The 72,089-nt window shown below is 38.1% G+C and overlaps 1 protein-coding gene and 1 non-coding gene across 2 annotated transcripts; both read left to right on the plus strand.

The window, feature by feature from the left end:
* The first annotated feature begins 7,088 nt into the window (after positions 1 to 7,088).
* LOC112727190 (myosin-6) lies at positions 7,089 to 23,761 on the plus strand. The gene is made up of 39 exons (XM_025776859.3): positions 7,089 to 7,609; positions 9,049 to 9,177; positions 9,500 to 9,643; positions 9,750 to 9,895; positions 10,166 to 10,325; positions 10,692 to 10,750; positions 10,883 to 11,042; positions 11,483 to 11,632; positions 11,728 to 11,864; positions 11,964 to 12,110; positions 12,219 to 12,320; positions 12,939 to 12,996; positions 13,130 to 13,231; positions 14,949 to 14,986; positions 15,139 to 15,265; positions 15,423 to 15,593; positions 15,685 to 15,816; positions 15,922 to 16,031; positions 16,115 to 16,175; positions 16,629 to 16,806; positions 16,888 to 17,093; positions 17,206 to 17,325; positions 17,724 to 17,822; positions 18,065 to 18,280; positions 18,413 to 18,552; positions 18,718 to 18,832; positions 18,919 to 18,963; positions 19,056 to 19,133; positions 19,215 to 19,385; positions 19,998 to 20,153; positions 20,250 to 20,438; positions 20,678 to 20,803; positions 20,913 to 20,983; positions 21,083 to 21,182; positions 21,310 to 21,366; positions 22,039 to 22,095; positions 22,437 to 22,517; positions 22,611 to 22,693; positions 23,150 to 23,761. The coding sequence occupies exons 1-39, from the start codon at positions 7,607 to 7,609 to the stop codon at positions 23,262 to 23,264; spliced, it is 4,539 nt and encodes a 1,512-aa protein (XP_025632644.1). The 5' UTR covers positions 7,089 to 7,606; the 3' UTR covers positions 23,265 to 23,761.
* Positions 23,762 to 43,646: 19,885 nt separating this feature from the next.
* LOC112731206 (small nucleolar RNA R71) lies at positions 43,647 to 43,754 on the plus strand. Its single transcript, XR_003166994.1, has one exon. It is a non-coding gene; the product is annotated as a small nucleolar RNA R71 (small nucleolar RNA).
* Positions 43,755 to 72,089: the final 28,335 nt, after the last annotated feature.

Genomic DNA, 72,089 nt, shown 5'->3' on the forward strand with positions numbered 1-72,089 from the left:
GTGGCCATTTCTCTAATCAATTGCCACCCTTACAAAAGCGTGGCTGTTGACTCTTTTCGCCACGCTTTTGAAGCGTGGCAAAAAAAAGTGGCCAAATCTCTAATCTATCGCCACCCTCACAAAAGCATGGCCATTGACCACTTTTGGCCACGCTTTTAAAGCGTGGCAAGAAAAAAGCGTGGCCATAGGTCTTTTTTCTTGTAGTGAGTTTTTTAGAGTGTTTGAGAATGTTCTAGATGGTTCTGGAATATTCTAGAATGTCCTAAAAGGTCCTAGAATACTCTAGAAAGTTTTAGAAGACTCTGGAAGATCATAGAGTATTCTAAAAGAGTGTGGATGTATATAGAACTATGAAGAGTAGTATGGAATAATCTAGAAGTATTTCAAAAGTTGTGGTATGATGGATATTTATAATGAAGGTTCTAGATGATTAATCTAGACTGTTGATTAGATTTAATCATAACCATCCATTGAGGAGGTAGATGACTATAAATAGGAGGTGAGAGTTAGAGTTTGGGTGTGTCATGTGTGAGTCATTTATAACAAACACTTGAGTACGTAATAAAGTATTCTTTCCACCAAAGCTTCATTTCTCTTGTGTTCTCTTGTGTTCTTAGCTTTCTTTCTAAGTATTGAGGGTTAGGCTGACTTGGTCTTAACTCAAGAGGTTGAGTAAGTCCGAGTGCCAGCACGGTAGAGTTGGAGTGTGTCCAAGGCCATGACAATTTGGCATTAGAGCAAGGTTTGAGAGGGAGCACAAGTGGTTTGTGGGTATGGCTTCTAGTATAACCATGGAGCATGTTGAGTCTCAAAGGTGAATGGATACTATTCCTTCTCAATGGGATGCTCGTTCTTCAAGTGAGTCTAGAGGTAATTAAGGACTCTAACTTAGCTTCTTAGAAGAGAGAGTTTCTATGTTGGAGAATGTTCTATTCTCTATGGATGAACGCTTCCAAAGGATAGAACATGACAAGGAGACCCTCGAGACTTACGTGTTAGGAGAACTAGATGCTTTCAAAGAAAGCATGCTCCAAATTGAAGAGAAGCTTGAGAATTCCTTGAAGCTATTTGAGGAAGTTTAAGTTTGGTTCGAGGAGGCAAAATATCGACCAACCATTGTAAGGAGATGACAAAGATTGATCTCCCAAAGTTAAAGGAGTTAAAGGGCGTGAGGGATGCTCGACAGGTGGAGAATTTCCTATGGCAAATGGAGAGGTACTTTGATCGAAGAAGCAATAAAGGTACGCACTGTAGCTCTCTACCTTTCTGATAATGCTACTTTGTGGTGGAGGAGGAAATGCGACGATATGAAGAAGGGTACTTGCAACATAGCCACATGGGAATATTTCAAAAGGGAGTTGAAAAGACAATTCTTCCCTGAGAATGTGGTTTATGAAGCAAGGAAGAAGTTGAGGGAGTTGAAGTACAAGAGTACCATTAGCGACTACGTAAAGGAGTTCACTATTCTCACGCTTCAAATCTCCAACTTAGCATCAGAGGATGCATTGTTCTTCTTCATTGATGGACTCCAACCTTGGGCAAAGCAAGAACTACAAAGAATGAATGTTAAGGATGTCGATGAGGCCATCATGGTGGCCGAATCACTCACTGAATATCATAGGAGAAACTTTAAATCCAAGTCTTCCTCCAAGCTTAGTTCTATTAAAGGTGGAGGAGACAAGGGGAGGAGTTTCTCAACCAAGACAAAACGAAAATACTCTTCAAAGAAAGAGTACGAGGAAAAGAAGAAGGCTTTCGTGCCCAAAGGAGGATGCTTCGTGTGTAAAGGACCACACCAAATGAAGGACTGTCCCAAGTTAGGGACTCTAGCATCTATCACCGAGGAATGAGAGGCTCAATCTCAAGCAACTGAGTGTGTTGGATCTATCCAACATATGAATACTGTGAAGGGCAAAGAGACAAACACTGCAGAAAAGAAAGGCTTGATGTATGTCAAAGCCTTTATCAATGAAAAACCCGTCATGGCTATGATCGACACTGGTGCTACACACAACTTCATTACGCCTGATGAAGCAAAGAGGCTTGGGTTAAAGATCACCGAAAAGAATAGTTGGTTCAAACCCGTGAATACCAAGGGTGAACCCTTTAAGGGAGTAGCAAAAGGGGTTGAGATGACTCTTGGTTCTTGGAAGGGCCTTGTGGATTTCTCAGTAGCACCCGTGGACAATTTTAAAATAGTCATTAGACTCGATTTGTAAAGGAAGGCAAATATAATACCTATGCCATACTACGACATAGTATGCGTCATGGAGAAAGGATCTCCGTGCATGGTCCCTACAGTCTCTAAAGTTGGAGAACCACCGATGCTCTCTGCTATGCAACTCAAGAAAAGGTTCAAGAAGGACATATTTGGCTCTATTACAAGAGGAGTCAACATTTAAAAGAGAAGACGTTCCTCCCAAAATCAAGAAAGTCCTTGAAGAAAATAAGGATGTGATGCCTCCTGAGTTGCCAAAACAACTACTACCTAGGAGGAAGGTGGACACAAGACTGAATTGGAGTCAGGAAAAAAGTTGCCTGCCTCAACACCTTATAGGATGGCACCGCCAGTACTTGAGGAGTTGAAGAAGCAACTCAAGGATTTGCTAGATGCTGGATTCATCCGTCCATCAAAGGCACCTTATGGCGCACCAGTCTTGTTCCAAAAGAAGCATGATGGTTTGTTGAGACTATGCATTAACTATCGAGCACTTAACAAGGTAACCATCAAGAACAAATATCCTATTCCTTTGATAGTCGATTTGTTTGATCAACTTGGTAGAGCCAAGTGGTTCTCAAAGCTGGATTTGAGGTCAGGATATCACCAAGTGAGGATTGCCGACGGTGATGAGCCTAAGACCATGTGTGTCACGAGATATGGATATATGAGTAGTTGGTGATGCCTTTTGGCTCGACCAATGCTCCTACGACCTTCTGTACCTTGATGAATGAGATCTTTCGACCTTACCTTGATCGGTTTGTAGTGGTCTACTTGGATGATATTGTTGTCTATAACAATACTTTGGAGGAACATGTAGAACACTTACGAACCGTGTTTAAGATCTTGCGAGAGAATAATCTATATGTAAAGAAGGAAAATTGTTCCTTTGTAAGGGACGAAGTCCACTTCTTGGGACACATTATTAAAGATGGAACTCTCTACATGGATCAAGAAAAGGTGAAGGCTATCAAAGAATGGGAGCCGCCAAACAAGGTATCTGAATTGAGGTCATTCCTTGGGTTGGCTAATTATTATCGGAGGTTTATCAAGAGATACTCCGCCAAGATTGCACCATTAACTGATCTTCTCAAGAAGAATCACTCTTGGGAATGGTCAAAGGAGTGTCAAAAGACCTTTGATGAGTTGAAGGCAACATCACAAAAGGACCAGTACTAGCACTGTCCGACTACTCAAAGGTGTTTGAAGTCCACACTGATGCTTCTGACTATGCTATTGGAGGGGTTCTGATGCAAGAAGGACATCCTATTGCCTTTGAGAGTCGCAAGTTGAATGATACAGAGAGACAATACACCGTCCAAGAGAAGGAGATGACTGTAGTGGTGTATTGTTTGAGAACTTGGCGTCACTACTTGCTTGGTTCACACTTCATCGTTAAGACAGACAATGTGGTTACAAGCTACTTCCAAACTCAGAAGAAATTAAGCCCCAAACAAGCCAGGTGGCAATATTTCTTTGCTGAGTTTGATTTTAATTTTAAATACAAGCCTGGTAAGACTAATGTGGTAGCAGATGCGCTGAGCCGCAAGGCTGAGTTGGTAGCCATTTCCATAGTCGAAGGAGATATTGTGCATACCATTAAAGAAGGGTTGCATCATGATCCATTAGGCAAGAAATTAGTGGAGTTGGCTAGAGAAATATTTTGGCTAGAAGACGACCTTCTCTACATTAAAGGGAGAAGACTATACGTCTCTAAGTGGAAAAAACTAAGGAGAAAGCTAGTGAGGGAATGCCACGACACCAAGTGGGCTGGTCACCAAGGTCAGCGAAGGACTTTGGCACTCATTGAATCTTCTTATTATTGGCTTCAAATGAGAAATGAAGTGGAGAGCTATGTGAAGACTTGTCTTGTGTGCCGACAAGATAAGATTGAAAACAAGATAATAAGTGGGTTGTTGGAACCTCTGCCTCCATCAAAGCGACCGTGGGAAAGTGTCTCTCTAGATTTCATCTTTGCCTTACCGAAGTCTGAGGGGTTTGGATCTATTCTCGTGGTAGTGGATCGATTTTCAAAGTATGATACCTTTATACCTGCCCTTACTGACTACACTGCAGAGGAAGCAGCACGAATATTCTTCATGAATGTGGTGAAGTACTGGGAATTGCTCAAGAGCATCATTACTGATCGAGATCCACGCTTCACAGGACGATTATGGACAAAGCTGTTCAAACTCCTTAGATTGGAGCTTCATTTTTCAACAAGCTTCCATCCTCAAACCAATGGGCATACTGAGAGAGTGAATGCCTTACTCGAGTGTTACTTGAAGCATTTTGTAAGCGCTAATCAAAAGGACTAGGCAAAACTCCTCGACATTGCTCAGTTCTCATACAATTTGCAAAGGAGCGAGTCCACAGGGAAGAGTCCATTCGAGATTGTGACTGGACAATAATCACTTACACCATACTCTCTTTCTTCCTCTTACTCAGGGAAGAGCCCTGGAACTTATCATATGATTAAGTCATGGGAAGAACAAGTAGATGTCACTCTTTCTTACCTCGACAAAGCTGCCAAGAGGATAAAGAAATGGGCAGATAAGAAGAGGAGGCATGCAAGCTATCAAGTATGAGACAAGGTAATGATTAAACTTCTTCCACAACAATTCAAAGCCTTTTGCAAGGTTCATAAGGGCTTAATCCGCAAATACGAAGGGCCATTTAAGATCATTGGACGTGTTGGGAAGGTTGCTTACAAAGTACAACTCCCTCCCTCTATGAAGATCTACCCGGTCTTCTATGTGAGTATGCTTAAACCATATCATGAAGACTAAGATGAACCGAGTAGAGGTGACTCAAGTCGTGCTCCGCCTGTGGTGATTAGATCCTTTGATAAAGAAATCGAAGAGATCTTATCTAATCCCATCGTGCGACAAAGAGGAGACCACCAAGTATCCAATACTTGATCAAGTGGAAAGGCTCCCAATAACTGAAGCTAGCTGGGAAGCTCGTGAAGATATGTGGCAATTCCAAGAACACCTAGAGCACTATCATGAATAGAATGCGACGAGGACGTCTACGCATTAGGTGGGGGAGAATGTCACGGTAAATTTTAGAAGGTTAAATTTAACAGTGTTTGTATAGTTTTCTAGTGTGTTTGAGAATGCTCTAGATGATTTCAGAATGTTCTAGAATGTCTTAGAAGGTCCTAGAATACCCTAGAAGGTTCTAGAAGACTCTGGAAGATCATAGAGTATTCTAGAAAAGTATGGATGTATATAGAACTATGAAGAGTAATATGGAATAATCTAGAAGTATTTGAAAAGTTGTGGTATGATGGATATTTGTAATGAAGATTCTAGATAATTAATCTAGACCGTTGATTACATTTAATCCTAACCATCCATTGAGGAGGTGGATGACTATAAATAGGAGGTGAGAGTTAGAGTTTGAGTGTGAGTCATGTGTGAGTCATTTGTAACAAACACTTGAGTAATAAAGTGTTCTTTCCACCAAAGTTTCCTTTCTCTTGTGTTCTTAGCTTTCTTGCTAAGTATTGAGGGTTAGATTGACTTGGTCTTAGTTCAAGAGGTTGAATAAGTTCGAGTGCCGACACGGTTGCGTTGGAGTGTGTCCAACACCGTGACATTTGACTCCTTAACAAAAATTAGGAATGACACATTTTTTTGTTGTAGCAATGCTTTTATAATTTTTAAGCTTAGTTTGATAAAATTTTTATTTTTCGAAAGTAATTTATGAAAGTTACTTTTTAAAGTTGTAGCATTTATGTTAAGTAAATTAAATTAAAAATAACTTTCAATAAGTACAAATAACGACAATTATTTTTGTTAAAATAATTTTTCAAATTTAAAAAGACTATAATAGATATAAATATAAGAATTAATTTAGTCAACAAAAAAGACATAAGAATTAATTTGGATATTTATTGATATATAAAATTATATTAATTTTTAATTTTAATAAGTACAAGTTATTTTAAAATTTTTTTCTTAGATACTTTTAAAAATCCTAAACTTTTAAAAACTATAAAATGAGATTTTTGGTAAACTTCAAAAACACTCTAAATTTTTTAATATAACATTATATATTAATTAATATTTAAATTTAATTATGACATTAATGTCTATTATAGTATTTTTAATATTTAAAAATTATTTTACTAAACACACTTGTAATTTTTTGTATTTATTAAAAATTATTTTTAATTTAATTTATCAAGTATAGATGCTATAATATTTAAAAGTTATATTTTAAAAATTAATTTTTATAAATTATTTTTAAAAAGTAAAAATTTTATTAAACTAAATTTTACACTCTTCATAATAAATACTAAAACGCATTCTTTTTTGTTTTATTAATTAAAAAATAATTTAAATACACAATTAATTAGTAACAAATTTATTTTTATATGTGTGTGAAGTGTATTTGGTGTATTTATAAAATTTTTCGTTTCAAATAGTTAGTTTGTTAAGTATTCTTATTAATATTTGAAGGCAAAATTATCAGATTTACTTGAAATTTTAATTAGAAGTGTCTTTATAAATATAAAAAATTAATTTTAACTGAAAGTAAAAATACAAGTTCTTTATTAAATAAATTTAAAACATAATAGGTATTCTTCTTAATTATTTAACAAGTGCGTTTGGCTAATTCCCAATTTTAAAAGAGAAGCACTAATAATAATAATAATAATAATAATAATAATAATAATGATAAATGAGAAAAGAAATATTTTCAGACAGCACCGAGAGCAAGAGGGTGCGTGACTGTCTCCGAGTTCGCCGCGTCAGAAAATCAAAGTCCCGTAATTCATGTCACGCTATAAGGTCATTATTGGAATTTCACCTTATAAAAAATTCTATAAATTTTTATTATTTATTTTACGTGTACAACAGTACATACTTACCTTAATTAATTGCAAATTGAACCTTACCAATTTCATTCATTACACAAAATAATTAATTTGGATTATTCTACCTTTAACTTAATTAATCAATCAATCAATAATAACAAAATAAACTTAGACCCGAAGACAAAGATGTTGAGAGAAGAAGAAAAGTAGCGAAGAAGAAGCAGCAGCTAAGGAATAAAGAAAGGAAAAAACCGAAACCATAAACGGAAAGAGCTTAGTAATAATAATCTCTTCATCAAAAATATTTTTCAGCGTTTTGGTGAAGAGGTTTAAGCTCTTTCTCTTTCTTCTCTCCCATTCATTTCATTCACTACACACACAAAATTTCAGCTGGTAGATAAATATATACTCTTTTTTTTTCTTTTTCGATTATTTTGGAAATTGCATCGAATCGTGGTGCAAAGGATCTTCTTGCTCTTCAGGAGTGTGGATGAGTAGCAGCCATTGGAGCTAGATCCGGAACAAACCGAAGCTTCTGATCCAATCAAATCGATTGCAAAATGGTATTAATTTTTCGATATTTTTTTTAAATTTTACTTATTAGATTTTTACTGGTCATAGTTGAATCAATTTGAAGTCTTGTAGATGAAGATTCTCACTTTCTTCGGAAATGTTTGCCTTTTTTTAATTTTTAATTTTAGATATTATGTCATTTTTTCTTCTTCATATTTTCAAACTTTTAGGAGCTGATCTAGTATTGCGGTAAAATCGGAATTTCGGATCTTTGTTTATGTCTGAGAATTCTGTTACACGTATGTGATTCGGTTTTTGATTTGGTTGTTTAGATTTTTTGGTCAATGTGTTGGTAGCGACATTGTAGGGGTCAGATTGCAATGTGTATACTAATTTTTCCCCTCACCTCTCTCTCTCTCTCTCTCTCTCTCCCTCTCTTGTTGGAGCTTGTTTTGGTTCAATTCAAATTCGCAGAGAACATGGTTTCGTTCTTATAGGGTTGCTAGTAATTTGTTGACTTCTTCGGAAAACTTATTCCCTCCTAATTTTTAATATGTGATTTTAGGGGAAGATTAGTTTAACTATGAATGAATACTGGCTCTTTAAGGTTTATAGAGATGATTTGTAGGCTTGGTGATTGGACTTGGCATGAATCTGTTGGGATATTTCTTGAAATAGGAAACTTAGGATATTGTCCACCCATTACGACTTGATAAATTTGCATTGTTACATCATTGATTGGGTTGGATGAATTTTCAATAATTCAAGCATGGAGAAAATTGTTCAGTTTTCTTTGGGATTTTTAATTCAGTTGTGAAGTTTAACTGAGGATTATGTGTGTCCTTTGTAGTCAATTAGGTTGTTGAACAAGACCGAATCTAACCAACAACCAAGCAATTACTTCGTCTTTGTCTTCTACACTAGTTTTATTCCTTGCTTGGATATCATGGATAAATTAAGGAAAATTTAATTTGGGTGATATTAGTTGTATACTTCAATGATTAATCATTTTATTCCAATGAGACTGATGGTTTGAAAAATTCGGTAGACTCTAGACTGCACATTTTGATAGAAAATGTGAAAGAATCAGATTAATGTAGATGGAAGAACAAGGATTCCGACTTCCTTTTCAAACACGTTCTATATGGTATTGAATCATTTTCTGATTACGGAGCTTTTACTGATGCTATTAACCCACAAAAGTTGTGGGAGTTGCTGCTTGTTACCTGAGCCAATCTTTTAAATTATTTAAACTAGAAGTTACAGTTTCTTTTCTACCCAAAAAAAAAATATATCTTTTATTGCTTTCTAATGTGACCATTTAACATACTTTTATACCACTTGAGTAAGATTTGAAGGTAGATCACTTGATTTGACCTGTTTTGATTTAGGTTACAGGTTTCATTGTAATTACTTGAATATGAATATAGTTATTAGACACGGTGAGATCTCTAGTGGTTTTATTTTGTTGTGCCACTCTGCATTGTAGGCTGCTACTGCCAATCCTGTAGTTGGGTCCCAAGTTTGGTTGGAGGATCCAGAGGCAGCTTGGATAGATGGTGAAGTTTTGGAGGTTAAGGGGCAAGACATCAAAGTCCTTTGCACTTCAGGGAAGACGGTGGGTTTGCATGATTTTTATTTTAATTTAATCCTGTTCATTGTTCTTCAGTAATTTATTTTCTTGTTCTTTGAATGTACCAGTTTTGCTTTGACTGCAATAAATTCTTAAACATGAATAACTGGTGGCAATATTTTAAGGGTTGCATAATGTGTATAATGTGAAGATAGTGCAGTTAAGTGCCTGCAGCATGACTGTACTTAACATGATGTACTATATATAAAATTTTGAAATTACCTCCAAAGTTGACTCTGAAGTTGGAACTGTATGATGTCTTAAAATTGTGAAATCCTTTCCTCACTCTGTTGTTTTAAATTTACAGGTTGTGGTTAAAGTGTCCAGCGTTTATCATAAAGATACTGAAGCTCCACCATGTGGAGTGGATGATATGACAAAGCTTGCTTATCTGCATGAACCTGGTGTCCTAGCTAATCTGAGATCTAGATATGATATCAATGAAATATATGTATGAGCTTTGGATGTCTACTCTCTAAAAAATGTCTCTCTTGTATCTTAGTGTATTTATACTTCTTTGACATGCGCTTAGCCTTACAATGATATTTTGCTTCCAGACGTATACTGGGAATATATTGATTGCTGTGAACCCGTTCATAAAGCTCCCTCATTTATACGATAGCCATATGATGGCACAATATAAAGGAGCAGGTTTTGGCGAGCTAAGTCCACATCCTTTTGCAGTTGCAGATGCAGCATATAGGTAGTTATTTATAGAGTTTAATTTTGATGCATTGACAGTGTAAAACCATTTTACACAGTTGTTCAATCACTTCCATTTGTTTAGATGACCATTCACGCATTGATTGTTGAAAGTAGTTATTTTTGCTGACATGGTGATATTTAATTGGATGCAAGTGTAAGACACCTTTACACTGTTAGTACATCAAAATTAAAGTCTTATTTATATTATTTGTGTAAAAGTTCGGTAAGTACTTTACAAGTTTGACCACATAAACTGTTGTGTATGTAGGCTTATGATTAATGAAGGAATCAGTCAGTCAATACTGGTTAGTGGTGAAAGTGGGGCTGGTAAAACAGAAAGCACAAAGTTACTCATGCGCTATCTTGCTTACATGGGAGGTAGAGCTGCTGTTGGTGAAGGTAGGACTGTAGAGCAGAAAGTCCTAGAGGTAACAGAATTTGACCTTTTTTAACGTTGGTGTTTGGTTTGTTTTCTATTTTTTATATTTAGTCGATATGCTTTAACTGATGGCTAAGAAAATGCCACCAAGTTTTAATTCTTCCTTGTTTCCTCACGGAGTTCTGTTTACAACTCAAAGAGAAGGATGTGGCATTTTTGTATTTATTAATGAAAACATTTTACTGTAAACAGAAACCAAATCAATCTCCCTCTTAAGGGTTGTTTTTCTTGGCAAGCTTATTCTCTACCATTTTATTTATCTTTTAGTTTACATACTTTTGGTATTGTTTTACTTAAAGCTAAGACAGATTTAACATAGACTTATGTTTTGGCCTTCTTTTCTCCTTATTTTCAGTCCAATCCTGTTCTAGAAGCCTTTGGCAATGCAAAGACTGTTAGGAACAATAATTCAAGGTGTGAAATGATAGAAAGACTCCCCCCCCTTCCCCCTTTTTTTCCCCATTATTTTATATTTTTTGGTCACGATAATGAAAATACTAAGCTATTTTCTAATTGTTACTATTTCATCACTTGTGACTTGTGCAGTCGTTTTGGGAAGTTTGTGGAGATCCAATTTGACCAGAGGGGAAGGATTTCTGGAGCTGCTATTAGAACATATCTGTTGGAAAGATCACGTGTTTGCCAATTGTCCGATCCAGAAAGAAATTATCACTGTTTCTATATGCTGTGTGCTGCACCTCCAGAGGTAATGGATTTATTTTGTTTGGGTTCAAGATCATATTGATGGCAAGAAGTGAAAGACTAGATGTATACATAGAGCTTTATTAATTTGCATGAATCATAAATTTGAGTAAGTTACTATGAAACTAACTAGTAAACATAGAACTAAATGGTAGTATGTTGCTGGATAGAAAAAAGAGGTGCTGATTTCTTTCCTTTCATTGTCTTCTTATATATTTTTGAAATGACCCTCTTTTTTAATAAAAAGAAGAAATATTGTTAACAAAAAGGGATGGATATATCTTTTCAATTACTGAGGCTGAGGCGTCTGCCTTCTTGTACCTTTTGACTTGATTATGGTAATGCATGCTGGTATTAGTTGTTAATGTCAACTCATTTTCATCATTTTTCTTGACCGCATTATTTTACTTAGTTTTTGTAACTAAAAAACAATTCTTTTGGCAGGATGTTAAGAAGTACAAATTAGGAAACCCAAGAACATTTCATTATCTAAACCAAACAAATTGCTTTGAGTTGGAAGGAGTTGATGAAGCAAAAGAATATCATGATACAAGGAGAGCAATGGATGTTGTTGGAATAAGTTCTGAGGAGCAGGTATTTTATTGGCAGTTTCTTTAAGTATATACCAATTATTATGTGATCTTCAATACTTTGTTTTTTGCTTTTCCTCTGTCCTCATCTCTCTTCAGGAAGCAATATTCCGAGTGGTAGCTGCAATTTTGCATCTTGGCAATATTGAATTTACAAAAGGTCAGGAAATTGACTCATCTACGCCCAAAGATGAAAAATCTCGGTTCCATCTACAAACTGCTGCTGAACTTTTCATGTGAGCAAACATTGCAAGCTTGCATTGCTTAATCATATTCTAAGGTTTGCACATCATATCTCTCAATTTAAATTCCTTGGGTCATGAAATTTTATTCAGGTGTGATGCAAAGGCACTTGAGAATTCTCTTTGCAAGCGAGTGATTGTTACGCGTGATGAAACAATTACTAAATGGTTGGATCCAGAATCTGCTGCACTTAGCCGAGATGCTTTGGCTAAGATTGTGTACACGAGATTGTTTGACTGGTAAGTTGCGAGCAAATTGGTTGAAGATAGATTAGTTTGAACCTTGGTTATTGGTTTTGGCAAGTTAGCTCAATTCGCTCTTTAGTAATTTTATGTCATCTTTGGCAGGCTGGTGGATAAAATTAATAATTCAATTGGTCAAGACCCTGAGTCGAAGTCCTTAATCGGTGTGCTGGATATTTATGGTTTTGAAAGTTTCAAGACTAACAGGTGCGTTACTGTGATATGTTTTGTTTGTTCTCTACAGATAGGCTAATCTATTTAAGTGAAGATCCAAGAAACATTATCTGATATAATGACTTCCAACAATGGGGAGCGGAACCCATCATTGTCCCAAGTTAAAAGCATGTCCAAAGGCTGAATATCATAAAGAGGGTGTGGAATGGCCAGCCCAAAGTTGTTGACGTGGATAGCAGGACAGCTTTTGTACTAAAACAAATAGATGCATTCCAAATAGTTTGTACTTTCGTCTACATGCTTGAAAAATATTGTGTGATGCTAGATATTAAAATGCTTTATACCAAGAAGATGTTGAGTGATGCCCAGTTTAACTAATTTGGTATTGGGCTAGATTATTTATTAAATAGATGATAGGATTACATGAAATATTGATATAAACTCTAGGAGCTAAAAAATCTCGATCTAAATGGCAGTTGACCCCATTTCAAACTCTATTTCATTATGAACCGTTTCTCTTCGTTTCAAAACTCCCGAACATATGACTTAATTTAATGCCTTTCTATCAAGCAGTAGTTATTGTCTACATCTAAATCGACATTGTGGCGGAGCTGTAAATTGTGATTAATGTTTGATTTTCCTATTTTGCAGTTTTGAGCAATTTTGTATTAATTTGACCAATGAAAAGCTTCAGCAACACTTTAATCAGGTTTGTTGTGAAAGACAGATTACCTTCTTTGTAGTGACTGGAATGTTTGCTTGTAAAATTGTAACAGAAACATAAGGATACTTGTTTATACTCATTTTAGATGTTTTCTAATGCTTTAATATTTATTCTGCAGCATGTTTTCAAAATGGAGCAAGAAGAATATAAAAAAGAGGAGATTGATTGGAGTTACATTGAGTTTGTTGACAATCAAGATGTCCTGGATCTCATCGAAAAGGTTTTCCTTCCAACTGCACAATCATTCTGTTCTTTGACTGTCTCCTTTATCTTACTCTAGTATAAGATGTTTGAGCATATTGTAATGTGTGGCTGTAGATACTAATTATCTTGCATCTGCTTGTACATGAGGTATGATATCACAAGAATTTGCAAGGGTGGTGATTCAAGTAGTTCTGTAGTTTCAATTCCCACCACCCCTCTTCTTCTAAAACTATGTCTTGACAGACTAGCATTTTTGCCTTTGCCTATCACTTTTTAAAAATTCTATTAGGGAATGTTGTTAAATAACAATTCTAAATATCAAATACATTCAAATTGGCAAGAACATCTTAATTTTTAGGTGTTTAAAATTTTAAATTAGCAATTTTTGAGCCCACCATTTAATGGTTAATTCTCTTACATCAAAGTCTAGGGTCCCCTATTCTACTCCCATCTCCTTTCCCTTGCTATCTCTAATTCTCTAGTAGAAAGAAGAGATTTAAGTTAGAACTTTGTAAATAAAGTTCTCTCTTTAGGATATCATTGTTCTTTTGAGATATCAGAGACAACTTACCATGTTTTTATAGAAGATATTGGATAAAAGACAACTCTAGTTTCATTTCATTGTAAAATAAAAAAATTAGTTGCATACGAGAAATTGTGCTTAACATGAAGTGTTTCTGTTGAGAACATGGTTAAAACAAGTGGTAAATACCCAAAAAGCATTCACAAATAATTGGTTCTTTATTTTTGTTTCGGGGATATGGTTATTTCTTGCATTATTCACTCCGTCTGTTTTGGAAATTTATTATTGTATATACTTGATTAAAAGACATGATACATTAATGAATTTACTGCAGACATGATACATGACAAGACACAATGACATTGTTTTGTCTATGTGGTAGATCCCATCTAGTTGGATAAGACTTTGTTGTTATTTTTTATAAGTGAAATGTTTTGTTTATCTCAGAGGTTTCTAAACAATAATCAATCAAGAAAATTGCAATGTAGATGTTTTTAGATATGATTTCATTTTAAATTTTTCTTGATAAAAAGCAGTATATTTGATTTGTTCATGAAATGTCAAGGAGTGATTCTCTTGATAAAATATCAATGTAAATCATACCATGCAAGGAAAGATCCCTTGCATATGCACAGCTTGGATGACAGTTCTAGTGGTTATGTTAACCGAAAGTATTTTGTAACAAATTTTGTTGGCATAAAAAAAGGAAAAAGAACAGAAATCTAAAGGTATATATATTTATCAAAAAGAATCTGAAGACCTATATATATATTTTTGTGTGTGTGTGCATCATATTTCATATTGTATATGTTGTTTGTTTGAGTTTTTCAATAGTAATTTGCTCTGAAACTAGTAAATGGCTGTGAATTTAATTTGTTTTTCGGAATGTAGTTTTGGATGATGCTTAGTCCTTTTAGTCTTCACGTTGTATCCTCTCCTTCAACATTCCGAGAATGTTCTTCCATTGATTTTTTTATAAAAAAGAGGAAAACTCTTAAAGTTAATTTATCTCAATTAGAAGATTTGGTTGTAATAACAAGTTCAAGACAAAAAAGTAGTTGCGTGTAGACTAATTTTTGTCGTATTTAATCAAGTTGTCATTAGTGCTTTTGCATTTGTTCTTAACAAGATGATGACACCATTGTGTTTGTGCAGTTTGTTATCAGTGGATTGATTATTTACCATTGTATATTTATTGTTTAATTTTCAGAAACCTGGTGGCATTATTTCTCTTCTTGATGAAGCTTGGTGAGTATAGTTTGTACTGAATCCTTTTATTTGATATTCAGAGTCCTAATATCACAATACATCTTGCTTTACTCTCATTTTATTTTTCCATTGTTCTTAAACTTTGTCGATGCTAAAAGCCTTAGAATACTTGTATATTTATTCTTTTGCAGCATGTTTCCTAGATCAACACACGAAACTTTTGCCCAGAAGTTGTATCAGACATTCAAAAACCATAAAAGGTTCAGCAAGCCTAAATTGTCACGTAGTGACTTCACAATTTGCCATTATGCTGGTGATGTAAGTCAGATCAGTTACAAGCTTTTTCCCTGCTGGATATAATAAAAATAAATAGGATAATTACATGATATAAATATATAATATAGGACTTGAATGTTTTGAATAGGTGTGCTTATTTTTATTTTGGACTGTGCATCCTGATATGTGTCTAATTTAGGTGACTTATCAAACTGAATTGTTCCTGGACAAGAACAAAGATTACGTTATTGCAGAACACCAAGCACTTCTTTATGCTTCTAAATGCTCCTTTGTATCGAGTTTGTTTCCCCCCTCGTCTGAGGAGTCATCCAAACAATCAAAGTTCTCTTCAATAGGTTCACGATTCAAGGTTGGTGGTTTCTCTTATTTTTGAAGGCACACAATTTAGTTCCCTTGCTCAACATATGTGGTTCTATAATCCTTGTTAATATGTCCTGCAGCAACAATTGCAAGCTCTACTTGAAACTCTCAGTTCCACCGAGCCACACTATATTCGTTGCGTAAAACCCAACAATCTTCTTAAGCCTGCAATTTTTGAGAACAAAAATGTTCTGCAGCAACTGCGTTGTGGGGTAAGACAACTTGAATTTTTATCCGTGTTTTGGTCCTTATGGTTAGTGCTACAGTTGAAGTTCAACTTATTGCCATGTGAGTTTCATTTATGCTCTTGATTATAGGGAGTTATGGAGGCAATTAGAATAAGCTGTGCAGGGTACCCCACTAGAAAAACCTTTGATGAATTTGTGGATCGGTTTGGACTTCTTGCACCTGAAGCACTAGATAGAAGGTATCTGCATTGTCAATCCAATCAGGCCCATTAGTTACTATCCTCAAATTTCTGATATTTTTTTTTTCAATTTTTTATGTCAGCTCTGATGAGGTTTCTGTATGCAAGAGGATTCTGGAAAAAGTTGGACTTAAATGTTATCAGGTAACTATCACCACGTGATCATCATTTGAGATTACCTTGACCATGGAGTTTGGCATAATATTTCGGAAATGAAGCATCACTTGTATAAATCTGTTGTTGACTTGAGTCCCTGAAAAACTCTCCAAATTTTTTGTTTTTTTTCTTCTTCATCCGGGTAACTCCTTTACTTATTAGGGAACTTATAACATGATGCTCATTTTGACTTGTTGAGTTACTGTTTGGAGCTTACGTGGGGACCACTAGTAACATTTCTTACTCTCTTCACTACTGCTTTTTTGGGGGAATAAATCTTACAAATCCAGAAAAAATAATTTATTTATTTTCTTTTGAAATGACAATAAAGTTATCTTTGTGAGTGTTGTCATTAATGTTCAGGTAACTGGAGTTTACTGTTTCCATATGAGGCTATATTTTTTGTATTGATTTATTTTACTGATTCTCCTTATTCTGCAGATTGGAAAAACAAAAGTGTTTCTTCGAGCTGGTCAAATGGCTGACTTAGATACTCGTAGAACTGAAATACTAGGAAGATCGGCAAGCATTATTCAGAGGAAAGTTCGTACCTATTTGGCCCGCCGAAGTTTTGTATTGCTTCGTTTGTCTGCTATACAGATTCAAGCTTCATGCAGAGGTCTGTGTTAATTTTATCCTCAGTTTGTATTTTGTGAAAAAGTACTTGTGAATTCTTATGAATTTTTAATGCCTATTACAGGACAACTTGCTCGACAAGTTTACGAGGGATTGCGGCAGGAGGCTTCTAGTCTGATGATTCAGAGGTATATACGCATGCATGCTGCTAGAAAGGCTTATAGAGAATTGTATAGAGCTGCTGTTTCTATTCAGACTGGTATGCGAGGGATGGCTGCTCGTTGTGAGCTGAACTTTAGGAAGCAGACTAGGGCAGCAATTGTCATTCAGGTAAATCTGAAAGAGAAAAAAAATTTATGACCTTTAATTTCTTTTAACTAATCTTATTTTTGTATTATGTTAGTTTATCCTTGTAAATCTGAATTTTGTGTGTGTATTTCAGAGCCATTGCCGAAAATATTTGGCACAACATCGTTTTAAGGACTTAAAGAAGGCAGCAATTGCTACACAATGTGCATGGAGAGGAAAAGTTGCTCGCCGAGAGTTACGAAAGCTCAAGATGGTAACCAACCCCTTCCTTATTAATCCTTCGAATCCATCAATTATTTTTTGGAGACTAGTTAGTGAACTCAGAATTATATAAATCAATCCAATTTGTGCATTAGGAAAATTTGTTACATGTTTCTGCTCTACCTTAATTATTCAAAGTTGACATATTGGGAAAGTGTCCCACAAAACAAATACACCATTGTTGAGGTATCCTGAAATATCTCAAATTGTAGCCTGAAAAACCATAATAGTAAGAGTCAATTAGTTATGCAATTTTCCTGAATAAAGGGACTATGTCACTCTTTTTACTGGAAAGGGAAATTGTAAATTTGTAATGCTTTCACATATATCATTGCTAACTGTTCACATATTTTTATTTTGCTATTCAGTAACGTAATATTTAAATTTCAGGCTGCCAGAGAAACTGGAGCACTCCAAGCTGCCAAAAATAAGCTTGAAAAGCAAGTTGAAGATCTTACACTAAGGTTACAGCTGGAAAAACGCATGAGGGTAAATGACTACAAGTTTTTCTGTGTTAGCTATTAACTGAAATTATTTCACTGTCAACAACTGGCAATTTCTGTCATTATGTTAACTGAGAGCACTGTAATTAATTTAAATTGCTTATCCGTGTTAATGCGTGTAGCAAAAGCCACCTAGTTGGATTAGACTTTAGTTGCTGCTATATCCATGTGAACACTATTAAGTATCTTTTGTTGTGAAGATTGTTAATTTCTTTTATAATAATGCAGGCTGACATGGAAGAAGCAAAATCACAAGAAAACGAAAGATTACAGTCTGCTTTGCAAAAGATGCAACTGCAATTTAAAGAGACTAAGGCACTTCTTAAGAAGGAGCGTGAAGAGGCTATGAAAAGAGAGGCAGAGAGAGTACCTGTCATACAGGAGATTCCCGTTGTTGACCATGGTTTGATGGAAAAGTTAACTAGTGAAAATGAGAAACTCAAGGTGAGGTGTTTTTTAGCATACATATCTTATCTGCACTAAAGAAAGTCTTTAATATTGGGTGCACATCAAATATTCTCACTTTATTGGCAAGTAGTTGGTCATATCTTATGTTCCTGCTGGGGTCCATTGCAGAACTTGGTGAGCTCTCTGGAAGAGAAAATTGGTGAAACAGAAAAGAGGTATGAAGAGGCAAGCAAAGTCAGTGAAGAAAGGTTGAAGCAAGCTTTGGATGCTGAATCAAAAATAATCCAGTTGAAGACTGCAATGCAAAGGTGTTGTTTTTGATTGACCTTCCTTGGTGTCCGATTTATTTCAATTCATATAATTCAAACTATTGCTCGTTTCCAGTCCTGTAAATTAGTCATCCATGTACTCTATTTGCTCTTACAAGATCTGCAGTGTCATATGACTTTTCTTGATTTAATTGACACTGACAGGCTTGAAGAGAAATTCTTAGATATGGAATCGGAAAACCAGGTTCTTCGGCAACAAACTCTGATAACATCATCTGTAAAACCAATGTCAGAGCACCTTTCCAATCATGTTTACGAGGTAAATTATGCTTGCTAAAAGGTATAGGTTTTGTAATCTGTATGCAAGTGTGGAATGTTATTTAGTCATCATATATTCTTCTGCAGAAGTTGGGCAATGGTCATCATGTGGTAGAAGAGCAGAAATCTGCTGTAAGTACTTTGTTTTTTACTCTCTCTCTCTCTGCCCGTGTATTACACCAGCTTTTGTGTTTAGTGAAATCTAAAATGTGATGTGATTGCAGGAGAGTGTTACACCTACTAAAATGTTTGGTACAGAATCTGATAGCAAATTGAGGAGATCCTACATTGAACGTCAACATGTGTGTGCTTAAACTCGTACATTTATTAATCAGCTCTCCAGTTAATTTGTTCACTATTTTTAACCATCCTTTTCACTGCAGGAGAATGTTGATGCTCTTGTAAACTGTGTAATGAAGAATATTGGCTTCCATCATGGAAAGCCTGTTGCTGCATTCACCATTTACAAATGCCTGCTCCACTGGAAATCATTTGAAGCTGAAAGAACTAGTGTATTTGACCGTCTTATCCAGATGATAGGTTCTGCAATTGAGGTGACTATTTTCACTTTTCTTAAGAAATAAATTTTCCACTCTCAGATTATTGATATCTTGCAGAAAATTTATGTCTAATCCAGATATAAATTTGTGATAAAAGAAGATATAATTTTTGCTAAGAGTAAAGACATTATTAGGCCTTCACGTAATAAGTTATGTCTTAACCACACTATTACATTTCATAATTCACTGATTAATAGTATACTCAAGGTAGTGAATAGTTAGTCAAATGGAATGTAATATTCAATTATCAGTGAATAGGCGCTTGTGTTGAAGTTGGGAGTGGGTTATTGTGGGTTATTATGGTTCAATTCTTGTGTGGATGAGCATCTATTTCTAACCCTTGGTGTTAGAAGTAATATGTATGCAAGATTGGATGCTGCTGTTGCCAGGGGCCATTTTCATGGTTTAATTGTTGAAGTATCTTTCCAATTATTTAAGACTATGAGCTATTTGTATGTTAGTGAATTACTCTTTACCACCTATTCTGTTAAATAATCTGATCCTAATTTTAATGAGACAATTATTCAACAATTAGGGTGCTTTTCATAAAGTATTGTAGCTATTTGAATAACAATAGTTTTTACTTATTCGTTTTTCACTTTCCAGAATCAAGATGACAATGATCTTATGGCCTATTGGTTGTCAAATACGTCTGCATTATTGTTTTTGCTCCAACAAAGTTTGAAGTCCGGAGGTGCAAGTGATACCACCCCAGTTAAAAAACCACCTAATCCAACATCCCTCTTTGGAAGAATGACTATGGTAATGAGTTTTCCTTATGCTCTTAATAACATAATCATTGTTTCTCATATGCTAAATTATTCTGATAGTCTGATTTATTTGATTGATACATTGCAGGGTTTTCGCTCGTCCCCTTCTTCAGCCAACCTTCCGGCTCCAGCATTAGAGGTTGTAAAGAAGGTTGAAGCTAAATACCCTGCTTTGCTGTTCAAGCAGCAGCTCACAGCCTATGTAGAAAAAATATATGGTATCCTTCGGGACAACTTGAAAAAGGAGTTGGCATCGTTGCTTTCATTATGTATACAGGTATGGGCGAAATGCAGTCTGCAATTATTGAACTATAGTGAGGCTAAATCAAGAATAATGGATGGGTGAAATTGGAGACGATGTCTTACATCCCACATTGTTCTCTTTGCTTTTCCCTCTATACTATATCTGTCTTTTGGAGATACTTTCGAGAAAATTTTAATAGGATCCTGAGGTTCCTTTTTAGTTACATACTCATTTGGGCCCATTCCTCATGGAATCATATTGCTGATATACAGGCCCCAAGAACATCAAAGGGAGTGTTACGGTCTGGCCGATCCTTTGGCAAAGATTCTCCCATGGGTCACTGGCAAAGTATTATTGAATCCCTCAACACCCTCCTATGTACTTTGAAAGAGAACTTCGTAAGAAACAAAACAATTACATTATTAACTTTCTGCAATACTTCCCTCCAATTAAGCTTGTGATGCTATTCCTTAAATTTATTAAACATGATATTGGTTTGGATTTCAGGTGCCTCCAGTCCTAATCCAAAAGATCTACACCCAAACATTCTCATATATTAATGTTCAACTCTTCAACAGGTAAGCCGCTTCTTTTACTCAAAAGTAAAGTTTTTGCTTAATTTTATAAAATGTAGTAAGGTTAACATTCTATTCTATGCTTGCAACAATTATTGTCAGTCTTCTTCTACGTCGGGACTGTTGCACATTCACCAATGGAGAATATGTGAAAGCTGGTTTAGCAGAATTGGAGTTGTGGTGTGCTCAAGCAAAGGAGGAGGTAATTTATTTTTGTTTATTTTGTTTCATGTTGGTTCTGAAGTTTTAGTCCATATGTATGCACTTTGTGGCTTTTGGATTCATGCACATATCTTCAGAAGTCTAATCTGATTCCCTGATTTTCACAGTATGCAGGTTCATCTTGGGACGAGCTTAAGCACATCAGACAGGCAGTTGGGTTCTTGGTAATTTTCTCTCGCTTCCTTTGATAATGTACCACCCGCATTGACTTTTGCTAGCTGTTAATGTTTTCATGATGATGAGAATTGCTGTTGGTTTATTATGCATCATGTTTTGTTTATACTTATCATCTCACAAAATCTGAAAGTTTCCGTGATAATGTTAAGTGATAGGACAAATTCTATCAAACTAAATGCCGAAGAGGATCTGGATCTTCTTTTGCCCCCTAGATCAAGCTAATCTAAATCTAAATCTAAATTTTCATTCTTCTTGAGTTGTATTTTCCATTTACACATTGTTGAAAACGTATACTTTTAATTGGATTTGTTCTAAGAAAATAATTTTCAAACAAAGTTCTTTAAGACATCTTTTATTCTGAGTTTCAAATTACTATAAGAAGCTCTAGATCATATTCAAACTACTCAGACATATGTTGATAAATATACATGATCAAGCCTGTTTCTAAAAATCTAGATAGTCTAACTAATACTAGTTCTAGCGTCTATGATTGGTGATTTTATTTAGTAATTACAAATAACAAGTATCTTATACTCAAATGCTTAAGACAGTCTGGAGATTAATTTTATGTTTCCTAGTTATTCTCTATAAAATTATCAAAATATCCATTACATCTTTGCTACTTGAATCGCTTTAATGGTTTCAAATTTTATGAGCAGGTTATTCATCAGAAGTACAGGATTTCCTATGATGAAATCATTAACGATTTATGCCCTGTAAGTATCTATCGATATCAAGCTTTCTGTACGAGTGTATGGGGCTTCCATATTGCATATTAATTTGTTAATATTCCCAAGGGCCTAAATTTGATAGCATAGTTGATTACTTTGTACAGCAGAATTTTGAAATTGATGAATTCTTGGAATGTTTCATTTTTCAATTTAGTTTCTTTTTATTATTGCAATTGTTTATCAACGTTAAATTGGATGAAGGCTAAAGCATAGTCTTCTGTTCATGCCCCTCACTTTTTGCCATAAACTCAATCCATTTCTAAGTGTACATGTTTTCTCATGTGTTATACCTTCTGTTTTTCTTTCTTTCTCCCCTCCTTCATCAGATCATGAGTGTCCAGCAGCTATATAGAATATGTACACTTTACTGGGATGCTAACTACAATACTCGAAGTGTTTCTCCGGACGTAAGTAATTTCATTTCACTATACTGTTTCGATCAACTGTAAAATTAAAGGAAAAGGTAAACAGTTGACAATTATACATGAATCTTCCTTCAGGTCCTTTCTAGCATGAGGGTGCTTATGGCCGAGGATTCGAATAATGCTCAGAGTGATTCTTTCTTGTTGGATGACAATTCCAGGTGAGAGTGCTTGCATATGGAAAATGATTTGTGGTGCTTTAATAGCATAACATGGAATAGCTAGCTAGTGCAAAAGGTGGATACATTTGGGTTTGAACTATTAAATCCAAATCATATTTGGTGGAGTCTATGGTAGCTGGTTATGGTGGCTATAGTGGCTACACAAGTGTTGTTAAAACTAAAGTTACACTTCTTTTACATTTTGGTAATACTTTTTTTTTATTTTTAAAGTTAAGAAGCGTTGTTAAATAGTAAAAAAACGTTACTTTAATTTTAGCAATACTTTTTAAGACACCATAACTATCATAGCATGCACCATCATATTTTAATAAAATATGTAGATTATCATTTTCTTAAATTGGTAGTTGAAATATTGATTAGAAAAAAGAAAGATGTTATGAAATATTCATATTGGATTCAAGTTTTACCAATTAGTTTTTTCTTTTTTTTTGACAGTATTCCCTTCTCAGTGGATGACCTTTCTACAGCACTCCAAGAGAAGGAATTCTCAGACATGAAACCAGCAGAAGAGCTTCTTGAGAACCCTGCCTTCCAATTTTTAAATGAGTAGGCAAAAAGGAAGTGAAGCTTAGTATGCATTTTATAAATTGTCTCATAGTCAAGGCAGGCAACAAAATCAGTTGTTGGTCCTTGCCGTAGTGGCTGTAAATCCTTTTTTTTTCTTTTTCTTTTTTTAATTTTAATTCTTTTTTCATTTTACCTATTTCTTTTGTTTTGGTTTTACATATTGTTTATAGTATCCCTGCATCATCATGCCCCTGATGTAAAGTTAATTTTTTCATTCTTTGGTTGGCATTCAATTGTAAAATCTTCAAGGGGTAGGGATATTTATAGGATTAGGTGAGCTTGCCTTAATATTTGTTCATTTTTGTTGTCTTTTATAGTCAATTTGGTCAGAAAACCTCTAGAAAGTTCAGCTGTGCTTATAATTTTTGTTTTTGGGGTCCAAGCTGACTTTCCACATTTTTCCTTTTTTGCTTGTGTAAAGGGTAAAAAATGCACATTGATATTTGATAAATAATGAATAGGTTTTCATATTCTAGTGTTCGTACTAGTCTTTTGTTCTTTTCTTTATTGCAAAGTTTTTAGCTGTAAATATCCGTAACAAATTTGACATTAGTGTTTTTCTTTTTGTTTATTTATAATGAGTACCCAAACATGTTAGTCCAGTACATAACAAAACTTGGAAGCTTCTATATGTTGGGGAAAGTATCTAGTCCTTCAAGAACTTGGTTAAAAATTTGAATTGTAAAAAAATTTGGGGATCTTTTGAAATTTTGTAATTGAGCATTAAGTTTTATCTGATGGTGATGTGGTATAGAGATTATAATGTTAATTGCAATTTGGGAAGTGCAACTCAAATTTAATTAAAAACGGAGTTAGGCAAGGTGTTTGTATCTGAAGAGAAACAAAGTTGTCACAAAAGGTGCCGAGCACATTTCTCGAAGGCGGATGGAGTAGCAAAAAATTTTTCCGTTCGAATACATTTCGGTCATCCATAATTAAACAGAGGTAGGCAAGGACTCCATGGAAGAACTCGTCTATGAGGTAGGCCTTTCGGCACAAGTTTATGTTTGAGACCCTTTTTTGTGGTTGAAGCCACTGTTGTCGACGATCTAGGTCTTTTTTGGGGTTTAGGGTTCTTATTGTTGACCATTTTGGATACCCGGTTTTTTTTTTTGGGTATTCCTGGAGATGTTGTTGGTGACCTATGTCGCAGGACATTGAAGTGTTGTGGTTGTTACAGGATCAGGCTTGGGGGGGGGGGGGGAAGGAAGGAAGCTATGCCGTCTCTTCGAACATTCGACCAAGACTCCAAATTCAACAATGACCCCAAGTACAGGTGAACTTGTGTTAATTTCTTTCTTTTCTTATAGTGGATAAATGAGTTGTTGTGAAGTCTATGTTTAGTAAGATTTGGACTCACAATTGTTGTTGTTTTGACTGGGCAGGTTGTGATAGGTGAGACAATTGGTGTGGATGAAGATGTGGAATATGGCGAGTATTACGAGCAGCAACACGAGCTTGTGATGATTGATAGAATAGATTTTTCTTCTTTGACGTATGAGGAGATGCGGAGGTTTGAGTTTGTAGACTTGCAGACGGTTTATGATTTCTACAATGAGTATGGGCGGATGCAAGGATTCTTTATTCGGAGGTCGAAGGTTGGAAGAAGCACAAAGAGTGGATCGGAGGGAGAAATTTTATGGCAATTTTTTTTTTGATCGAGACAAGGTGAGAGAGATGCCAAATACATTCATCGGGTAGAAAGGAAAATGGATCCTCGACCAATTACACGATGTGGGTGCGGTGCACAAATAAAGGTTCATGTTGACCAAAGCACTAGCCGTTGGTTCGTAGAGAAGTTTTGTGACGAACACAACCATAAAATTCTAGATGCAAGGTTCTGGGGGTTGTTGCGTTTTCATAGAGTAATCAACGAAGGGGACATGCATCAAATTAACTCGATGAGAAAAACTCGGATGCGTGTGCGAACCATATTTCGTGCATTTGCCACCCAATTAATGCGGGGAATTTGAGACAGTTAGATTTGAAATTAAAGACATTTACAACAATAGAGAAGCAAAGAAGAGTGGGAGCGAGTGATACAAACATGTTTTTGAAAATTCTCATTGGACGAGGAGAGAAGGCTGCACAATATATTTTGGTGTGATGGTAGTAACCGTCACGACTATAGTGCGTTTGGGGATGTTCTGGGGTTCGACGCAACTTATGGGAGGAATAGGTATAAGTGTCCGCTTGTAATATTTTTGGGTTTGGATAATCACATGCAGACTGTTGTATTTGGTTGTGCAATTCTCAGCAACAAATTAGAGGAAAGTTATGTTTGGTTGTTGCGGGTATTTCTTGAGGCAATGAAAGGACAAGAACTGAAATTGATGTTAACCGATGGAGATTTGGCAATGAAGAATGCAATCAATGCTGTTTTTCCAAATGCACATCACAGGCTGTGCAGCTGACACCTACTACGAAATGTGACTGCCCGTATTCGTCGGCCCATGTTTCTTCGCAAGTTTCGAGTTTGCCTGATGGGTAACATTGAGGTAGATGAGTTTTAGAACCTATGAAGCGATATTGTGGAAGAGTTTGGGTTGCAACAAAATTCGTGGGTACTAGATTTGTATGAACGCAAGCATATGTGAGCTAATGCGTATATTAGAGGCAATTTTTTTTGCTGGGATGAAGACGACGTCTCGATGTGAGGCATTAAACATGTAGATTGGGAATTTTATTGGTAATGGATACAATCTATGGGAATTTATTGAGCATTTTCAGCACTATCTCGAGTTCATGAGAAGAAGAGCTAGTCGCCGATTATAGATCTGTGTATGGGCAACCCATTGTTAAGTCGAAGTTGGAGGCTTTAGAAAGCTACGCAGCAACGGTATACACGAAAGAGGTTTTTGAACTATTCCGGGAGGCCCTCCTTTTGGCCAGCAATGTAAGAGTTGTTTCTTGCAAGAAACTAGCACGTGTTCCCTGTTTGAGGTCACCATGTACTGCTAGGATCGGTCTTGGAGTGTTGCTTAGGACGAGGCGGATGACGAATTTACTTGCTTGTGCTTGCATATGGAATCATTTGACATTCTTTGTGTGCACATGGTGGGGGTGTTTGTTTATCTGAACATCACTCAGCTTCCGGTGAAGACCATATACGAACGATGGACGAAGAAGGCCAAGCAACCTGCAACGGACCCATCTAGACAGGTAGGCGAGATTCCTGATGTTGCGTACATGAGTATGCACGTAGCTTTGCTAAATGATTGAAAAGAATTAATCAAGTTGGCCTACCGGTACTTTGAAGACTATTCTGAACTGAAATCCATGATAGGGAACCAAAGTAATGCGTTGAGAGAGAAGCATCGGTTAAGGCTTGGCATAGCTGATTGTGGAGAAAAGGTATCTGTTCGTAATCCGTTGCGGGTGAGACATAATGGATGAGGCCGACGAGGGGTTACTGTTAGGGAAAAAACTCGGCATGTGCAACACTGCAGTAAGTGCGGCAAAGATAGCCCATAACTCCAGGAATTGTGTAGATTTTGGAAGCGAAAGACACAGGGGCAAGGCCGCAGCTATGGAGGATTGGGAGAACATGTCGGCGGCCGAGGAGTGTAACTACACGGATGAAATGAATGTGAGTGGCATTTATATTTTACAGGAAAGTTATATGCAGTTGTGTGTTGCTTCTTATTTTGGTCTGACATGATACTATGTACCAGTTTGATTAGCAACGGTTTCTTTGTTATTGTCTGGCAACTAGCTTGTTGAATTAAGTACTAATCCCACCATTTGCTGGTGCTCTTTGGCGTTTCAGGTTGATGAAGATGAGTATCGCATTTGAAGATTTGGCTTTTGCAAATTCAGGATCTGTAAGGGTTTTGATGCTTAGTTGAGTTTTTTGAAATGTAAGGACTTGTGTGAAGATTTTAGCAGCTACTCTCTTTGCAATGACATGCTTTCATGTTGAAGTAGGGAAAACTTTTGCTTTAAATTTTTGATTGCATTATAGTCAATGAGTGTGCAAATGTGATTTGTATCCAACATCTTAAATCATATTTGTTTTAGAAAAGTCAAACTTGACTGTCAATATAGAATGGTGGTGTTATATGGACTTGTGTCATCACTTCCATTTTGCTAATGAATTCATGCGTATTTTCATATCCCACCATTTTGTTTCTTTGTTTGACCTCGCATGCTACTTAGCTGCGATAATCAATTTCTATATTTGGGTGACTAATGACAACTTGTGACTCAAAGTCATTTATGGTAAAACATATGATCATTCTAATAATTTTATTTTTTATAATTGTATGAAAGGAATATATAAGTATATAAAATGATGTCCATTTTTTATCTGGTAATTAATTATTTGTATGCATAAGACTACCATGTTAGTTTACAATATTAAATTTGTAAAAATATTAGTAATGATTTAGAATGGAAAATAATATACGTTCAAGTGCAATTACACATAACTTGTTGATGTGTATTATTGAGAGCAGGATCCATCCTGGTTTATATTTGTAGAACGGAGTTGTGCGCAAGTGGTGGGGTTGGGTTTGCCATTGAAAATTTTGGATGTGTGTGTGGAGGTTATTTAATTTATGAGATTCTTTGTCAACATATACTTTAATGAATTACTTTTAGAATATGGAGGAAAATTATGTGTAATTTTTAATGTAAAATTGAATATCTAAAAAATTTTTAATACACATTTAATATTATAGTATTAAATATAAGGCTATAAAATCTTTGCTTTACGACCTCGTTTATGAGATGCACAAATTGCATGCCATGTCGAGGGTGTAACTGAATCATATGGTATAACACTAGTAAATAAATTGTGCTTTCATGGTAACTGTATATGTAGATGAAGCCCATTAGACTAAGGTACTTTCATTAGGTAATATTCCAATAACATTACAACTAGGTGCAGTGGACGCAACTACACTATTGTCATTCAAAATGAAAAATGTGTAGCCAAGTACTTGCATTTTGCGGTTTGGAGAGGGGTTGTGTCCAGCGGATTCAGTTCAGTTTGTGGATACTAAGCAAAAAACACAACCATGTGCAATGCAAAATTCAATGCAACATGGCTTTACCTAGAGTTCGCATCCCATGACATGGAGCTGCTGCCTTTCATAGTGCCGACGGCATACACTTCAATGTTATGGGCTTGCCTACAATACATGATTCAAAATGGCAGGCATTAACATTACTTAATCTGAGCATATGTCACCCTAGTAGACTAGATGCAAGAAAATGACGAAAATTTAAATACATTAAAATGTAATCAGCTGCTATAAGTATTATGTAACGCATCGAATTTCCTTCAAGGTAGAACTTCAGCCATGGTGCGCTTGCTGTTCTAGTCAACGGCAGCTCTCTGGAGAAATTCATCCCCCATCTAGTTAAAGTTCTCAGTCGCAAATCCAAGGATAGTGTCAATGCAGATTTTATCAGCCAGCAGGTCTATATTGTTATGCTGCATTGTCATAAACATGATTACAATTACGTTACCGTTGCAAAAAAAAAAAGAGCGGTTTTAATACATACGTAACTATGGAATATTGATTCTAGCCACATACTCGTTTTTGGCCAATCAGATTTAGCGTGAAGTATTGCTCCATCTGAAGCCAGATGAGCACCCACAGCTTGTCCTTGTAGCTGGAACAAAACGACAAGCATCGGGGGCTAAAGCCAATATACAACCCAACAAAAACATGTCAATTATTTATTAGAAGAACTGCCTTACTAGTTACCCATGTTAGGGATTCCAAGTACAAACTCAGGGTTCCATTTAGCTAGTGCAGTCCTGCGGCTCAGGAGATTGAGATCCTAAAATTTCTCCTTCAAAATATAATCCAGAGTCCTTGTCTGCACATTAACGAATCCATATATGTCAAAATTAACACTAACTGTATGTTTATTAAACTGGCTTAATTTTTTTTGGCCCAAACCATGTTTATAAAATGGATTTTAATTAAACTGGATTACTTTTTATTGGCCCAACCGTATTTTGCAAAGTAACATTAACTGTGTTTTTATTAGATTGTATTCACTCTATTTGGCCCAACCCACTTCAAAAGTTACAGAAACTGCATGTTACTTAGTTTACGGTTCAGTTTCCTTGACCCAACCCAGTTGAGAAGTAAGACCAACTTTATTGTAATTAAATTGGGTTCATACTATGGGCCCAATCAAGTTGAACAGTAGCCCTAACTTCATATTAATTAAGTTGGGTTCCCCTTTTTGGCCCAACCCAGGACACACCTTTTAGACAAAAAAAATGTATATTTTTTGAACCCAGCAATTCCAACATGGATCATATCCAACATTTGAAATCTTCAAAGAATATTCCGTTGTTATATTTGGAAACTACCATGAACATGCAGGTTATGAAGCCATATATAGTTCCAAGTATGAAAAACTCACCACAGCTTTCGCAGCGTGTTTCCTTCTTATGACTGAATCATCAGTTCCGTAGCAAACCCTAAGCCACATCTTCCCACCATTGATGTCCACAATGACCAGGTAGAAGTGATCCTCTCCGGTGAGATCTACTTTGTCGGCCATTTGGACATAGATCTGCCAGAAATGTACAAAAATTTATACTTGTCTAGCTAAAAAATTGACACACATTTCCACGGAGAGTAACTTCAAGGCAAAATTCTTACATATTTTAGAGCTGCTGGTCTTGGTAGCTAGTCCCGAAAGAAGAAGGCAACCACCTGAGAGTCATCTATGTCCGAATCCAGAACGAATTCCTAGAATCAAATAGACAACAACATTAGAAGAAAACAACATTGGTTAAAAACATAACTTGATAAACATAGCCAACCACCAGGTCAGGATGCTCACCGAGAAGTGTAGCGGGAGTGACCACATAGTTTGCTGTTCAAGATATGACTGGGTCCATGATGTTTTGTATGCCATGAGCTGCATTACATATGCAAATGGTTCGTGTCCCGGCTACAGGCAGTAGAAATCTTTCCTGTGTAGCTTCATGTCACCTCTCTTGAACAATGTTTCACTAGGGTTCATGGATTCCCCAAATATGTAGGCAACGGATTGGGCTTCCTCGATAGAATATTTCATACCTTTGTTGATCTTGAACTTCGCACGAATAAACTATATTATATACTAGAATTGGTTATCCGACATTTGGGGATATAATCAAAATTGTTCCGCAATGATAACATGACAAACAAATTCAAAAATAACTTACAGAAGGGAACGTCACACCAATTGTTGTAGATGACACCTGAGATGGGCTCTCACGGGGTGCCCTTCTCATCTTCCCATATTTCTTCATCTCTTCCGGAGTTAAAAAGGGTAACTTCGGGATCTTGCTTGGGTTATGGTAGCCTCGAGCTGGACTTCCGGAACTCACAATGCCATCTCCAATTCTCGCCTAACCAAAGAAATGGAAGAATCATAAGTTAACCACTAATGATGCAAACAAGCTTAACTGGACACATGTTTTCCATAAAAGATGATTAAGTTAAAGACCGTTACTGCAAACTGAGTTCCCTTTAGTTTGGCCAGATTGTTATCATGTGGGTCAACCCAAGAGCAACCCAACCCCAAAGTGCTCCTGGTTGTCATGGGGGGATGCATTGATTTGGCTACATCCAACTGGATCATGGAGCCCAGCATTATAGTATCGTCCGACCACACTCCAAGTAGGATTGGGAATTAGTGTTGGTCCTCATCAACGGGAACAGGCACCATGTTGCTAGAGCCAGGTGCGGAGTTTGCTTCGAGCATCACACCCATTTTGGGTGGTGGCGGTGTTTGTGTGCGCTCTAAAACAATGCTCTTTTTGCGGGTTAGAGTTATTCCAGCAGCGGCCGTTGGTATGTTTGACCCATCACCGTCATTGGATCGGACAAAGCTTTCCATACAAGCCTCGACTAAAGCCAACCCCCTCCGTATGTCCTCTACTATGCTTCCCACTTGATCGGCATCCTTCCTGTGGATCTGTGAACATGAAAAAAAAACACTTTTATAACCTTGGGAAAAATAAACCTCACTCCATGGTCGGTCCAATAGGCACCGAAGACATATCTTATGAATGCAAATACAATTTGCACTTACATCTAGTACCTTCAACAAGTTTTGGCTGAGCTTCTTCATCGTGCCATTCAGCTGGACGAGGGCAGCAGTGACACATGCAGCCTGACCACTAGACGTCATCGCTTGTAAGTTGAACATCAAGGTGAAACATGATTTTAAGCCAAAAAAAAAAAGAAATCTATATCTCGTACCTCTCTCCCTTCGAATCTCTGGAGTCGTGATCCATATTATCGGTTGCATGTTCGGCCGCTCCTTTTGGCTTATCCTCGTTGTTAACCCTACCTCCATTATGCTCACCGTCATTTTCCCCATCCGGATTCAGAATGTTGCCTCCTTGTTCGTCCATATCCTCCGCCACCTCTGTTTCCATCTCCGTAGTAGCAGATACCATAAATTATAACACTTTGTCGATAGAGATTAATTTGTAAAACAATATAGGGCATCAAAGTTGTAGAGAGAGCAAGAGTCAACTCTACTTCCTTTTAACGTTGGGGCAGGTGATCCTCCCACCCATCGCTAAGTGCCTTAGTGGAGTGGTCTGCACACATAGCTCCACTTAAACCTCATCATAAGCTGTCAAAAACAAATTTTGTTGTCAGTAAGCATGGGTGAGAGTAGCTTTCCCTCGTCATCGGTGCCTCTCTTATAAGGGATATTAGGGAGTTGATAGTGTTAACAAATTTAGAAATGCTAATTCAGAATAAAGATTACCCACACGATACGGTATTTTTTGACCTACTTGAATTTGTGAGAGAATATTCCCTTAGCCTATTGAATGGTTTTAAACACTTACCCTAGTTGAACCAGCATCATCCTTGGAGTAGTTGAATATGTCACGATTCGGTGTCACATCACCCTTTTCATCCACATTTTTCCAGGTGAAATGACTAATGATGTAGCCATCAATCATTCAAATACAATTTGCACGCTTCCATGAGTTCTTTCCTACACAATTTTTATGGAACCTTATCTTCATGGATACTCTAGACCACTACCAAAGTTAGATCACCAATTACCTACAAATTCAAATTACACGCATCATTGGTGAAAATTTTGATTAGCTTTTTTGCAAAACTTTCTTGGCAACGACTATTTTGTTAACCCTACATTGTCTTTCTAGAGAAAAACATGGTATCAACATCAACTTCATTTAAGTTACGGGTTAATGCGGCAAAAACAAAACCATCAAGAATTCAAATTTTCGACTAATCCATGTAACTAATTTATTTAAAATGGGAGTTCTTATTCAAATTAGCCTAAAAATACAATGGAGGATGCTTGGCCGATCTGAGCACAAAAAGATTTTATAAACAATAATTCCTCGGTTGCATCGGCATTATTCAAGAAAATCAACAATGAATCAATGAACCAAATAGGTTATGAAGGTTAAGGAGATCCATTTTATTCCTTCTTAACAATACCTGTTTCCATCAATACAACAATGCAGTTAAACACACAATATGATATCCATAAGCTCTAAACACAAAACAAAAAACACAACACAACCACGAGACAAAAAAAAAAAAAAACTCATATCGCCAGAGCTATGTGCATTGCTTTCACTACTCAAATACTTATGAATCGCCCAAAATAGCATACACAGGAATCAGCTGATTTTCAGGACAAATTGTTACTTGCTGTGATACTTTGACTTGAACAAATTTGATATCTGATCTATTGTCTCTGCTAATTGCATTAAGAGCTCCCTGTTTTCCACCTCTAGCTGAGACACACGCCCCTCTAGCCTGGTGACTGCATGTTAAAGCCGCACAATGGCACTTGCTGCTCTAATACAACACCACAATGAACGATCTGTTACTCAGAAATAAACCCAATTTCTTTAATCACAGTCTAAAGTCGAAAAAGGGCAACCGTATCTGAAAAAGGACATACCATCTGAACCTGGGAGGTGGTATTCACTTTCATTGGGGGAAGTGGCATGTGTCTCTAGTGACACTTGATGTGAGGATGAGTTAAAACTACGATACGGTCCACCACTCTTCGCGTCTGCTGTGAAGTATCTGGCATGATGAAGACGGGGGTCGCTTGCACCGGCCGAACCCGAGGCAACACTAACTGGAACCCTTTCCGCAAGTGACAAAAGTTGAAGACCTTGGCCATTGTTTGAAGCACCCACACATTGCCTGTGCATCTAATCAACCCATGCTCTCCAACCCGCTTTAAAGCTCTGATACTGGCGATGCAGATTCCTCGGATACCCGCTCACCTGTGGCTCTGTCGCCTCCTAGGTGTTGTATATTCCGGGTGTCCTTCCCCTAAATACAACGTAACACTCACCCTTTGCATGAAGAGCCATGCAGATATTTCTCACCCTCCTCCTCTTTGTGTATGCAATTCCTTTTTAGATTTCAAAAATGAATCCAAGTGAAGATGAGTGTGGTTCTAGTGGACAAAATGTCTTGCCTCACTCACTTGTTACACTGTCACCGTCCATTTCATAATTGAATACCCACGCGTCAGCATCTCGAGAAAGCATAACTGAAACTTTATTTAATGGTTGATACATGTGCAATTAATAATAAATAGTTTAGGGAACAAAGGGTCAACAGAAAAATAAATGAATGTGAACTCATGTTACACGCTTGCATTTAAAATTTTGATTATATGAATATAATTTTGAAATGAGATTTCATATTTAATAAATGAATGGTTTCGACCTCAAACATTATTAACTATACTAAACAAGTTAAATATTTAATTATAAATGTGAAATCATTTAACATGCTTCTATATAAAATTTTGATAATAAATATAAACTTACATTCATGATATTTTTATATAATTATATTGTAAACTTAATGCTGATTACGAGTCACAAATATGTATTACACATGTATTACATTCATTATATTTATATACAATATTTCATTTTATTAAATAAAAGTAAAGGTTAATATACAACGAAAAGCATTGATAGATTCTAATAAAAATAAAATATCCTACTACATAAATTAAATATCTTTTAATATACAATATTTTAGATGACAACATAATCTTTTATTTTTACATAAATAAATATAAAATATATAAATACAAAAAATATAAATATTTTTATTCATTAAAAAATTATTATGCAACAAAATTTTTATAACATTAAAAATTATACTAAAAAAATATTGTAAACTGCAACATTAAAATGTAAACATACATTTTATTTTAGGGTAACTTACCTAAATAAAATGATTGGAACCCATATTTTATCCGATTACAACTCTGTAAAACAACATACGTGTATGCAATTTTTTTTATTCTATATAAATCGCTACAGGGTGTAGCGGTTTCCAAACTTAATGTAATCTACTAGAGGCACTCACGGTTTACGTGGAAAAGCTAACTGAGCAGAAACTGCTAGAGGCGGTAGCGGTTTCTGAAGGAGATGCCAAACTACATAAACTGCTGCTAACTATAAGGGTTATGAGGAAACAATGGGTAGTGTAATCCCTGACACCCTGTAGCAGATTATGTATACGTTGAGATTATCTGTATTTCTGTAATAATTATGCATGGAATAAAATGAATAATATGATGAGATTGAATAATAAAATGAATAATAGAATGAAATGAATAAAAAATTAAGATTTTTACTATTATTCAATTAAACTTATCCATTCTTTTACATGACTATGTACGATTGATTATAGTTGTAAATTTCTTTTATATTCACAGAACATAAAAGTTAAATTCTTTCCTTAAACACTCCCAAAAGGTAATGAAAATAATTTGTAATATTTTTAAAAAATAATTTGAAGTATATTTTTTATACGTATTTTATTCTATTATTAATTTCTTTCTATGCATAATTGTTACAAAAATAGAGATAATCTTTACGTATACACAATCTACTACAAGGTGTTAGGATTACGCTACCCATTGTTTCTTCATAAACCGCCATAGTCAGCCATAGTTTATGTAGTTTGGCATCTTCTTCAGCCTCTAGCGGTTTCTGCCCAACTCATTTTTCTACGTAAAGGTGCCTCTAGTGGATTACGTGAAGTTTGGAAAGCGCTATACCCTGTAGCGGTTTATATAGAATGGTAAATATGGATTCCAATTGTTTTATTTAGGTAACTTGTCCTTTATTTTATATTATTTGTCAAATAATTAGATTATTATATTCAAAATCTATTAACTAACTACTTTGTTAAAAATATGTTTTAAATTTAATATTTATAGTTTTGTATATATAATATTTCTAATTAAATATTTATTATATTTAATATCATCCAATTATTTCAGTAATAATTAAAAAGCATAAAATCAGATCATATTTTATTTTTTATTATTTTTAAATTTTTTTTATTTTGCTAGTTAAATTTTTTATTCTTTAATCTGACCACACTTTATATATATATATATACTAAAAAAATTGGTGTAGAAATGTCTTTTACAAAATATTTTTCATCATATATAATTTACTAAAAATATATTTTGTTAAATCTAAGACTAAACCATAATATGCTAGCTGATTTTAATATAATTATATTATTATCATAATTATTTAATATATAAAAAAATTAATAGATAGTATACAAATTAGAAAAATTATCACCTATTTAATTGTACAAAAGTGAAAATTTGTTGTTTCAAAAAATATAAAACATATAAATATAAAAAATATAAGTATTTTTTTTCGTTTGATTAATGCCATAACTGTCATCAATTATCTTCATTTGTCAACTTCCTCACCATTTCGATTACCTTATCTTTTTCGATCAGTCTTGTTGATCAAACCCGTCTTTCTTATCGATAGATCCTTTTCGATGAGCCTTATTTCCTTCAAAGATACCAATCAACCTCTGGCCTCGATATCTTAAGGTTTGTTTTATTTTTGACTAATGCCAATATTATGTGATTGGTCTAAATAATTTTTTGTCACATATTGGACATCTTCTTTTTGTGTAAATTATGGCACCAGTAAATTGTGTTACCTACTATAATTAGACATGATGTGATCCTAAAATATGCAACTTTTTCATCCGTCATACTTAGTGATTTAATACCATGTGGAATTCGAATAACTAAATTTTCTCACATCGTTCTCCAATTGGTCGAGTAAATACAACAAAATATTAAATTGTTCTACCCAACACAAATTCAGTATGACTCAAATTTCATCATAACTTACATCGATCTAGTTCGAGTCATTTGCACCCGTACTTAACTTATATACCACAAAAAAATATGCAATAATAACATCGAATATTTTATGTGCTTAATATATTATACTTAATATTAAAATTTTATTCTCCTGATCACATAATTTTACTGAATTATTACATGCTACTAAAGGAACTTAGTTAACATTGAAACCAACTTATAAATATATAAAACTATTAGAATAAAGTTCTACATCCAAGCAAAATACTTAACCAAGTCTAACCAAGTTGTTACACCAACTTTTCAAATCACACGCGCCTCCTTCTCCATTTTCTTCTCTTCCTCTGTCTCTTTCTCTTTCTCCTCCTCCTCGTCTTTCTTCTTCTTCTTCTTCTTCTTCTTCTTCTTCTTCTTCTTCTTCTTCTTCCCCAGTATTGCGTCTTCTTCTTTTATTTTTAAGTAATTTTTTAACATTTGTTCAAATTTGAATCGAATTACTAATAAAGCAGATGCAAGAATTTAAAATAGATCAGGCAGAAATAGATCATAGTGTTCAAAACAATGAATGATTGAAGTTCAAATAAGTTGAATGAGAGTGATTTGGATTTTTCTTTTGAATCGAATCAAGTGGACAAGGTTTAGATTATTCAATTTTGAATTGAATGGAATAGAATGCAATCGCGAAATCCAATTATTTATGAACATCATTTTTGGTTCATTTGGTATTATACAACGGTTTTATTTTGATAATATTTTCGGTTTATTCGAGACGCAGGTTGGTGCACGAAATTGTGATCATCAATGGCGCCAACAACTTGGTACACACAATTGTAATCTCAACTCTTTGTCACAACTTCGCACAACTAACCAGCAAGTGTACTGGGTCGTCCAAGTAATAAACCTTACGTGAGTAAGGGTCGATCCCATGGAGATTGTCGGCTTGAAGCAAGCTATGGTCATCTTGTAAATCTCAGTCAGGCGGATTCAAATAGTTATGGAGAATTGATAATTAAAAGATGAATAAAATATAAAATAGGATAGAGATACTTATGTAATTCATTGGTGAGAATTTCAGATAAGCGTACGAAGATGCTTTGTTCCTTCTGAACCTCTGCTTTCCTATTGTCTTCATCCAATCATTCATACTCCCTTCCATGGCAAGCTTTATGTTGGATTTCACCATTGTTAATGGCTACCTCCCATCCTCTCAGTGAAAATGGTCCAAATGCGTTGTAACCACACGGCTAATCATCTGTCAGTTCTCGATCATGTTGGAATAGGATCCATTAATCCTTTTGCGTCTGTCACTACGCCCAACACTCGCGAGTTTGAAGCTCGTCACAGTCATCCCTTCCCAAATCCTACTCGGAATACCACAGACAAAGTTTAGACTTTCCAGAACTCAGGAATGGCCGCCAACAATTCTAGCCTATAATACGAAGGTTCTAATCTTAGATTAGAAACCCAAGAGATACACATTCAAGCTTGTTTGCATGTAGAACGGAAGTGGTTGTCAGGCACGCGTTCATAGGTAAGAATGATGATGAGTGTCACGGATCATCACATTCATCAAGTTGAAGAACGAGTGTATATCTTAGAGAAGAAGTAGGCGTGAATTGAATAGAAAACAGTAGTACTTTGCATTAATTCATGAAGAACAGCAGAGCTCCATACCTTAATCTATAGTGTGTAGAAACTCCACCGTTGAAAATACATAAGAACAAGAGGGTCTAGGCATGGCCGAATGGCCAGGCTCCCAAAGATGAAAAGTTTTCCAAGATCAAAAGTATGAAAATACAATAGCAAAAGGTCCTATTTATAGAAAACTAGTAGCCTAGGGTTTACAGAAATAGGTAATTAATATAGAAATCTTCTTCCGGGTCTACTTGGTGTGTGCTTGGACTGAGCATTGAAGCTTTCATGTGTAGAGACTTTTCTTGGAGTTTAACTCCAGCTTTTATGCCAGTTCTGGCGTTTTGACGCCAGAATTTTTATGCTGACTTGGAACGTTAGTTTGGGCCATCAAATCTCGGGCAAAGTATGAAATATTATATATTGCTGGAAAGCCCAGGATGTCTACTTTCCAACGCAATTGAGAGCACACCAATTGGGCTTTTGTAGCTCCAGAAAATCCACTTCGAGTGCAGGGAGGTCAGAATCCAACAGCATTTGCAGTCCTTTTTCAGCCTCTGAATCAGATTTTTGCTCAGGTCCCTCAATTTCAGCCAGAAAATACCTAAAATCACAGAAAAATACACAAACTCATAGTAAAGTCCAGAAATGTGATTTTTATTTAAAAACTCATAAAAACATAATTAAAAATGGACTAAAATATTCTAAAAACTACCTAAAAATAATGCCAAAAAGCGTATAAATTATCTGCTCATGACAACACCAAACTTAAATTGTTGCTTGTCTCCAAGCAACCGAAAATCAAATAGGATAAAAAGAAGAGAATATACAATGAATTCCAAAAACATCTATGAAGATCAATCTTAATTAGATGAGCGGGGCTATTAGCTTTTTGCTTCTGAATAGTTTTGGCATCTCACTTTATCCTTTGAAGTTTAGAATGATTGGCATCTATAGGAACTCAGAATTTAGATAGTGTTATTTATTCTCCTAGTTCAATATGTTGATTCTTGAACACAGTTACTGTATGAGTCTTGGCCGTGACCCTAAGCATTTTGTTTTCCAGTATTACCACCGGATACATAAATGCCACAGACACATAACTGGGTGAACCTTTTCAGATTGTGACTCAGCTTTGCTAGAGTCCCCAATTAGAGGTGTCCAGAGCTCTTAAGCACACTTTTATTGTTTTGGACCATGACTTTAACCGCTCAGTCTCAAGCTTTTCGCTTGACACCTTCACGCCACAAGCACATGGTTAGGGACAACTTGGTTTAGCCGCTTAGGCTAGGATTTTATTCCTGTGGGCCCTCCTATCCACTGATGCTCAAAGCCTTAGATCCTTTCTATTTTACCCTTGCCTTTTGGTTTAAAGGGCTATTGGCTTTTTTTGCTTGCTTTTTCTTTTCTTATCTTTTTTTCGCCATATTTATTTTTTTCTGCAAGCTTTGTATTCACTGCTTTTTCTTGCTTCAAGAATCATTTTTATGAATTTTCAGATTACCAATAACATTTATCCTTTTTCATCATTCTTTCAAGAGCCAACAATTTTAACATTCATAAACAACAAATTCAAAAATATGCACTGTTCAAGCATTCATTCAGAAAACAAAAAGTATTGCCACCACATCAAAATAATTAATCTGTTTTAAAATTCGAAATTCTTGTACTTCTTTTTCTTTTTGCAATTAAAAACACTTTTTATTTAAGAAAGGTGATGGATTCATAGGACATTCATAACTTTAAGGCATAGACACTAAGATACTAACGACCATGTAATAAAGACACAAACATAAAGCATAAAAATTCGAAAAATAGAAAATAAAGAACAAAGAAATTAAAGAACGGGTCCACCTTAGTGATGGCGGCTTGTTCTTCCTCTTGAAGATCTTATGGAGTGCTTGAGCTCCTCAATGTCTCTTCCTTGCCTTTGTTGCTCCTCCCTCATGACTTTTTGGTCTTCTCTAATTTCATAGAGGAGGATGGAATGCTCTTGGTGCTCCACCCTTAGTTGTCCCATGTTGGAACTTAATTCTCCTAGGGATGTGTTGATTTGCTCCCAATAGTTTTGTGAAGAAAAATGCATCCCTTGAGGTATCTCAGAAATTTCATGATGAGGAATTTCCTCATGCTCTTGTCCATGAGTCGGATCTCTTGTTTGCTCCATCCTTTTCTTAGTGATGGGCTTGTCCTCATCAATGAGGGTGTCTTCCTCTATGTCAATTCCAGCTGAATTGCAGAGGTGACAAATGAGATGAGGGAAGGCTAACCTTGCCAAAGTAGAGGACTTGTCCGCCACCTTGTAGAGTTCTAGGGATATAACCTCATGAACTTCTACTTCCTCTCCAATCATGATAGCCCGATCTATAGTGACTTCAGACCGGTTGCTAGTAGGAATGATTGAGCGTTGGATGAACTCCAACCATCCCCTAGCCACGGGCTTGAGGTCATGCCTTCTTAGTTGAATCGGCTTCCCTCTTGAATCTTTCTTCCATTGAGCGCCCTCTTCACAAATGTCTATGAGGACTTGGTCCAACCTTTGATCAAAGTTGACCCTTCTAGTGTAGGGGCGTGCATCTCCTTGCATCATGGGCAAATTGAATGCCAACCTTACATTTTCTGGACTAAAGTCTAAGCATCTCCCTCGGACCATTGTAAGCCAATTCTTTGGGTCCGGGTTCACACTTTGATCATGGTTCTTGGTGATCCATGCATTGGCATAAAACTCTTGAACCATTAAGATTCCGACTTGTTGAATGGGGTTGGTGAGAACTTCCCAACCTCTTCTTCGAATCTCATGTCAGATCTCCGGATATTCACCCTTTTTGAGTTTGAAAGGGACCTCGGGGATCACCTTCTTCTTGGCCACAACTTCATAGAAGTGGTCTTGATGGATCTTTGAGATGAATCTCTCCATCTCCCATGACTCGGAGGTGGAAGCTTTTGCCTTCCCTTTCCTCTTTCTTGAGGTTTCTCCGGCCTTTGGTGCCATAAATGGTTATGGAAAAATAAAAAGCAACGCTTTTACCACACCAAACTTAGAAGGTTTGCTCGTCCTCCAGCAAAAGAAGAAAAAAAAGAGTAGAAGAAGAAGAAATAGAGGAGATGGAGGGGGGTTTTGTGGTTCGGCCAAGGGGGATTAGTGGTGTGTATGATGTGTGAAAATGAATGAGTGAAGATGGGTTTATATAGGAGTGGGGAGAGGGGTAGGGTTCGGCCATGTATGGGTGGGTTTGGGAGGGAAAGTGGTTTGAATTTGAAAGGTGAGGTAGGTGGGGTTTTATGATGGATGGATGTGGATTGGTGAAGAGATTATAGAGAAGAGGGTAGGTTTTGATAGGTGAGGGGTTTTTGGGGAAGAGGAATTGAGGTGATTGGTGAAGGGTATTTGGGGAAGGGTGTTATGGGAAGGTGTGAAGAAGAGAGAGAGATGAGGTAGGTGGGGATCCTGTGGGGTCCACAGATCCTGAGGTGTCAAGGATTTCTCATCCCTGCACCATGTTGGCGTGTAAACGCCCTTTCCTGTGCCAATCCTGGCATTAAACGCCTGGTTACTGCTCATTTCTGGCGTTTAACGCCAGCTTTTCTCCCCTTTCTGGCGTTTAACACCAGCTCTGTGCCCTTTTCTGGCGTTAAACGCCAGCTCTGTGGCCATTTCTGGCGTTAAACGCCCATAATGGTACCAGACTGGGCGTTTAACGCCTATTCTGGTACCCTTACTGGCATTTAAACACCAGTAAGCTTCTCCTCCAGGGTGTGCTATTTTTAATACTGTTTTTCATTCTGTTTTTGCTTTTTCAGTTGTTTTTGTGACTTCACATGATCATCAACCTACAAAAAACATAAAATAACAAAGAAAAATAAATAGATATGATTAAATAAAATTGGATTGCCTCCCAACAAGCGCTTCTTTAATGTCAATAGCTTGACAGTGGGCTCTTATGGAGCCTCACAGATACTCAGAGCATGATGATGGCCTCCCAACACCAAACTTAGAGTTTGAATGTGGGGGCTCTGTTTGACTCTGCATTGAGAAAAGCTTTTCATGCTTCCTCTCCATGACTACAGAGGGAAATCCTTGAGCTTTAAACACAAGGGAGTCCTCATTCACTTGAAGGACTAATTCTCCTCTGTCAACATTAATCACAGCTTTTGCTGTGGCTAGGAAGGGTCTGTCAAGGATGATGGATTCATCCATACACTTCCCAGTGTCTAGGATTATGAAATCAGTAGGGATGTAGTGGCCTTCAACCTTTACCAAGACATCCTCTACAAGTCCATAAGCCTGTTTCCTTGAATTGTCTGCCATCTCTAGTGAGATTCTTGCAGCTTGTACCTCAATGATCCCTATCTTCTCCATTACAGAGAGAGGCATGAGGTTTATTCTTGACCCTAGGTCACACAGAACCTTCTCAAAGGTCATGGTGCCTATGGTACAAGGTATTGAGAACTTTCCTGGATCCTGTCTCTTTTGAGGTAATCTCTGCCTAGTCAAGTCATCCAGTTCTTTGGTGAGCAAGGGGGGTTCATCCTCCCAAGTCTCATTACCAAATAACTTGTCATTTAACTGCATGATTGCTCCAAGGTACTTAGCAACTTGCTCTTCAGTAACATCTTCATCCTCTTTAGAGGAAGAATACTCATCAGAGCTCATGAATGGCAGAAGTAGGTTCAATAGAATCTCTATGGTCTCAGTGTGAGCCTCAAATTCCCATGGTTCCTCATTAGGGAACTCCTTGGAGGCCAGTGGACATCCATTGAGGTCTTCCTCAGTGGAAATCACTGCCTCTTCCTCCTCTCCAAGTTTGGCCGTGTGGGTAATGCTGATGGCCTTGCACTCTCTTTTTGGATTCTCTTCTGTATTGCTTGGGAGAGTACTAGGAGGGAGTTCAGTAATTTTCTTACTCAGCTGACCCACTTGTGCCTCCAAATTTCTAATGGAGGATCTTGTTTCAGTCATGAAACTTTGAGTGGTTTTAATTAGATAAGAGACTATGGTTTCTAAGTCAGAATGGCTCTGCTTAGAATTCTCTGTCTGTTGCTGAGAAGATGATGGAAAAGGCTTGCTATTGCTAAACCTATTTCTTCCACCATTACTGTTGTTGAAGCCTTGTTGAGGCCTCTGTTGGTCCTTCCATGAGAGATTTGGATGATTTCTCCATGAATGATTATAGGTGTTTCCATAGGGTTCTCCCATGTAATTCACCTCTTCCATTGCTGGGTTCTCAGGATCATAAGCTTCTTCTTCAGATGAAGCTTCCTTGGTACTGCCTGTTACTGCTTGCATTCCAGACAGACTCTGAGAAATCATATTGACTTGCTGAGTCAATATTTTATTCTGAGCCAATATGGCATTCAGAGTATCAATCTCAAGAACTCCTTTCTTCTGATTTGTCCCATTATTCACAAGATTCCTTTTAGAAGTGTACATGAATTGGTTATTTGCAACCATCTCAATGAGTTCCTGAGCTTCTGCAGGCATCTTCTTCAGATGAAGAGATCCTCTAGTAGAGCTGTCTAATGACATCTTGGACAGTTCAGACAGATCATCATAGAAGATACCTATGATGCTCCATTCTGAAAGCATGTTAGAAGGACACCTTTTGATCAATTTCTTGTATCTTTTCCAAGCTTCATAGAGGGATTCACCTTCCTTCTGTCTGAAGGTCTGGACTTCCACTCTAAGCTTACTCAATTTTTGAGGTGGAAAGAATTTTGCCAAGAAGGCATTGACCAGCTTTTCCCAAGAGTTCAGGCTTTCCTTAGGTTGTGAATCCAACCATATTCTAGCTCTGTCTCTTACAGCAAAGGGAAAAAGCATAAGCTTGTAGACCTCGGGATCAACCCCATTGGTCTTGACAGTGTCACAGATTTGCAAGAATTCAGCTAAAAACTGATGAGGATCTTCCAATGGAAGTCCATGAAACTTGAAATTCTGTTGCATTAGAGAAACTAATTGAGGCTTAAGCTCAAAGTTGTTTGCTCCAATGGCAGGGATTGAGATGCTTCTCCCATAGAAGTCGGGAGTAGGTGCAGTAAAGTCACCAAGCACCTTCTTTGCATTGTTGGCATTGTTGTTGTTTTCGGCTTCCATGGCTTCTTCTTATTTGAAAATTTCTGTTAGGTCCTCTATAGAGAGTTGTGCTTTAGTTTCTCTTAGCTTTCTCTTCAAGGTCCTTTCAGGTTCAGGATCAGCTTCAACAAGAATGCCTTTGTCCTTGCTCCTGCTCATATGAAAGAGAGGAGAAGAAAGTATGGAATTCTCTATGTCACAGTATAGAGATTCCTTGAGATGTCAGAGGAAAAAAAGAATAGAAGGAGGAGGTAGAAAGGAGAGAATTCGAACTTATAGAGAGAGGGAGTCCGAATTGCACATTGAGGAAGAGTCCTGGTCCCTTAAATAGAAACATGTGAGAAGGGGGGGGGGGGGGAGAATTTTCAAAATTAAATGTTTTTAATTAAAAGATATTTTGAAATTTTGGTTGATGATTTTCGAAAACTAAAATTGAGAAAGTAGTTAAGTGATTTTGAAAAAGATTTTGAAATTAGAAATAAAAAAGATATGATTGAAAATCATTTTTTTGAAAAAGATGTGGTTGAGAAGATATGATTGAGAAAATATGGTTTTAAAAAGATATGATTGACAAACTATTAAAAAGATTTGATTTTTAAAATTAATGACTTGGCTCACAAGAAATTTAAAAGATATGATTCTAAAATTCAATTATTGAACCTTTCTTAACAAGGAAGAAATTTTTTGAATCAAATCACTAATTGTTAGCAAGGATTTTCGAAAATAGTAAAAAAAATAAAAAATGGAAAGAAATTGATTTTGAAAAGATATGATTGAAAAGATATGATTTGAAAAAGATTTGATTTTGAAAAATTATGAAAGTTTGAAAAAGATTTGAATTGAAAACAAAATCTTCCCTCTTGTGCCATCCTGGCGTTAAACGCCCAGAATGGTATCCATTCTGGCGTTTAACACCCAAAATACTACCCTTTTGGGCGTTTGACGCCCAGCCAGGTACCCTGGCTGGCGTTTAAACGCCAGTTTTCCTTCCTCACTGGGCGTTTTGAACGCCCAGCTTTTTCTGTGTAATTCCTCTGCTGTATGTTCTGAATCTTCAATTCTCTGTATTATTAACTTGAAAAGATATAATTTTGAAAACTTTTTTGAATTTTTCAATGATGACAAATAATCAAAATGCAACTAATCATGAAAAACTAAGATCAAATAAACAATGCATGCAAGACACCAAACTTAGAAATTTTTATATTAGAGACATTAACAAATTGAGAATGCATATGAAAAACAACAAAACACACAAAACAAGAGAATTAAAGATCAGAGCAAGGAAATCACCAAGAACAACTTGAAGATTGATGAAGAACATGATGCATATATTCGAAAAAAATGCAAGAGAATTAAAAATATGCAGGACACCAAACTTAAAATAGACACTAAACTCAAACAAGAAACACACAATTATTTTTGGTTTTATGATTTTATAAATTTTTTTTTGGATTTTTCGAAAATTATTTTAGAAAAAGAAAAATAAGGATTTCAAAATTTTTAATAAGAATTCCAGGAATCATGTAATGTTAGTCTAAACCTTCAGTCTAAAAAGATTAGACATGGCTAGCCAAGCTTCAGCAGGTCATTACATACAACAGCCAAATTGATGAGAATCAATCAGCTTTTGTGATGATAAAAACATCATCTGAAACTCTAGAATTCATTCTTAAAAATTATGAAGAATAAAAATCAAATAAAGTTACCTAATCTAAGCAACAAGATGAACCGTCAGTTGTCCAAACTCGAACAATCCCCGGCAACGGCGCCATAAACTTGGTGCACAAAATTGTGATCATCAATGGCGCCAACAACTTGGTACGCACAATTGTAATCTCAACTCTTTGTCATAACTTCGCACAACTAACCAGCAAGTGTACTGGGTCATCCAAGTAATAAACCTTACGTGAGTAAGGGTCGATCCCACGGAGATTGTCGGCTTGAAGTAAGCTATGGTCATCTTGTAAATCTCAGTCAGGCAGATTCAAATGGTTATGGAGAATTGATAATTAAAAGATGAATAAAATATAAAATAGGATAGAGATACTTATATAATTCGTTTGTGAGAATTTCAGATAAGCGTATGAAGATGCTTTATTCCTTCTGAACCTCTGCTTTCCTATTGTCTTCATCCAATCATTCAAACTCCCTTCCATGGCAAGCTTTATGTTGGGTTTCACTGTTGTCAATGGCTACCTCCCATCCTCTCAGTGAAAATGGTCCAAATGTGCTGTCACCGCACGGCTAATCATCTGTCGATTCTCGATCATGTTGGAATAGGATCTATTGATCCTTTTGCGTCTGTCACTACGCCCAACACTCGCGAGTTTGAAACTCGTCACAGTCATCCCTTCCCAGATCCTACTCGGAATTCCACAGACAAGGTTTAGACTTTTCGGATCTCAGGAATGGTCGCCAATAATTCTAGCCTATACCACGAAGGTTCTAATCTTAGATTAGAAACCCAAGAGATACACATTCAAGCTTGTTTGCATGTAGAACGGAAGTGGTTGTCAGGCACGCGTTCATAGGTGAGAATGATGATGAGTGTCACGGATCATCACATTCATCAAGTTGAAGAACGAGTGTATATCTTAGAGAAGAAGTAGGCGTGAATTGAATAGAAAACAGTAGTACTTTGCATTAATTCATAAAGAACAGCAGAGCTCCACACCTTAATCTATGGTGTGTAGAAACTCCACCGTTGAAAATACATAAGAACAAGAGGGTCTAGGCATGGCCTCCCAAAGATGAAAAGTTTTCCAAGATCAAAAGTATGAAAATACAATAGCAAAATGTCCTATTTATAGAAAACTAGTAGCCTAGGGTTTACAGAAATAGGTAATTAATGCAAAAATCTTCTTCCGGGCCCACTTGGTGTGTGCTTGGACTGAGCATTGAAGCTTTCATGTGTAGAGACTTTTACTGGAGTTTAACTCCAGCTTTTATGCCAGTTCTGGCGTTTTGACGCCAGAATTTTTATGCTGACTTGGAACGCCGATTTGGGCCATCAAATCTCAGGCAAAGTATGAACTATTATATATTACTGGAAAGTTCAGGATGTCTACTTTCCAGCGCAATTAAGAGCGCACCAATTGGGTATTTGTAGCTCCAGAAAATCCACTTCGAGTGCAGGGAGGTCAGAATCCAACAGCATCTGCAGTCCTTTTTCAGCCTCTGAATCAGATTTTTGCTCAGGTCCCTCAATTTCAGCCAGAAAATACCTGAAATCACAGAAAAATACACAAACTCATAGTAAAGTCCAGAAATATGATTTTTATTTAAAAACTAATAAAAACATAATTAAAAATTGACTAAAATATACTAAAAACTACCTAAAAATAATGCCAAAAAGCGTATAAATTATCCGCTCATCACAGGTGTTTTTGAATTTGAATTTATATAATACAAGTTTTTTAGTTCATTTCGTATTATACAATGATTTTATTTTGATAATATTTTCGATTCATTTGAGATGCAGGTGTTTCTAAATTCGAATTTTTATAATGGAAAATTTTTGGTTCATTTGATATTATACAATGGTTTTGTTTTGATTATATTTTCGGTTCATTCGAGATGCAAGTGTTTTTGAATTTGAATTTATATAATGGACAATGTTCGGTTCATTTGGTATTATACAATCATTTCGTTTTGATAATATTTTTTGGTTTCGAAATTATTTAATGATGTCACCACAGAGAAACAGAATCAATAAAGATAACAAAATATTGGTGTTGTTGGTGATGACAATAACGAAAGAGAAGGATAACGAAAAAGAAAAAAAAGAAGAAGACACAGCATCAGAGAAGAAGAAGAAGAAGAAGAAGAAGAAGAAGAAGAAGAAGAAGAAGAAGAAGAAGAAGAAGAAGAAGAAGAAGAAGAAGAAGAAGAACCTACGTGCGCGAATTTGAAAGAATGAGGAGGAGGAGGAGGAGGAGGAGGAGGAGGAGGAGGAGGAGGAGGAGGAGGAGGAGGAGGAGGAAACGGAGAAGGAGAAGGAGAAGATGAAGACAAAGAAGTTGCATTATTGAAACGCGTGTGTGATACACACTGGTGTGATGAAAGTGGTTTTTGTTGAGGTTGGACTAACTTTGTTGGACTTGGTTGCCAAAAACACTTGGATATATAGCTAGACTAAAAATATTTTTACTTATTTTTTATTAATAACACGACAAGCGTACAAAATACTCTATGGTAATTACTTTGGAGTTCAAAACCCCAGTGTATGGGTATTTCATAATTAATTATTTCTATACGTATCATTTAACTTTGTAGAAATAAAAGATACAAAATATTTAATATATGTTATATTCAAAGGTGAAAATCATAATTTTAGTGAATACAATTTTTTCTGCAAGCCAACACATAATTTTCTTTCATTTTATTGAAATCAAAGTCACTTCAAATTTTGAATCCTACTCCAAAAAATAACTGATGATAAAACTTAATATAAAAAAATCCACAAAAGAATACACAATATATATATATATATATATATATATATATATATATATATATATATATATATATATATATATACTCATTTATGCAATTTTCTTAAAATATTAGCACCTCTCCACATAAAAAAAATCATATCATAGTGCAATGAAACCCTAAACCCTAACTCTATTGGTTACTATTCATACCTTGGGTTGAGCTGTCCAAGCCGAGATGTTTAGTGACAAGGCGACCGACCTCTTCAGGTCAGACTATCCGACCTCTTCTCAAAGAGCTCGGCCAAATTACCAGGAAAGCCCAATAAAGGGCCCAGATAGAGGAACACGACCCAAATCCAAAGGCAGCCCAAGTCTATAGAGATAAGGGCGGTTCCCCTTGAAGATAAGATGACTTCATTCAAAGATAAGACAAGATAAGATAACTACCTTATCCCCAGAAAGGTTATCCTCTACTATTATAAATACACTGGAGCACCCAGGTATAACTCATACTTTGATTCTACTAAAAACCTACTTAATACCCTTGCTAACTTAAGCATCGGAGTCCCTTGCAGGTACCACCACCCTCCGGTGATAAAGGATCAGCAACCAGCTAGTCCAACAAATTGGACACGACAGCCCCGGCCACCATCCACAAGCCGGACACGTCGCCTCCAACCAGCACAGAAGATCTCGTCCGAGATCGACCTACAGTTTCAGGTAACCCTCGGAACATTGGCGCCGTTTCCGGGGAACCTGGAAGTCATCCCATCACCATGGCGGACGACTATGACAACGATCATGACTCTGATCTAGAAGACCGGACGACGTACAAAAACGCGAACATCACACCAAAAGATATTCCTCAACCTAACAATGACAAGAATTCACCAAATACGGGAGCCATGGAGGCACTTCAAGATCGCTTAAAACAGCTCGAAAAAGAAGTGGAGCATCAACGAGAAGCTGAGAGAGACTTACGAAGGGAAGTTAGGCGACGCCGTGAGTTAGAGGACAAACTCCTAAAACTTGAAACAGATCTCAAGGCCAAAAATACCCAATCCGGTCACGAAGATGACTCCCGTAAGGACCAAGACCCATTCACCAAAGAGATCATGAGGACCAAAATTCCAAAGGACTTCAAACTTCCCGACATGACTTTATACGATGGCACAGCAGATCCCGGCCATCATCTCAGTAATTTCAGAAGTAGAATGTACCTCACCGACGCCTCAGATGCAGTTCGCTGCAAAGCCTTCCCAAGTACTTTAACAAAGACAGCAATTAAATGGTTCGACAATCTACCCCCTAGGTCCATCTCAAGCTTCGACGACTTAGCCAAGAAGTTTCTGGCCAGATTCTCCATCCAAAAAGACAAAGCTAAGCACGCCCCAAGTCTATTAGAAATCAAGCAAGGAGATCAGGAAAGTCTCCGCAGTTACATGGAAAGATTCAATAAAGCATGTCTGGACATACAAAGTCTACCAACAGAGGCCGCCATTATGGGTCTCATCAATGGCTTGCGAGAGGGACCTTTTAGCCAATTTATATCGAAAAAACACCCCACATCTCTAAACAAAGTACAAGAACGAGCAGAGAAGTACATCAACATGGAGGAAAACTCTCGACTGGGAGAGACCTCAAAATCCGGATTCTCCTACTCCTCTCGAGATAAGGATAAAGAGTCCAAAAAGAAAGAAGATCAACAGGGGGAAAAGATAAAAAATACCACAATTACACCCCTTTTCGGGTGTCCCTTGCGGATCTCTACAGGGAAGTATGCCATATTAAAAAAAATACCCCCAGCTCGACCACTCAAAAGCAAAAAGGGAGGAGGACATCAGACTGAATATTGCAAATACCATCGAATCCATGGACATTCCACCAACGAATGTTTCGACTTAAAAAATGTCATAGAAAAACTGGTAAGAGAAGGGAAATTAGATCGGTACCTAGCCAGCCGAGTCGATGAGCAAAGAAAGAGAAGATGGGACGAAGATGTTCGACAAACTGAGCGATCACCTCGCACACCAGAGAGACACGTCCACATGATACATGGGGATTTGCGGGAGGAGGAATCTCCAAATCATCCCGCAAAAGATATCTTAAAGAAGTATATCATATTGAGGGAAAAGAGGAAACACCCGACATCCCCACAATAATTTTTACTAAGAAGGACGCAGCGGGAATCATCTCAGGACACGACGATCCCATGGTCATCACTATCATATTGGCCAACGCAAATCTCCACCACGCACTGGTCGACCAGGGAAGCTCAGCCGATATCTTGTTCAAAACTGCCTTCGACAAACTCGGTCTGGAAGAAAAAGAACTCAGAGCATATCCGACCAGCCTGTTCGGACTGGAAGACACTCCAATCCAACCACTCGGGTACATCTCACTACACACAACCTTTGGAAAAGGAAACCAGTCAAGAACGCTCAAAATAGACTACATCGTGGTCGATGTAAGTTCAGCCTACAATGCCTTAATAGGTCGGACAACATTAAATCAGCTCGGCGCAGTAGTCTCGACTCCACATCTATGCATGATGTTCCCAACCACAGAAGGAATAGCTACAATAAAAGCAGATCAGAAGATGGCGCACTGCTATTATAACGAAAGGCTAAACCTCAGAGGAAGAGGAGAAGAATTCCATACCATCGAACTCGATGGAGTTCAAGGGCGGGAAGAACTCCGTCCGCAACCCGAAGGTGAAGTAGAAAAAGTCCAGATCGGAGATGTCCCAGACAAAACGACCAATATTGGCCCGATCTTAACAGGGGACATGAAGGAATCACTCGTACAATTCTTACGAGATAATGTTGACCTCTTTGCATGGAAGGCCGCAAACATGCCGGGCATAGACCCTAAGTTAATGTGCCATAAGCTGGCAGTTTACCCAGGATTTCGGCCAGTACAGCAGAGGCGTAGAAAGCTCGGACCAGAATGATCTCAAGCTGTGGAAGAGCAGGTACAAGCTTTACTAGAGGCAGAATTCATAAGAGAAGTCAAGTACCCACTATGGCTAGCTAACGTCGTCTTGGTGAGAAAATCAAATGGGAAGTGGCGGATGTGCACCGACTACATTGATCTTAACAAAGCCTGCCCAAAGGATCCATATCCACTCCCAAGTATCGACGCTCTGGTGGATGCCTCCTCCAGATACAAATATCTCTCATTTATGGACGCCTACTCAGGATACAATCAAATCCCGATGTACCCACCTGATCAAGAAAAAACTTCATTTCTAACCCCAAAAGCAAACTATTGCTACGTCATCATGCCTTTCGGACTCAATAACGCAGGAGCTACTTATCAAATATTAATGAATAAGGTCTTTGCAGACCACATCGGAAAAATCATTGAGGTCTACGTAGACGACATGTTAATAAAGACGCAAAGTGAAGAGACGTTACTGTCCGACCTCACCCAAGTATTCGACACTTTAAGAAGACATGGCATGCGGCTTAACCCGACAAAATGCACCTTCGCAGTAGAAGCTGGTAAATTCTTAGGTTTTATGCTCACACAAAGAGGAATCGAAGCGAATCCGGATAAATGCCGGGCCATACTTGACATGAAGAGCCCGTCTTGCGTCAAAGAGGTACAACAACTCAATGGAAGATTGGCAGCCTTGTCGAGATTTCTAGCTGGATCAGCAATAAGATCCATCCCCTTCTATGCCACTCTAAGGAAGGGAAAGAAGTTCGAATGGACAACAGAGTGCGAGCAAGCCTTCCAAGATTTCAAAAGGTTCCTGGGACAACCACCCATCCTAATTCAGCCACGAGAAGTAGAACCACTTATACTGTACCTCGCAGTAGGAAGTCGGGCAGTAGCCTCAGCACTGGTCTGAGAAGACGACAGTGGGCAACGACCTGTATACTTCATCAGCAAGGCACTACAAGGATCCGAACTGAACTACAAAAAATAGAAAAATTTGCTTATGCTCTCATATTAACATCTCGTCGACTTCGTCCGTATTTCCAAGCCCACATTATTAGGGTTTGGACCAACCAGCCAATAAAAGGCATTCTGCAGAAAATAGATCTAGCAGGAAGAATTTTACAATGGACAGTCGAGTTGTCCATTCGACCTTCAATATGAAGCTCGGACAGCCATCAAATCACAATATTTGGCTGACTTTATTGCAGAATTTACAGACACCCCGAAAATCCTATAAAATGGAATCTCTATGTAGATAGTTCCTCAAACAAAACTGGAAGTGGCGCAGGTGTGATAATTGAAAGTGACCAGGGAACCCAAATCGAACTTTTCCTCAAATTCGGGTTCCCTGCCTTAAACAACCAAGCTGAGTATGAGGCACTACTAGCTGGTTTGAAGCTGGCTAAGGAGGTTGGAGCTCAAAAGCTTATCATCTTCAGCAACTCACAGGTAGTCACTTCACAAATAGCAGGAAGTTACCAAGCCAAGGATCCCACCATGAAAAAGTACTTGGACAAAACCAAGGAACAGCTCGGGGAATATGAAATCCGCCATATACCCCGAGAACAGAATGCCCGAGCTGATGCACTCTCAAAGCTAGCCAGCACCAAACCAGGGGGCAACAGTAGAAGCCTCATCCAGAAAATGCTGCAGAACCCGTCAATCTCAGAAGAAGAAAAAATCCTAACCATAACAGGTCTGGATCAAGGATGGATGACTCTCATAATTAACTACCTCAAAACAGAAACACTCCCTACAGATAAAAAGGAGGCAAAGAGGTTAAAACGGGAGGCACAATACTACACCATTATAAATAATACTCTATACAAGAGAAGGATTTCGACACCACTATTAAAATGCGTACCGACTTCTAATACAAAAGAAGTTTTAGAAGAAGTACACAGTGGCATCTGTGGCAACCACCTCGAAGCACAGGCACTCACCAGAAAAGTACTCCGAGCCGGATTCTATTGGCCGACCTTACAAAAAGAAGCAACAGAATTTGTGAAGACATGTCCACCATGTCAGAAATATGCCAACTTTCACATCGCCCCGCCAGAGGAGCTCATCAGCGTAACCTCACCCTGGCCATTCGCAAAATGGGGACTCGATCTTCTCGGACCCTTCCCCCAAGGATCAGGGCAAGTCAAACTTCTCATAGTGGGGGTAGACTATTTCACAAAATGGATCGAGGCAGAACCCCTAGCTAACACCACTGCTCAAAGAAGTCGAAAATTCAGATATAGAAACATTGTCACAAGGTTTGAGGTTCCATACTCTATAACCACAGACAATGGCACTCAGTTCACAGGTGCAGGCTTCAGAAAATTGGTGGCCGATCTGTACATAAAACACCAATTCACATCCATAGAATATTCCCAGGCCAATGGACAAGCAGAAGCTGCTAACAAAGTCATCTTAGCCGGGCTAAAACGGAGATTACAGGATGCAAAGGGAGCCTGGGATGAAGAGCTCTCACAAGTCCTATGGGCATATCGGACGACCCCACACTCCACTACAAATGAATCACCCTTCCGATTAGCTTACGGAATGGAGGCAATGATCCCAGTAGAGGTCGAAGAAGGGTCGCCAAGAATGATTTACTACAATGAAGAAGCCAACTTCCAACTTCAAGGGGAAGAACTCGACCTACTTCCAGAAATCTAAGAAAGAGCTCGGATCAGGGAAAAGGCATTAAAGCGTCGAATGGCTTCAAGATACAATCGAAAGGTAGTGCCGCGAGGTTTTTCTGATAATGACCTCATCCTAATCCGAAATGATATTGGAACAACTCGACCTGGAGAAGAAAAGCTGGCAGCAAATTGGAAAGGAACCTACCGAGTCATAGAAGTACTTGGAAAGGGCTACTACAGACTGTCCGAACTCGAAGGGCGAGAGCTTCCTAGGTCATGGCACGCCTGCAACCTAAGAAGGTACTATAGTTAGGGGTGATAAAGGATCTTAGGATAAGGCACACTCTTTTTCCTAAAAAAGGTTTTTTAATGAGGTGCCAAGCCAAGATCTACAAATTGCCCGAATTAGAGGGATAAAACTCCCACATGTATATATATGCATTTTCTTTTGAATAAAAGTTTTTTAGATTTTCTACAAATTCTCAAGACGCATTAATCTGAAATGATAAAAATTTATCGCCCGATTATAAAGCTACAGATCGGCAGAAAGTGAAAATCAAATTCACTGCACGATCACGATAAAGACTAACAAAGATGAAAACCAAATTCATCAAAAGGTCGACCAAGCGGGGATCAAACCCAATTTCTACAAAATCGGCAAAGATGAAAACAGAATAATGCAAGAAGTTATCGAAAGTGATCCATAAAAGAGACCTGACAAAGGTCCAAAAAGAGGATTACTAAAAATAACTTAGAAGGGCCTGACATGATGAAGTCGGCCCAGAACAACTAGTTATAAAAAGTAATCCCTAAAAGAGACCTGACAAAGGTCCAAAAAGAGGATTACTAAAAATAACTTAGAAGGGCCCGACATGATGAAGTCAGCCTAGCACAACCAGTTATAAAAAGTAATCCCTAAAAGAGACCTGACAAAGGTCCAAAAAGAGGATTACTAGAAATAACTTAGCAGAGACCGACATGATGAAGTCGGACTCCCACAAACATTATAAAAATAATCCTTAAAAGAGACCTAACAAAGGTCCAAACAAAACGGATTATTAGAAATAACTTCAGGCCGAAGTGAGGAAGTTGGCATACAAGTTGGACCCAAAACATCCACAACCTCAAAAGAATCAAGCCACAAATATGAAAATGCAAAGGCAATCAAAAGAGGTCGGACAATAAGGCTCCAACATTCCCCAAAAACCTAAAAGACATCAGACAGGTGCAGACAAACATGTCATAACGAGAACTCAAGAGGCCACCAAAAGTCAGCCCCAAGAGCTTGAGAAACTACTTTGTTTTTCAAAATAAAGTTGCTAAACAAGCAACTAAAAAAAAGTATCAAAAAGTCAGAACCACCAATTACAAAATATAAAAAGTTCAAAGCCCACAAGCCAGGCTATATACACAAACATCCAGAATAATCATTGAGGATCTGAAGACTTATCAGCGGCATCTGCACGGGGTGAAGGAGGGCGAGTCTGAAGAGGCACCGCATCTACCGTCCCATCATCCCAGTTCAAGATTTGACAATCAGGATCCGACTCGGAATGGATAACTGCATGGGTTGAAGAAGTCGGCGCAACAGAAGCTTTGGCGGCGGGCACAGAAGAAGGATCGACATCATCATCATCAGGGTCATCAAGAACAATTTTACCGTCTTTCACAATGTTGTCCAAGCTAAAGAGAGTAAGGTCGAGCTCGGGTGCAAGAACCCAAACCTGCTCCTTCAGGTTCTCCTAAGCAGCATTTACGCTGCCTACAAGATGACCCTGGAGCTCGGCATAATCAGCTCGGGCAGACTCCAAATCCTCCCTGAGACGCATCATTTCCCTATAGGTGGTTACATAGCTCTCCTTGTACTTCAACGCAGTGTCTTCAGCCAGCTTTGCAGAAGCCGCCAAGGCAATAGAACTAGTCTTTTCACCCTCCAACTCCTTCTCCAGCTTGGTCACCTTCACCTCAAGCTCCTCCTTCAAACCCTTCATCCGATCGAACTCCAACTTAGCCTTCCTTGCCTTCTTAAAGGCCTTCATAGAGTCATTATTTTTGGCCATCTCTGAAAAATGAAATCAACCATAGAAGCAGATTACAAACCGGAAAACGAAGAAAGCAAAATAAAGTGGAGCAAAATATAATGAATACCCAGCATAGTTCAGACAAGGGAGGGATTCCCCAAAAATTTCTTAGTATCAAGATGGGGAGGTTCTCCCCAAATATCCTCCAAGACAGTGACAAAAGGCTGCTCGACCTCGTCCAACATTTCCCAAGTATACCTAGACACCACTACCTTTTTCTGCCACTCTAAGGGAAAACGGGGCTCGCCATTCTCATCCAAAAAGAAAGGATGAGCTCCTTCAACAGCTCGGATCTTAAAAAAGTAATTCTTAAAATCCCTGAAAGACTCACCGTACATGGAAAAAACTTTATGTCCCTGGGCAGACCTAAAATAAATCCAAGAAGCCTTCTTTTTGGTAGTCATAGGCTTGGTCAACACAAAAAGATACAGAAAAAGGGTTTGGGAAGGTTTAACATCAAATTCTTGACAAACCAACTGAAAAATCTTGATGAAACCCCAAGAATTCAGATGAAGCTGAGATGAGGCCACATTACACGACCATAACAGGTCCATCTCAAAAGGAGTGAAGGGAAAGGTGATGTTCATCTGGCTAAAAAAGAAGTCATATGCATAGAAAAAGGGACGCTCCCCCTAGGTCAGAACAGGGAAGCAAACCCTTTCATCAGAATCAGGTGCTACCAATTCATAGTTATTCTCCTGATCCCTACAACTACAGATTTGGTGATGTTTCCTAAGCTCCACACAGAATTCAGAATTAGCTAGAGAAACACACAGCAACATAAGGGAGTCCAACCAGTTGGACATCCCCTCGGGAACCTTAGAAGACGCCTCGACAATATTTTTGCAAGAAGACATGGCTAACTAGTCCTACAAACAAGAAAAGGAAAATGGATTACTAACCAAATACAGCTCGGGCGATATCAAAACAACTCGGACAATATGACTCAAAGCAATATAAAAACTAAAAGGAAACCCCAAGACGCACACCAAGGTCTAGGGGCATCCTTTGGAGGCAGTGACACAGAGTAAAAGACTCAGAAAAGGCGACAGAGGCTAAAACATCCCAACAAAAGATTCTAGGCAACACAAAAGACGCAAATCAAAGCAAGATTATCAAAAGCCCATCGTTCTCTACAAGGCTATCCCAACAAAAAAGAACCCTCTCACAACCAACACTCTGCAAAGAAAAACCAAATAAAGCTATCTCTCAACTACAATTTCGGTCTATTAGTAAAAAACAAACTGACAAGCAAACAGAACACGTCAAGGAAGACGCAACCTTTTTTCAGAAATCAAACAAGCCAACCCAAAACGCCACAAAATCTACAGAAGCAGTAAAACCAACATGCAAAGCCCTAACGAAGCTTTAACTATCAGAAGAAACACCAAAATATACACAAGGTCGAAAGAAAGCCAGAAAGGTACATCACAATGACAGGCAGGCACAAAAATGCGAGAAGGTCCAAGCTTTCCAACAATGCACTCAAACAAAAATCCAAACTTTACCAAGAAATAAAGGGAGTAAAGAAACGAAATCCAACCTGAAGAAAAATGAGAAAGCTCTGAAGAAGTTGAAAGACGGAGCAACAAAATTCAAAATCACCTTTCGAGCAAGAGCACCCACAGTCACAGCGTTGCAGAAGAAAAACGCGAAACAGAAAGACAGAGAGAAAGGGGGGGGGGGGAGTTACAAAGAAGAGGAAACCATTTTTTTGTGTGTAAAGTTCAAAATAAAAGAGCCAAGAGAAACGGAGCATTAAAAATCAATTAATGAGGGTATTAAACCCTCGCACATTCCCAAGACCAGGATGCTAATACAAAGCGCGCGCTTTTAGAAGAAGCGAAAGGAAAAACGTTCCGCATTCAAAAAGGAAAACTCTACAAAGAGGAAATCGACAGATGCTCGAGTTCGGCTTCAACAAAAGAAGGATCGAAGTCCTAAAACTAAGACTCGACCTCAAAAAGAAAGACCGAGCTTGAGCAGGGGCACTGTTCATACCCTGGGTCGAGCTGTCCAACCCGGGATGTTTAGTGAAAAGGTGACCGACCTCTTCAGATCAGACTATCCGATCTCTTCTCAAAGAGTTCGGCCAAATTGCCAGGAAAGCCCAATAAAGGGCCCAGATAGAGGAACACGACCCAAATCCAAAGGCAGCCCAAGTCTATAGAGATAAGGGCGGTTCCCCTTGAAGATAAGATGACTTCACTCAAAGATAAGATAAGATAAGAAAACTACCTTATCCCCATAAAGGTCATCCTTTATTATTATAAATACACTGGAGCACCCATGTATAACTCATACTATGATTCTACTAAAAACCTGCTTAATACCCTTGCTAACTTAAGCATTGGAGTCCCTTGCAGGTACCACTACCCTCCGGTGACAAAGGATCAGCAGCCAGCCAGTCCAACAAATTGGACACGACAGCCCCGGCCACCATCCACAAGCCGGACATGTCGCCTCCAACCAGCATAGAAGATCTCATCCGAGATCGACCTACAGTTTCAGATAACCCTCGGAATAGTAACCCAAACCATGAGTGTAACCTTAACCCTAACGGAATATGTACCTGTCAGTTTTTTCCATGACTCTCTCAAGACAACTCACGGAAGTGCTGTGAAAACTCAGTCAAAGTCGAAGAAATTTTTTTATGCCATGGTAGGATCTGTCTGTCATGTCATACTTACCTACTAAAGAATGATTGTAGCAAAATTCACTACATACTCAGTTAAAGTCAAAGTCAATGTCAAGCTATTAAAAAAATTTATACTCCCCAAAATTGCCAACCAAAGTTTGTGAACATTAATATCGTCCACTACCTCCTTGGAAAATAATTCTATAATTCGATAAAAAAAACTTATGTATTTATCAATAAATGTGGTTATCATTAAATCGGTATTTTCTTTTAATTAATCTTTCTATAATCTAATTTATATTAATATAAAAAATAATTATGTGCAAACAAAACTTTGGACATTTTATTATGTGCGTAACTAACTTAAATTAATAACATTAAATTTACAATATATATATATATATATAAATGCATAAATGACAAATTATAATTTTATTGTTTTCAAAAAGACTAACAATTAAACCAAATAGTGTTTACAGTATGGGAGTTACTTAATAATTAGGTTCTCGATTTAAAGAAAATGAAACTACAATTAACATTTAAATTAGAGTGATCAGATGAAGTTTAGATTTCCAAATCTTGCATAATATAAGAAAGCTTAATTAAAAAAGTAAAAATTTAACATGAGTAGTCTTCAAAAACATAAACATCTTCAGTATCCATACCATACGCACATATTGATTTTTAATTTTTTTTTGTTTGGACGTGCATTGATTCTTAATCAAATTCAGTTACTGTTCATACATCGGTTCGAGCTATAAAGGACCGGGTTGGCCGAGCTCTTAGAAGGTTGGCCCATGACCGACCTCTTAGAAGGTTGGCCCATGACCGACCTCTTAGAAGGTTGGCCCATGACCGACCTCTTCCCAAAGAGCTCGGCTAAATCGCCAGAGAAGCCCAAAGAAGGCCCAAACAAAGAAACACAGCCCAAATCTAAAGGCAACTAAGGCCTAGAAAGATAATGGCGGTTCCCCTTAAAGATAAGATGACTTCACTCAAAGATAAGATAAGATAACTATCTTATCTCCAGAAAGGTCACTCCACACTATTATAAATACACTGGAGCACCCATGTATAACTCATACTCTGATTCTACTAAAAACTTGCTTAAAGCCCATGCTAACTTAGGCATCAGAGTCTCTTGCAGGTACCACCACCCTCCGGTGACCAAGGATCAGCAGCATCTCCAGCTCCACCAGGCCCAACAAGTCAGACACGACAGCTCCGGCCACCACCGCAGATCTCATCCGAGATCGACCTACAGTTTCAGGTAACTCTTGGAACATTGGCACCATTGCCGGGGAACCTGGAAGTGATTCCATCATCATGGCGGACAACCTTGATAACGACCACAACTCTGATTTGGAAAATAGAACACCACATAAGAACATGGACATTACGCCGAAGGACACATCTCAACCAAACAGAGACAAGCATTCTCCAAATACGAAAGTCTTAGAAGCCCTCCGAGAACAGCAGAATCGTCTCAAGCAGCTCGAACAGGAGGCAGAATACCAGCGCGAAGCCGAGAGAAGCCTCCAGAGAGAAACTAGGCGACGCTGAGAGTTAGAGGACAAGCTCCTAAAACTCGAAGCTGACCTAAAAACCAAAACCATTCAACCCGGTCACGATGACAACTCCAACAAGGATCAAGATCCCTTCACTAAAGTAATCATGAAAGCTAAAGTTCCAAAGGATTTTAAAGCTCCTGACATGACCCCATACGATGGTACGTCCGATCCAAGCCATCATCTCAGCAATTTCAGAAGCAGAATGTATCTCACCGATGCCTCGGATGCTATTTGTTGCAAAGCCTTCCCGACTACCCTAACAAAGACAACAATTAAGTGGTTCGACAGTCTGCCTCCCAGATCCATCACAAGTTTTGATGACTTAGCCAAAAAGTTTCTTGCTAGATTTTCCATCCAGAAGGACAAGGCCAAACACGCTCCAAGCTTATTAGGAATCAAGCAAGGAGATCGGGAGAGTCTTTGATCTTACATGGAAAGATTCAACAAAGCATGCCTGGACATACAAAGTCTACCAATAGAAGCAGCCATCATGGGTCTCATCAATGGCATACGGGAAGGACCCTTTAGTCACTCCACATCAAAGAAACATCCAACATCTCTGAATGAAGTGCAAGAACGGGTAGATAAATATATCAACATGGAGAAGAACTCTTGACTATAAGAGACCTCAAAGCCTGGATTCTCCTACTCATCTCGGGACAAGGATAAAGAGTCCAAGAAAAAAGAAGATCAACCCGGAGAGAACCCTAGAAAATACCACAATTACACCCCTCTTCGGGTGTCTCTTGTGGATGTTTACCGAGAAATATCCCACACTGAAAAGATCCTACCACCTTTCCTAATCAAAAGCAAAAAGGAGGAGGAAATCAGACAGAATACTATGAACACCACCGAATCTATGGACATCCTACCAACGAGTGCTTTCACTTAAAGAATGTCATAGAAAAATTGGTAAGAGAGGGGCGACTAGATCGGTACTTAGCCAACAAAATGGATGAACCCAGAAAAAGAAGAATGGACAAAGAGGTCGGACGAATTGAACGTCCACCTCACACCGAAGAGGTCGGACGAGTTGAACGTCCGCCTCACACCGAAGAGGTCGGATGAGTTGAACGTTCACCTCACACTGAAGAGGTCGGACGAGTTGAACATCCGCCTCACACTGAAGAGGTCGGGCGAGTTGAACGTCCACCTCACACTGAAGAGGTCGGACGAGTTGAACGTCCACCTCACACCAAAGAAGTCAGACGAGTTGAATGTCCACCTCACACCCCTAAGAGACATGTTCATATGATAAATGGAGGATTCGCAGGAGGAGAGATCTCTAAATCATCTCGCAAAAGACACCTCAAAGAGGTATATTAAGGAAGGGAGAGAGGTTTGAATAGGCCAACAGAGTGCAAATAAGCCTTCCAGGATTTCAAAAATTCTTGAGGCAACCACCCATTCTTACCAGACCACGGGAAAGTGAAGAACTCATATTATACTTCGCAGTGAGAAGTCGGGCAATAGCCTCAGCACTAGTCAGAGAAGACGAATGTGGGCAACAACCCGTCTACTTCATCAGCAAAGCTCTACAAGGGGCCGAACTAAACTATCAAAAGATAAAAAAAGTTCGCCTACGCCCTCATACTCACTTCTCAACGACTCCACCCATACTTTCAAGCTCACACTATCAGAGTTCGGACCAACCAGCCCATAAAAGGCATCCTATAGAAAACAGACTTAGCTGGAAGAATCCTACAGTGGACAGCCGAGTTATCTGAATTTGATCTTTGATATGAAGCTCGGACAGCCATCAAATCACAAGTATCTGGCCAACTTCATTACAGAGTACACTCACACCCACAAAATGGAATCTCTACGTGGATAACTCTTCAAATAAAACCGGGAGTGGTGCATGTGTAATTATAGAAAGCGATCAGGGAACCCAAATCAAGCTAAATAACCAAACTGAATACGAGGAACTACTGGCTGGTTTAAGGCTGGCTAAGAAGGTAGGAGCTTACCGTGTCCAGTGATTCACAAGTAGTCACTTCACAAATAGAAGGGAGATACCAAGCTAAGGATCCCACCATGAAAAAATACCTCGGAAAATTCGGGGGACCCTAGATAAAACTAGAGAATAGCTCAGACAATTCGGGGGACCCTGGACAAAACCAGAGAACAGCTTGGACAATTCGGGGGATATGAGATCCGACATATACTTCGGGAACAGAATGCCTGAGTTGATGCACTTTCAAAACTAACCAGCACCAACAACTCGGACAATTCGGAGGATATGAGGTCCGACATATACCTCGGGAACAGAATGCCCGAGCTGGTGCACTTTCAAAACTAGCCAACACCAAACCAGGGGGCAATAATAGAAGCCTCATCCAAGAAATACTGCAAAATCCATCAACATCGGAGGAAGAAAAGGTCCTAACCATATTAGGTCAGGGTCGTTCCCCTGGAGTCAAGGAAGGAAAACAAACCCTCTCCTCAGAGTCCGGTGACACCAACTCATAATTCTTTTCCTCATCCCTATCCCTTCATATTCTATGGAACCTCCTAAGTCGCACACAGTACTCAGGGTCAGCCACAGTAACACACATTAAAACTATGGAATCCAGCCAGTCAGACATGCCGTCCGGGATCTTAGTAGACATCTCAGCAATGTTAGTGCGGGAAGACATATGTCAACAATTCCTACAGTAAGAAAAAGAAAAATGGGGTTACTACCAAACAACTCAGGCAAATAAGGAAACAACTCGGACAATAACAGCAAAACATCAAGTGTCAGATACAGCAGTAAAAGGGAAACCCCAAGACTCACACGAAAGTCTAGGGGCACCCTTTGGAGGCAAAAACAGGGTAAGAACACAGAGAAGAGAAGTCGACAATCTATACCCAAACAGTTCGAACACCTCTAAAAAAAAGGTCAAAACAAAAGAGAGAGAAAAGAATGACTAACCTGCAGAAAAGAAGATGGGAAACGGCTCAAATCAAGAACAACAAAGATACCAACTCCCAAACTCAAAGGGAAGAGCTCGACCTACTTCCAGAAGTCCGAGAAAGAGCTCGAATTAGAGAGGAAGCACTAAAGCATCGAATGGACCTAAGATCGGTCAGGAGAAGGGAAGCTAGCAGCCAACTGGAAAGGACCATACCAAGTTGTTCAGAGGTACTGGGGAAAGGTCACCACAAAGTGTCCGACCTCGAGGGACGAGAGCTACCAAGGTCATGGCATGCCTGCAATCTAAGAAAGGTGCCAGGCCGAGATCTAAAAATTGGCTGACCTAGAAGGGTAAGCACTAACATGTACACACTCTTATTCATATCTTCATTTTATTGTTTAAAAGTTTGCAGATTCCTTAAAAAGTTTCCTACCAAGATGCATTAATCTGAGTGCAAAAATTCATCATCTGATTACAAAGCTACAGGTCGACAAGGTGAAAACCAAATTCACCGCCCGATCATGACAAGGTCAGGAAGATGAAAACCAAATTTATCATCCGATTACAAAGCTACATGTCGGCAAGGTGAAAACCAAATTCACCGCCCGATCATGACAAGGTCAGCAAGATGAAAACCAAATTCATCGTCCGATTACAAAGCAACAGGTTGGCAAGGTGAAAACCAAATTCACCGCCCAATCATGACAAGGTCGACAAAGTTATAAAAAGCAATCCATAAAAAGAGGCCTGACGAGGTCTGAGAAAAAATGGATTGCTAAAAATAACTTAGAATGGACCGACATGAAGAAGTCGGATCAGATTAATCAAAGCGACAGAGTTATAAAAAGTAATCCATAGAAAGAGGCTTGGCCAAGCCTGATTAAAAATAGATTGCTAAAAATAACTCAGAAAGAATCGACAAGCAAAGTCGACCAACGAAAGCTACAGATTGGACAAAGCGAAGTCGACCAACGAAAGCTGCAGATTGGACCGACAAGAGAAGTCGGACCAACGAAAGCTACAGCTCGGATCGACACAAGAAGTCGGACCAACAAAAACCGTGCGCTAAAAGGGATACAGCTCCGCCCAAAAATTCACGGCTCCACGACAAGGCTATCAAAGTTGTTCAGACTAACTAAAAAGGTTCTACCAAGAACACTAAATAGTTGTCGGACAAGTTAGCTCCAAAGGTCATCCCGCCTAAACAGAAGATGAACTAAACAAGATCTAATCAAAAAGAGGTCGGACAGCAAAGTACTAACACTCTATAAACATCTCACAAAGGCCAAGGAAAGGTCAAAAGGCCAAAGCCAGAAGTGCTTTGCTGAAAGGTACGAAGTTTTGAAAAAAAAAAGACACTACTTAAAAGGCAAAAGCACAAATCAAAACGGCGCTAAAAGTCATCCAAACAAACTATAAAAAGGTTCTCCATTGGAACACTACCTAAAACGTTGTTGGATTATGACTAAAAAGCCTGAGCAGTGAAGACAAACAAGTCGGAAGAAGGCTGAAAAGACCTCTCAACAAACTAAAAAGGGCAATACCAGACTCGCACAAGGAGAAACTACTCAAGATCGACCAAAGTCAGGATACTTGAGCACGACTTCCTCAAAGAGATTGAAGCTCTGAAAGCACGATCTCATGGAAAGGTCTGAACTCAAGCAGGGGAACTGTTCATACATCGGTTCGAGCTATAAAGGACCGGGTTGGCCGACCTCTTCTTTCCTATTATCTTCATCTAATCATGCGTGCTCCCTTCCATGGCAAGCTGTATGTTGGTGGATCACCGTTGTCAATGGCTACCATCCGTCCTCTCCGTGAAAATGGTCAACGCATGGCTTCTGCACGGATAATCATCTGTCAGATCTCTCGTCACGGATGAAAAATACTAGGCACATCTACCGCACGGCTAATCATCTGTCGGTTCTCACTTGTGTCGGAATATGATCTCTCTATCCTTTTGCACACTGTCACTGCGCCCAACATTCGTGAGTTTGAAGCTCATTTGTTCTAGCCTTTACCACGAAGATCCTGATCTCTGTGAGTTCGACTGCTCTGTTGTCAGGAGATGCAAGTCAAAGTCACGAACCAGAGGCCTAAGAGATTATACTCTAGCTATCGTCCAATGACTATGTTGAACATCATGTAGACCGCTTGTGGTTGACAGGCACGCGGATCTTGGCTAAGCGAGTAATGAAGATAGTGGGTGATTGTCACGGGTCACCCCTTCATTCTAACTTAACTAAATTAAGAACAAGAGTATATCTTGGAGAAGAGACATGAGTGAATTGAAAGAGAAACAATAGTACTTTCATTAATTCATGAAGAACAGTAGAGCTCCGCACCTTAATCTATGAGGTGTAGAAACTCCACCGTAGAAAATACATAAGAGAAAAATGTCTTGGCATGACCATGTGGCCAGCCTCCAAATGTGAAAAGTGGCATAAGCATTTGAATAAAATAGTAAAAAGTGCTATTTATACTAAACTAGTTACTAAAGATTACAGAAAATAAGTAACTAAGTGCAGATAGTGCAGAAATCCACTTTCGGGGCCCACTTGGTGTGTGATTGGGCTGAGTATTGAGCTTTACATGTGCATAGGCTTTTTCTAGAGTTAAACACCAGCTTGGATGCTAGTTTGGGCGTTTAACTCCAGTTCTGATGCCAGTTCCGGTGTTTTACGCCAGGAAAAGGTCTCTAGCTGGCGTTGAACGCCAGTTTGGGCCATCAAATCTCGGGCAAAGTATGAACTATTATACATTTCTGAAAAGCCCAAGATGTTAGCTTTCCATCCCAATTGAGAACGCACCAATTGGATTTCTTTAGCTCCAGAAAATCACGTTTGAGTGTAGGGAGGTCAGAATCCAACAGCATCTGTAGTCCTTTCTCAGCCTCTGAATCAGACTTTTGCTCAGATCCCTCAATTTTAGCCAGAAAATACCTGAAATTGCAGAAAAACACACAAACTCATAGTAGAATCTAGAAATGTGAATTTTTGCATAAAAAACTATAAAAATATACTAAAAAGTAACTAAAACATATTAAAAACTATGTAAAAATAATGCCAAAAAGCGTATAAATTATCCGCTCATCACAACACCAAACTTAAATTGTTGCTTGTCCTCAAGCAACTAAAAAAAAAATAGGATAAAAAGAAGATAAAATACAATAAATTTCAAAATATCAATGAAGCTTAGTTCTAATTAGATGAGCAGGACTAGTAGCTTTTTTGCTTCTGAACAGTTTTGGCATCTCACTTTATCCTTTGAAGTTCAGAATGATTGGCATCCATAGGAACTCAGAATTCAGATAGTGTTATTGATTCTCCTAGTTTAGTATGTTGATTCTTGAACACAGCTATTTTATGAGTCTTGGGCGTGACCCTTAGCATTTTGTTTTCCAGTATTACCACCGGATACATAAATGCCACGGACACATAACTGGGTGAATCTTTTCAGATTGTGACTCAGCTTTGCTAGAGTCCCCAGTTAGAGGCGCCTAGAGTTCTTAAGCACACTCTTTTTGCTTTGGATCACGACTTTTACTACTCAGTCTCAAGCTTTTCACTTGAACCTTCATGACACAAGCACATGATTAGGGACAGCTTGATTTAGCCGCTTAGGCTAGAATTTTATTCCTTTGGGCCCTCCTATCCGTTAATGCTCAAAGCCTTGGATCCTTTTTACCCTTGCCTTTTAGTTTAAAGGGTTATTGGCTTTTTGCTCTTGCCATTTGGTTTAAAGAGCTATTGGTTTTTTCTGTTTGCTTTTTCTTTTTCTTTCTTTTTCTTTATTTTTTGCCATTTTTTCACAAGCTTTGTGTTTTTCACAGCTTTTTCTTGCTTCAAGAATCAATTTTATGATTTTTCAGATTATCGATAACATTTCTCTTTTTTCATTATTCTTTCAAGAGCCAACAATTTTAACATTCATAAACTTCACTATAAAAAATATGAACTGTTCAAGCATTCATTCAGAAACAAAAAGTATTGCCACCACATCAAAATAATTAAACTATTTTCAAGATAGAATTCGAAATTCGTGTACTTCTTTTTCTTTTTCAGAAAACATTTTTCATTTAAGAAAGGTCAAAGATTCATGGAACATTCATAGCTTTAAGACATAGAGACTAAACACTAATGATCATGTAATGAAGACACAAACATAGTCAAAACATAAAGCATAAAAACCAAAAACAGAAAAGAAAATAAGCAAGGAGATTAAAGAACGGGTCTACCTTAGTGATGGTGGCTTTTTCTTCCTTTTGAAGAACCAATGGAGTTCTTGAGCCCTCTATGTCTCTTCCTTGCCTTTGTTGCTCCTCTCTGATTTCATGGAGGATGATGGAGTGCTCTTGGTGCTCCACTCTTAGTTGTTCCATGTTGGAACTCAATTCTCCTAAAGAGGTATTGAGTTGCTCCCAATAGTTGTGTAGAGGGAAATGCATCCCTTGAGGTATCTCAGAGATTTCTTGATGAGGGACTTCCTCATGCTCTTGTTGAGGTCCATGAGTGGGCTCTCTTGTTTGCTCCATCCTCTTTCTAATGATGGGCTTGTCTTCTTCAATGAGGATGTCTTCCTCTATGACAATTCTGGCTGAATTGCATAGGTGACAGATGAGATGAGGAAAGGCTAACCTTGCCAAAGTGGAGGGCTTGTTAGCCACCTTGTATAGTTCTAGAGGTATGATCTCATGAACTTCCACTTCCTCTCCAATCATGATACTATGGATCATGATAGCCCGATCCACAATTACTTCGGACCGGTTTCTAGTAGGAATGATAGAGCGTTGGATGAACTCCAACCATCCTCTAGCCACGGGTTTGAGGTTAGGCCTTCTCAATTGAACCGGCTTACTTTTTGAGTCTCTCTTCCATTGTGCTCCTTCCACACAAATGTCTGTGAGGACTTGGTCCAATCTTTGATCAAAGTTGACCCTTCTAGTGAAAGGATGAGGATCTCCTTGCATCATTGCTAATTTGAATGCCAACCTCACGATTTCTGGACTAAAATCCAAGTATTTCCCTCGAACCATTGTGAGCCAATTCTTTGGGTTCAGGTTTATACTTTGATTATGGTTCTTAGTGATCCATGCATTAGCATAGAACTCTTGAACCATTAAGATTCCGACTTGTTGGATGGGGTTGGTGAGAGCTTCCCAACCTCTTCTCCGAACCTCACGTCAGATCTCCGGATATTCACTCTTTTTGAGCATGAAGGGGACCTCGGGGATCACCCTTTTCTTGGCCATAGAAGTGGTCTTAATGGACCTTTGAGATGAATCTCTCCATCTTCTATGACTCGGAGGTGGAAGCAACTGCCTTTCCTTTCCTCTTTCTAGAGGTTTCTCCGGCCTTAGGTGCCATTAATGGTTATGGAAAAACAAAAAGTAGAGCTTTTTCCCACGCCGAACTTAAAAGGTTTGCTCGTCCTCGAGCAAAAGAAGAAAGAAAGGAGGAGAAGAAGAAGAAATGGAGGAGATAGAGGGGTGTTTTGAATTTGGCCAAGGGGGGTTTAAGTGTTTATGATGTGTGAAATTGAAGGTGGTAAGGAGGGGTATTTATAGGGTAAGAGACAGAGAGGGAATTCGTGTAAGAAGGGGTTGGATTTGGGAGGGAAATGTTTTGAATTTGAATGGTGAGGTAGGTGGGGTTTTATGATGGGTTTTTAGGGAATAGTAGATGGATGTGACTGGTGAAGAGATTATGGGGAAGAGGGTAGGATTTGATAGGTGAATGGTGTTTGGGGAATAGGTATTGATGTGATTGGTCAAGGTTATTTGGGGAAGAGTGTTATGGAAAGGTGTGAAGAGGAGAGAGAGTGAGTTGGGGTAGGTGGAGATCTTGTGGGGTCCACAGATCCTGAGGTGTCAAGAAATTCTGGTCCCTGCACCTTTCTGGCATTTAAATGCCAGTCTGCTACCTTTCCTGGTGTTAAACGCCAGGCTGATGCCCCTTTCTGGCATTTAACACCAGCCAGACACCCTTTTCTGGCATAAAACGCCAGTATGTCTGCCAATTCTGGCATTTAATGCCCAGAATGATGCCAGACTGGGCGTTAAACGCCCATTCTGCTATCCTTACTGGCGTTTAAACGCCAATAAGCTTGTCCTCCAGGGTGTGCTATTTTTGATGCTATTTTTGATTCCGCTTTAATTCTGCAGCTGTTTTTGTGACTCCACATGATCATCAACCTAAAGAAAACATAAACTAACAATGGAAAATGAAATGAAAAAGTAATTAACATAGATAAATAAGATTGGGTTGCCTCCCAATAAGCGCTTCTTTAATGTCAATAGCTTGACAGTAAGCTTTTACAGAGCTTCACAGATACTCAGAGGATGATTGTGGCCTCCCAACACCAAACTTATAGTTTGAATGTGGGGGCGTTGCTTGACTCTTTATGGAGAGAATTGGATGAAGCTTTTCATGCTTCTTCTCCATGTTTACAGAAGAAGATCTTTGAGCCTTAAACACAAGGTAGTCCTTATTCAATTGAAGGACTAACTCTCCTCTGTCCACATCAATCACAGCCCTTGCTGTGGCTAGGAAGGGTCTTCCAAGGATGATGGAGTCATCCTCATCCTTTCCAGTGTCTAGGATTATGAAGTCAGCAGGGATGTAAAGGCCTTCAACCTTCACTAAGACATCCTCTACAAGTCCATAAGCCTGTTTCATTGATTTGTCTGCCATCTCTAGTGAGATTTTTGCAGCTTGTACCTCAAAGATCCCTAGTTTCTCCATTACAGAGAGTGGCATGAGGTTTATACCTGACCCCAGGTCACACAGAGCCTTCTCAAAGGTCATGGTGCTTATAGTACAAGGCATTAAGAACCTTCCGGGATTCGGTTTCTTCTGGGGTAATTTCTGCTGCACCAAGGCATTCAGTTCATTGATGAGCAATGGAGGTTCATCCTCCCAAGTTTCATTACCAAATAACTTGGCATTCAGCTTCATGATTGCTCCTAGATACCGAGCAACTTGCTCTTCAACAATATCTTCATCCTATTCAGAGGAAGAATACTCATCAGAGCTCATGAATGGCGACAGTAAGTTCAGTGGAATCTTTATGGTCTCTGTATGAGCCTCAGATTCTTTTGGTTCCTCATTAGGGAACTCCTTAGTGGTCAGTGGACGTCCATTGAGGTCTTCCTCACTGGAAATCACTGCCTCTTCCTCCTTTATAGGTTCGGCCACTTTGGATATATTGATGGCATTGCACTCTCTCTTTGGATTCTCTTCTGTATTGCTTGGGAGAGTACTATGAGGGATTTTAGTAACTCTTTTACTCAGCTGACCCACTTGTGCCTCCAAATTTCTGATGGAGGACCTTGTTTCAGTCATAAAACTGAGAGGGGTCTTAGATAGATCAAAGACTATGGTTGCTGGTGCACGAAATTACAATCACACTTTTGTAACTCCGCACAACTAACCAGCAAGTGCACTGGGTCGTCCAAGTAATACCTTACGTGAGTAAGGGTCGATCCCACAGAGATTGTCGGCTTGAAGCAAGCTATGGTTATCTTGTAACTCTTAGTCAGGATATCAGTAATTCTAAGATTTAATTGTAAAAAGTAAAAGAACATGAAAAAAATACTTGTTATGCAGTGATGAAGAACATGTTGAGGCTTTGGAGATGCTTTGTCTTCTGAACCTATGCTTTCCTACTGTCTTCTTCTTCATACATGCAAGACTCCTTCCATGGCAAGCTTTATGTTGGGCATCACCGTTGTCAATGGCTACATCCCATCCTCTCAGTGAAAATGTTCCAAATGCGCTGTCACCGCACGGCTAATCATCTGTTGGTTCTCGATCATGCTAGAATAGGATCCATTGATCCTTTTGCGTCTGTCACATGCTCAACAATCGCGAGTTTGAAGCTCGTCACAGCCATCCCTTCCCAGATCCTACTCAGAATACCACAGACAAGGTTTAGACGTTTCGGATCTCAAGAATGGCCACCAATAATTCTAGCTTATACCACGAAGACTCTGATTTAAATCATGAGGCTAAGATATATGCATTCAATCTAAGGTAGAACGGAGGTGGTTGTCAGGTACGCGTTCATAGGTGAGAATCATGATGAGTGTCACAGATCATCACATTCATCAAGTTGAAGTGCGAATGAATATCTTAGAATGAACGCAAGCGTAATAGAATGGAAAATAGTAGTAATTGTATTAATTCATGAAGAATAGCAGAGCTCCTCACCCCCAACAATGGGGTTTAGAGACTCATGCCGTAGAGAACACAATAAGAAACGTCTAAAGTGTCATGAGGTACAAGATGAATCACTGAAAGTAGTATTTATAGTAAACTTAGTGACCTAGGGTTACGAAAAATGAGTAAGCTAGGGTGTTTATTGTAAAATTCCACTTCTGGGGCCCACTTGGTGTGTTCTTGGGCTGAGCATTGAAGCTTTCATATGTAGAGATATTTCCTGGAGTTAAACGCCAGTTTTTATACCAGTTTGGGCGTTTAACTCCAGCTTTTGTGCCAGTTCTGGAGTTAAACGCCAGAATTCTTGAGCTGACTTGGAACGCCTGTTTGGGCCATCAAATCTCGGGCAAAGTATGGACTATTATATATTGCTGGAAAGCCCAGGATGTCTACTTTTTAACACAATTGATAGCGTGCCAATTGGGCTTCTTTAGCTCCAGAAAATCCACTTTGAGTGCAGGGAGGTCAGAATCCAACAGCATCTGCAGTCATTTTTCAGCCTCTGAATCAGATTTTTGCTC

Source organism: Arachis hypogaea, chromosome 12 (genome assembly GCF_003086295.3).
Source record: "Arachis hypogaea cultivar Tifrunner chromosome 12, arahy.Tifrunner.gnm2.J5K5, whole genome shotgun sequence".
NCBI lineage: Eukaryota > Viridiplantae > Streptophyta > Magnoliopsida > Fabales > Fabaceae > Arachis > Arachis hypogaea.

Excerpts from the sequence above, each read along its gene's own strand:
- LOC112727190 (XM_025776859.3), top strand. Across the intron at positions 11,633-11,727 it reads GAATAAGTTCTGAGGAGCAG|GAAGCAATATTCCGAGTGGT; the intron begins GTATTTTATTGG and ends ATCTCTCTTCAG. Across the intron at positions 20,984-21,082 it reads AATGTTCAACTCTTCAACAG|TCTTCTTCTACGTCGGGACT; the intron begins GTAAGCCGCTTC and ends AATTATTGTCAG.